The sequence below is a fragment of the Cebus imitator genome, unplaced genomic scaffold, assembly GCF_001604975.1.
Source record: "Cebus imitator isolate Cc_AM_T3 unplaced genomic scaffold, Cebus_imitator-1.0 Scaffold148, whole genome shotgun sequence".
NCBI lineage: Eukaryota > Metazoa > Chordata > Mammalia > Primates > Cebidae > Cebus > Cebus imitator.
Window position 1 is genome coordinate 2,066,396 of NW_016107463.1, and position 72,089 is coordinate 2,138,484.

The 72,089-nt window shown below is 40.8% G+C and overlaps 1 protein-coding gene across 1 annotated transcript; it reads right to left on the reverse strand.

Annotated features, from left to right (window-relative positions):
* Positions 1-8,208: 8,208 nt before the first annotated feature.
* GCLC (glutamate-cysteine ligase catalytic subunit) lies at positions 8,209-55,222 on the reverse strand. Its single transcript, XM_017542893.2, has 16 exons — positions 54,588-55,222; positions 31,973-32,085; positions 30,635-30,817; positions 25,986-26,099; positions 24,455-24,513; positions 24,220-24,353; positions 19,517-19,591; positions 18,929-19,045; positions 17,829-17,967; positions 17,260-17,372; positions 15,844-15,936; positions 15,446-15,550; positions 10,503-10,584; positions 10,318-10,421; positions 10,116-10,236; positions 8,209-9,044 (listed from the first exon to the last, which is right to left on the reverse strand). The coding sequence occupies exons 1-16, from the start codon at positions 54,735-54,737 to the stop codon at positions 8,833-8,835; spliced, it is 1,914 nt and encodes a 637-aa protein (XP_017398382.1). The 5' UTR covers positions 54,738-55,222; the 3' UTR covers positions 8,209-8,832.
* Positions 55,223-72,089: the final 16,867 nt, after the last annotated feature.

The following is a 72,089-nucleotide window of genomic DNA, read 5'->3' on the forward strand; positions in this document are numbered from 1 at the left end:
GACGAATAATCCAATGCTCTGTATATAAAAGCTCCAAAATACCAGTCAAGATTGGCCAAAGCAGGACTAAGATTTTAAAAAAGCAACAAAAAACAAACAAAAAAACGGGCAAGTTGGTTAACCTAATTATGCTTTCATTTCCCTACTGGCAAAATGACAATCATAATATCCTACTGCAGGAGATCCTAGTAAAGATTGAGCTGACACATGGAAAGCATTTAGATTGTGCAATAAATGTCCACTGGTGTGATTATATGACTACAGAGTTCATCTGTTACAATTACACTATCTCCTAAATGTGACCAATGAAACTTTACCATTTCTAAAATTACCGGCTTCCTAATCCTGCCTTCACGATGAACTCTTTCATGGTGGGAACGTTTGTACCTCTTTATATCTTCTTGGGCCTGTATATTTGCCTTTTTAAAATTAAACTTTTAATTTTGAGCTAATTCTAGGTTTATACGGTTATAAGAAATAATACAGAATGACTGGACTCTTCACCCAATTTTTTTCCAAGGGAAACAGTCTGAAGAACTATTGTACAGTATCACAACCAAGATATTGGCATTGGGTGTGATCTCCCCATCTTATTCCATTTCTCCAGCTTTACTTGTATGCATTCGTGTTTGTGTGTGTGTATTTAGTTCTATACAATTTTATCACATTCGTAAGTTCACGTTTCCACTTTACAGTCAAGATACCGAACAGATACATCTTTCATGAGGATCCCTGTCCTGGCCTTTTATAACCACACCAACCTCTCTCCTGTATCCTCCCCGCCCTGTCCTGAACTCTAGCAACCAATTGGTATTGGGCTTTTTTTCTTGATCATAATTCACCGGAGACTCATCTAGCTTGTTGCTGGTATCACTAGTTTATCCCCTTTTGTTGCTGAGTAGTCTTCGATGAGATAGATGTAGCACTGTTTGCTCAGCCCTTCACTCCTTGAAACGACATCTGGGTTGGTTCCTGTGTTTGGCTAGTTGGAATAAAGCTGATGTGAACATTTGTGTACAGGTTTTTGTGTAATAGAAGTTTTCATTTCTCTGGGATAAATGCCCAAGAGTGCAGCTGCTGGGTCAAATTGTAATCACACATTTAGTTTGATAATAAATTGCCTGTCTCCTAGAGTGGCTGGACTACTTTATATCCCCACCAGCAACATACAAGTGTTCAAGTGTCCTGTGTCCTTGCTGGCATTTGGTATTATCACTAACTTTTTTCATTTTAACTTTTTGAATAGGCAAGTAGTAATATTCACTGTGGTTTTAATTTGCGTTTCCCTGGCGGCTAGTGATGTTACGCATCTTTTCATGTGCTTATTTATTTGCTATCTGCCTGGCCTCTTTGGTGAAATCTCTCTTTTGTGACTTTTGCTCATTTTATGATTAGATGGTTTGCTTTTCTCTGGGAGTTTTGAGAGTTCTTTACGTATTTTAGATGTAAAGCCTTGACGTATTTTGCTTTTAAAGTAAAACATCAACACTGAATTTTGAGCAGCGTAACATATGTAACAGTAAAATATATGACAACAGGAGCACAGAGAATGGGAGGTGGTGGATGGATATGTCCTCCTTTATGGTGTTTCATTTTATCTGAGCTGATTTAGCGTTAGTCTATGCTTAATTGTAGGAAGTTAGAGATGCATAATCATTTAAGAATACAGAAAGAGAAACCATTTTTAAATACAAGATGTTATTAAGTCCGTAGAGGAGACAAAATGGAATACCAAAAGATGACAGGAAAGGTGCATTAAAGGAACACAGAACATCAGAAACAAGTAGGAGACTAAGAGATGGTAGATTGAAACTCAGCCGTATCAGTTCTTACAGTAAACGTTAATAAACTAAGCACTTCCATTCAAAAGGATTTAAAAAATAAGACCCAACAAGAAGCTGTTTAAAAGGAAACACTTTAATTCTTAAATCATAGATAGGTTGCAAGTAAAATGATAGAAACTATTTACTATGTAAGCACTAATTGTAAGAGAGTTGATGTGGAATGTTAATATCAGACAAAGTAAAATTCCAAACAAAAGTATTCCCAGAGATTGAAAAAGAGGATACTGCATTATGATAGAAGAGACAATTCATCAGGAAGACAAACGATTCTTGGCTGGGCGCGGTGGCTCGCCCTTGTAATCCCAGCACCTTGGGAGGCTGAGGCGGGAGGATCACCTGAAGTCAGGAGCTCAAGAACAGCCTGGCCAACACGGAGAAACCCTGTCTCTACTGAAAATACAAAAAAACTAGCCAGGCATGTGGCAGATGCCTGTAACCCCAGCTGCTGGGGAGGCTGAGGCAGGAGAATTGCTTGAACCCAGTAGACAGAGTTTGCAGTGAGCTGAGATCTCACCACTGGACTGAGTGACGGAGTGAGACTCTGTCTCAAAAACAAGAAGAAGAAGATATACAATTCCTAAGTGTGACGATACCTAACAGAGCTTCATAGTATACGAGACAAAAACTGACAAAACTAAATAGAGAAACAGACAAATTCATAATCATATTTTGGGTTTTTAACATTCCGCCCTCAGTCGTTCAAAGAAAATTAGACCAAGAGAAGCAGTAAGGATACAGATGATGTGAAGGATGTTATCAAAAATTCAACTATTAAAGAGAACTACACACTATACATGCCAGATACATATTATTCTGAAATGTACTTGAAATATTCATCAAGAAAGACCATACACTGGGCTATGAAAAAGTCAAACATGCAACGCATTAAAATAATACAGAATATTCTACGACCAAAAATGAAACTATATTACACTTCAATAATAAAAAAAGACATCTAGAAAATTTCCAAAAGTTTTGAAATGAAGCCACATTCTACTAAATAACCCATGGCCAAAGAAGAAATCACAAGGGATAGCAGAAAACACATATGAAGAACAACAATGAATGTACAATATAACCAAATGACCAATATGCGCGAAAACAGTAATAAACGTGAAATCCACAGTTTTAACTGCTTGTGTCCGAGCACAAGTATATTTGTATCTTAAAATGAGAACGGAAAGATACATTTCCATGTGGAATTTCATTTTATAGCAACTGTGCTCCGAATGTCTCTGTGAATGGAGGAATATTTGTAAATCAAACTAAATAAAAAGGCACCTACTGAAAAGATCACTAGAGGGCACTATTATCTAACTTCCAGAGGAAAAAGCATGTAGTGTGGATAACTTAAGAAATGTTAGCTCTAAAACAGACTCAAGATGGCATTGAGATTTTATTCCTCTATTTTATAGGTGAGACAATTGAGATCCAAAGGGAAGAAATGGCTTGCTTAATTCATGCAAACACTAGTTGTAGAGTCAGAACTAGAACCCAGTCTCCCCACTCGTTATAGAAACACATCATGATTCCACATAAAATCAGACAGACCCAGACTTTGCTATACACTTATGGCAAATGAGAGGCTCTTTTCCACTGGGGTTGCCCAGCTACTGTAATGTATCCATGGCATTGCTGGGTCTGCTGGATAGGGCTGGGCACTGGGGGAGTGTAGTCTACGGAGAAAGCCTGCCTGAGAGTGAAACTATTGTAGTGGAAGGTGTAAGCCAGGAATGGGGACTAGGACTCAAGAACATTTGAGCCAATAACTTGTGCCTGAAGCTAGTACCACCTCTTGGGTGTTTCCACGGCACAAGCTTGTCGATTTTCTTTTTATCTAAAGCTGGAGGGTATGGGGGTTTTCTGTCACTTGCACGCAAAATTTCTGAATATGCCAAGCATCTCTACTTTGCAGCAGGACCAACAGGATTCAAAACGCATGGTTTTATTTTGGACAAAGCCAAAAAAGGTTCCGGGAAACTCACCAGGACTGGTTGAGTGGTGATAAAGACATATGAAGAGTTTCTCATGTTTTTTTTCCCCTGGAAATTTTAGATCCTAAGTCATCAGTGTGATTGTTTTTCTTTGCTGACCTCACTGCATTCTTAGAAAGGTAAATTATATCAAAGGAGACTGTTAAGAAAACGTGTGTTACGTACTGGTAAGGTTGTGTCATCTTCAGTACAATGGTGTCCTCACACTCTCCAGGGGCAGAATAGGGAGTGAACGTGGCTTGCCTGAGCAGCTTATGTCCTTCGCTTTTATGTATGTCATCTATATTTCAACCACATAGCAAATCGGCAAAGAGTTCTCATGTCTATTTCACAGGTGATACAGAGACAAGGAGGCTGTGCTACTTGTCTAAAGTCACCCAACTAGTATGTATATTAGCATTGGAACTCAGTTCTACACTTTTGCTTTTAGGCTAGAAATACTTGTATCCTGTCCCAACCCAGTGCTGATAAACTTCCCAGGAACTTCAGGACACAACAATTTTGACTGAGACATTGGCTTTTAAACCGCTTTCATTTGCCATGATGAAAGTGTAATGTATTAAAAGGGCATAAATGTGCAGTTTTTCAACACATTCACCACACTAGTTGATATGGCTTGGCTGTGGCCCCACCCAAATCTCATCTTGAATTGTATATCCCATAATTCCCACATATTGTTGGAGGGAACTGGTGGGAGATAATTGAGTCATGGGGGCAGTTTCCCCCGTACTGTTCTCATGGTAGTAATTAAGAGATCTGATGATTTTATAAGGGGCTTCCCCTTTGGCTTGATTCTCATTCTGTTTTTGCCTGCTGCCTTGTAAGATGGGCCTTTTGCCTTCTGCCATGATTATGAGGCCCCCTGGCTGCGTGGAACTGTGAATCCATTAAACACCTTTTTCTCTATAAATTATCCAGTCTCAGGTATGTCTTTATCAGCAGCGTGAAAACAGACTCATACACTAGTTTTTGCTCAGAAAAATTTGTTTTCTTCCTTCCTTTCTGAACCATTTTAACCCACATTTTGCTTCTGTTTGAAGCATAACAAACCCAAAATGTGTGAAGTGCCCTCATCTCAAGTATACAGCCCAGTGATTTTTAAACATCTTGATATCCATGATTCATCACCCAAATTATAAAACATGTCTAGCCACCTAGAAGTTTGTCTATTTGGTACTTGTTCATTCCCATCCAGAGGTAACAACTAGTGGGACTTCAATAATTGTCACTTAACTTTGTTCTTGAGCTTATAAATGAAATTGTACAGTACACATTCTTTCAACATCTGGGAGATTCATACCTTACGTTGTATGTAGCAGTTTTCTATCACTGTTATATAGTCCATTGGTTTTTTTAGTTTTTCTTTTTAGACAGTCTTGTTCTGTCACCCAGGCTGGACAGCTCACTGCAACCTCCATTTCCTGGGCTCAAGTGATCCTCCCACCTCAGTTTTCCGAGTAGCTAGGACCACTGGTGCACGCCACCACATCTAGCTAATTTTTTTTTTTTTTTTTTTTTCGTAAAAATGGGGGTCTATGTTGCCCAGGCTGGTCTTGAATCCCTGGACTAAAGCCATCCCTTTGCCTTGGCATCCCAAAGTGCCGATTATGTGAGCCACTGCGCCCAACTCATTATTCTCTTGTATCTTCCATACTTATATTTGTAATGTTTCATATCATAGACTATTGAAAGTGAAAAGGGATTTTAGGGATTATCTAGCCTATCAGCTTCTGCTTACTGGGAAAACACAACAGTGAGGAATGTATCTTTCCCAGCCAAGGTACAAGATACATTCTCTTCCAACCTTGTGAGGGTAGAGCCCTCATGAATGGATTAGTGCCCTTATATAGGAGAGATATCAGAGAAATGGTCTATCCAACACATGGGGCTACAAGACAACCATCTGCAAACCATAAAGAGAGCACTCACCAGGAACCCGATCTGCCCGTGCCTTGCTCCTGCACGTCCAGCCTCCCTAACAGTAACAAATGTCAGCTGTGTCAGTCAGTCTGCGGTAGTTATAGCAGCCTGAACTGAGACATCTTATACTTCCATAAATATCACTTGGCATATACTTCCAGAAGTGTTTATAGGGAATGTTAAATATTTATACGAAAGCATAATGGAGAGAAGACAGCAGCTGATAGAACTCAGGGAAAGCTGGGGAGGCTTAACCTAAACAAAAAGCTTATTGGCAGGACCTCTGAAAACCACACGAGCAGCCTGTTTACAGTTCTGAGAAGGACCCTCTCATCTAGCCGCGCTCTGAAAGGCCCTGGCACCACAGGCCTCCTTCCCTGCCGGCCTCTTTCCCCCATGTCAAGCACTACAGTGGCTTGAAGGACACTTACTTCCACGTTTTCTCTTCTTAAGACTTCAGGTCCCCGAGAAACCTTCCATCAACTCCTCAGAATATGGCCTAACCCACACCACATTCTGGATGCCCATGTCTTCTGGCTTTTTTTGTTTTGGGTGGTAGTTTAGAAGGAGGCATCCAAGGCAATGGATTTTCCCTCCATTTCTGAACTGGGAGGCTCGCAGACAGCCTCAGAGGTGAGCCCAGCAGCAGAGGCATCCTTGGACCGGGAGGAAACCTTATTCACGCATGGGACTAGGTGGGCAGAAAACTAGTCTTTCTGTTAGCAGCAGGTTAAATAACCATCAGCTGTATCTCAAGTTAGGCCCTGAAGGGCTGGGCTTGGCCACAGGTGTTTCTACCATGGAGAAATCACTTTTTGCTTAAGATTTCTAGTTCTGTTCCTAAAATCCCAAATTCTCACCTGTGTTCAGATGGTAAAGCTCATGAGTTGTGAGGCTTACCTTCTCTGTCCTGGAGAAAGACCGCTATCTGGTTTTTAATCTAGACAGATCACATTAAACTTAAAAGCAAGTGTTGAGACTTCATATTGATTTGTCCATAACTTAGGTAAAGAAAGTGGTCTTAAAAAAAAAAAAAAAAAAAAAAAGTGGTCTAAGTCCTTATTATTCATGGAGCCAGCAAATCCACAGCATCGCCTGGGAGCCTGTTAGAAATGTGGGCCCAACCCCAGACTTACCAAGCCAGAATAACACCCCCAAGAGATCTGTATGTAGACTACAGTTTGATAAACACTGCCCTAGGAGCATTCAGATAAACAAACTAGAGCTCTGAGAAAAGTGTGTTGCTCAGATGAACATTATTTCATGAACTCTGTGTGGGGGTGAATAATGATCCAAAGACAAGAGGCTCAAACAGCTCTCTGCAAGGCTTGCTGACTCAAAAGTATCTCCTGCTTAGACTGCAGTGTGCACACAGCACCCAAGTTACTCAACATTCACTCACCATGTCCCCAAGTTCTTTCTCCCCACAGTGGTTGAGAGCTACTAGGGGAGATAAGGCATCTGTTTTTGTCTTCATCCCTATGCTTCTTTCTAGAAACATCTGAGGTTGCAATGATGAAAAAATAATTTCATGGTATCTGGGTTAATTACAAAAACCAAACTCTCCTACTATTTGTTTAATTGTGGAACTCACACACATACAATAGGTTTCTGAATGAATGCTAATTCCATTCTTTTATTTCCTCATACCACAGACATTTTAATTTATCTGCCTTTTTACAACCTGATTTACAAAAGCAAATTGCAAACGAAAACCAGGCATTCTTTAATCACCCAAAATGCATGTATAAAATATAGAACAAACCCTAGTGTTTAAACATAAACAGGGTTAGCTTAAGCAGCTTTATTGCAATCTCTTAAAGGTAGCATATTACAGTTTAAATATTTATGCTTGTAAAGGTCTGCATAATCTACAATACATAGTTATTTCAGAAGCAGTTAGGACTTTAATTGAAAAAAAAAAAAAAAAAAACAACCAAAAAAAAAAAAACAAAAAAAAAAAAAAAAACCCAAAACCCAACAAAACTTCAACACAAAGCTGTAACAATTATCTAAAACTTATTTACAATTAAACATTTAGGGTTCCGATTCATAAAACTCAGTGCCTTTCATGATTTATGAGTTTTATAGAGAAAGTAAGCAGTATGTAGAATATTCCCCAGGTAAAATCTAGGGTGAATGGTTTTTAAAAGAAAGTCCATCAATATGCTCGCTAAAAACTAAAGAGTAATAAAACTGTATACAGCAGCAATCAGAGTAACAGGCCACAAGAGAAGCATGAATACCATTTTTGACAGAATTCTTTGTATGTATAGGAAGAAAAAACGATTGACCCCCTGCCAACTTTGTTATTTAAAAAAAAATTGTCCCCAATAATCACTAAATTGTGAATTCTGGGTGATAATCTCCCTTCTCCTTAGAGTTGTGTTTAAGCTTAATGCCTAAACCAGCAAATTTAAACAAAAGAAAAGTTCCTTTGATAACAGCCATCAGAGTTCAATGGCTATTTATTCAGAGGGGAAAGCTTGGGGCAAGCTGACCAAGGGGTTAGCTCTTCCAATTACAAAAGAAACATCATAGATAAGGTGCTAGAAACCCAGGATAACCCTGGAAGCACTTCAATGGATTCAAGTGTTTAATGTACACAACAAAGGAACTGACAGGAAATTATGGAAAGTGTTTTTAAAGTAAAGAAAGAAATTACAGCAAATCAGGTCCCAGGTAGTCTTTAAAAGAACTAAAATTTACAGTAAACATTTTAAACTCTGGAATGCAAGTATTGTACAATTACCAGTACATTACATTTACAAAATTGCTTAGACAGTATTTGCTCCAGAGTAGGAATTTAAAAAATGTACAAGCCGGTTCACAATGACTTTAGATATGTTATTAAAATACATTGTTAATCAAAAATACTTTACTATGTACATGTACACTGTATAAACTCTAGATTTACCTACCAAAGAAAACTTTAATCAATTCCTGGCTCACTGGCCCAGAAAACAGTACAGTTCTATCATTTGGTCTTCTTATCATACACAGAGGCTGAGAGGCATGGTGCTGCAGCCAGTTTGTCAATAAAACAGTGATGCATTTTTCTTTCTGTAGAACGTCTAGTTGGATGAGTCAGTTTTACTTCCACTGTATTTTACTTTCCTAAATGCTGATCCAAGTAACTCTGGGCATTCACATAATTCATTTGCAATTTGGTTACACTTCAAAATAAGGCTATAATTCATTCCATCAGTTATGACACTGTCTTGCTTGTAGTCGGGATGGTTTGCGATAAACTCCCTCATCCATCTAGCAACTGTCATTAGTTCTCCTGTGGGAGTGAAAAAAAAAATTAGAACCACATAACAGAAGTTTTTTTTTTTTTTTTTAAATAAGTTGATTTAGTGGTCAGCATAAACACAATTCTGAAGAGAAATCAATATGTCCTTTGGGTGTAGCCACATGGCAGGGGGTGGGAACATCTTTCATAGTGCTTGAAGGACTCCTCCTGGGCAAGAATTTTAGGTTGCAGGCAGGCAATGAGAACACATTCATCCAGTTTCTATGGTACCTGTTAGATGCCACCTATATGCCTCCACTGCCAGCTCTTAAGGGATAGGAGCCAGCACATGTGTACAAGAGCATGTGTCCTCCCATTTGGCCAGAGGGCTAGGACTACAAATGCCAGTGTCATGAGACTGCCTCAGAGGACTGTAGGGTCCCTCGAGCGATCTTTGATCAAAGAGGTGGAGAGAATAAAGAATAGTAAGTAGAGTGAATGAAGAGGGAAATTGGCAGTATACCATTTGACGGGTGAGGTGGGGTTCTACGGCTATCCTTTGTGACTCCAGAAAGTTTACAGAAGCCTCAAGTTAAATACAGATGCCATTACCATTGTTATCGTCACTCTGTTAACTGCTGATGGCTCCCTTGTGCCAAGTACTGTGTTAGGCACTGTCAGTGTGACCTCTTCAAAGCTAACAAAGAAAGGGGATTCTCAGGAGCCTCATGGTATGTACGAAGGCAGGCTGAAGAACTGTTCAGCTTATTTAACTTACAGAGTTCCTTGGCCCTATAAAAGAGCCCATGATGATGTACAATCAATACAGTTGGACGTAAATGATAAGTAGGCAATCCACATGCCATTTCATCATCTAAGATGCCAGTGATTTTAAGATGCACTCCCGATTTTATGAGCTGATAAGAAAAAAAGCACTGCTAATCTAAGTTCTGAGCGTCAAAGATTGTAAGGTGAATACAATTGCAGAGATGTGAAAATGTGAAACAGTGTGCATGAATTGAATACGGCATTCTTTTAAGACTACATTAAGAAACTGAACATTCTAAGATAGTACCGTCCTGTCTACATTATGAGATTAAAAAATATAAAAGACTATCATACCAGATGCTCTCTTCTTAATTAGCTTTAGGTAGTTCAGAATACTACATCTGGTGTCCACATCTACTTCCATGTTTTCAAGGTAGGAGTTCAGAATTGGGATCAGTCCAGGAAATACACCTTCCTACAAGAAGCAGGACAGGTTATGAACTCCCTGCCAGGGGATGTGCACAGTGAGGCGTGCTGTACAGGGCCACCCTCCTACCTTCCCATTGATGATGGTGTCTATGCTCATGAGGGTGTACTCTTCTGCAGCGAGCTCCGTGCTGTTCTGGGCCTTGCCACAACCGTCGACCACTGCGTTGCCACCTGCCGGAGAAGGGGGAAAGGGGAGCTTTGGCAGTTTGCTGCAGCATAAGCTGACCTCAGAAATCTAAGATAATGTAATACCTTTGCAAATGTCTTTCCTGAAATAAAACATTCCCTGCAAGACAGCGTCTCGTTTCTGTGCTACCTTCATGTTCTCATCAACCTAAGGGAGAAAAAGAATCACGATCAAGTCAAACACAGAAGTTGCAATGAGGACTCACTCCCTAAGGGATTCTACTTTCTGCCCAAATGCTTCCCAGTTGGAGGAACAGGCTTTTTATTTACATGTGGCCTGTGTCACTCAATCATGGATTGGCATGTGATTTTTTTAACCCATCAAGGAATTTTAAGAGAAACTTAACAAACCTAAAACTTATATTTATGTGAAATGTCTGCATTTCAAAGCATCTTTGTGACTGAGCCTTGCAATAAATATACAGTACTGGGAGGGCAGGTGGCTGGTTCCGTTTATATAGCAGTGTCTCTCCAGGGGTCCCAGGGTAATGAAGGCAGAAGGCAGGACTAGAACCCAGTTCTTTTTATTTATTTATTTATTTATTTTGGGATGGAGTCTTGCTCTGTCGCCCAGGCTGGAGCGTGCTGCGCAATCTTGGCTCACTGCAACCCCTGCCTCCCAGGTTCAAGTGATTCTTCGTGCATCAGCCTCCCACATAGCTGGGATTACAGGCACACACCACCATGAAGGCTAATTTTTTTGTATTTTTAGTAGAGACGGGGTTTCACCATGTTGGCCAGGCTGGTCTCAAACTCCTGACCTCAAGTGATCCACCTGCCTTGGCCTCCCAAAGTGCTGGGATTACAGGCGTGAGCCATCACACCAGGCCTAGAATCCAGTTCTTCTAAGTTCAGTGCTCTTCCCCTGCTGCCTCATCACTGGGGTTTTGCCTCCCCACTTTAGTGAGGAAAGGCAAAGACCATTCATAGGTTGTCATATCTGGAATAAGGTTACAGCCCACCAGGGGCAGATCACAACTTTTTGCCCACCTGGTGGCTCTGGCCATGTAAACTCATTCACGAGACCGAAAACTGTTTTATTTGTGAATTCTCTGTATCTCCAATGACTTTTTAAGACCCTCAAAGCAGAATTACAACTTTTTAGTAGTAATCTCTTGTTTTCTAGAATGGAATCTTATATGGGACCTCGATATATATAACAATGACCAGTTAGAGGGCCAGGCTGGCATGGGACAGACGGTATACAAGTTCTCTTGATTACCAAGCCTCTTCCCATATTCATTAAGGGGGGAATGCTATCGTTGTGGTTTCATTTTTTAAGAGACACACAGGACCGTTTGAAGAATCTAGATACTCTAGGCACATACTCAAATCAATAGTCTAAAATTCCACCATGGCTGTGAACATCCGCTTTCATTTCTAATACCTGTTTCTTTTTTCCTTAGTCTTGAAAAAAGTTCATAATGACCACTGGTTTTAATGTCTGCTTTTATGACTTTCTTTCAAAGTATATTGTACTTTGTTCTTTAGATTCTCAACTTTTTGTTAAGACATTTAAAGCTGTATTTTTTCCTTAGAAACCGGCTCTGCCAGCATCCCACTGCCTTTCACTTTCCTACACAATCTGTAATTCTAGTTTTGGTTAATCTAAAACCTACTAGGAAAGACATTTTAAATTTCCAATGTTAAATTTCTCCATAACATCTCTTTAGTTCAATGTTAGTGGGAACACATGCTGTATTGTGTCTACTTTTGAGAGGTGAAGATTTTCTTTAATTTTTGTAAATCTTACTGAGGGCATTTTGAAAAAAGATGTGGTATGAGACACGTGATACAGGCTATACAACCAAGCTTGTTAACATTTAATAAGCCATTTAATTCCCCCATGGTCTTTCCCAACCTTTATTATATGGCCTGTCAGTTATTAAGTAACATGCAAGGTACTTGCTAAGTGGTTTACCTGCATTAATCCCACATGGGCTTACAACAGCCTACTCATCCCCCTCTGGGATACAGGTGGGAAACTGAGGCACTGAGAATAAGTAACTTGCCCAAGTTAAAAGCCTAGTAAACAGTGCCAGGGATTTATGCCTTTAGTTAACACATCGAAGCCACGTACTATTATTACCCATCACACTAAATTCTTTTTATGTTACATTTTATGATACAAAAAGGACCACAGCTTTCACCATCTTGGAAGAATATATACATCTGCTTTATGCCATTTATTACTTTCCACCTCACGTTCTGCCTGATCCTGCTTTGCCATTCTGCTATCCTTCCAAAAGGTCAGTAGGCAGCTCCTGTCGGCATCTGTCCTTGTTCTAGGTGTATCTCATCAAACTTACACTGTGTTGTTGCTATTTTATATTATCCGTTTTAGCTGTTCAACAGGATAGGGTTTAGTCTATTCAAATTTTTTTTTATTTTATTTTCACCATTTTATGTTCGATGAGCTATTGTTCCATCATTTCCCTGACCCCACGCCCAATTCTGTGGCACTGAAATGTATTCGCTGTTCATTTTACCACACTTTTAGAAGTGTGGTTTAACTACCAGCAAGTTTAGAAGTAATAAATCCTGCTTCTATACTATTCATAGTTTTCCTTACTTTTAAAGAGGTACTTTTGAAATTATAACTCTGTCAAGCGCTAATGAGTATCTACCATTCATCTCCTTCCTCATCCCCTTACTAGGTACGATGGTCTGAATCTCTGTGTTCCCTCAAATTAATACACTGAAACCTAAAGCCCATTGTAACAGTATTAGAAGGCAGGGCCTTTGGGAGGCGATTAGATCAGGAAGGCTCTATCCTCATAAACGGGATTAGTGCTCTCACAACAGAGACCCCTGAAGAGCCCCTTCCACCACGTACGAACCAGAGAGCAAGCTCTCGCCAGACACTGAAACTGTCGGTGACTTGATCGTGGACTTCCCACCTCCAGAACTGTGAGCAATACATTCCTGTTGTTTCTAAGCCACCCAGTGTATGCTGTTTTTGTTACCGCAGCCCAAACAAACTAAGACACTAGACAAGACTTCTAGCCCTAACTTGATCCATGCAGTTTTGTTAGAACCACTTGAAATTTAAAGAATAATTTGGCTGGGAAGATCATTCTGTGGTTGTTAATTCTGTACCTCTCGAGATCCTGAAAACTTCTTTCCATATAGCATTTAATGTTCCAAATGTGAAGTAATATCAGTTGATTTTTCCCCCTTGGCAGGTCTCTTAATTTTTTCTCCTGTCCAAGCAGTTAATTTTCCCTTTGAGATTCATAAATGCCTACCTTTGAGTTCTTTAAATATTTGTCTCATCCTTAACAGAGACTTACTAAGGAAAAATTCTATTATTTTATATCTTTCTATTATTTTATATCTTTCCTACATAAACTATTCTCCCCTTCTAAATTATTACACAAACATGGAATTTTCCAGAGCTTTCCATGCTTCAGGTTTTCCGTAATTTCCATTTCTTCACCATCCTGCTGGGATTAATTTTAATTTGGTTTTCTAAATCACTGCCTTGGATATTCAATAACATCTGCTCTACTGGTGAATATATTCACCATTAAATAAGCACCACCTACAATGCTTATTTTACAAATGTGACTGAACTTCTATAGAATTTGTCTGAGGCCACTAATTAGAATTCCTTTAAGAATTCTTTCCAAAGCTGAGCATGGTGGTTTGTGTCTGTAATTCCAGCTACCTGGAAGGCTGAGGCAGCAAAAGAAGGATCATTTAAGCCCAGGAGTTCAAGACCAGGCTGAGCAACATAGTGAGACCCTGTTTCTTAAAACAGGTTTAAAAATTTAAGAAATAAAAAAATAAATAAAAATTAAAAAAATTTTTTTAAATAGTAATTATTCCAGTTTCTTTTCTTTTCTTTTTTTCAAGAGATGGGATGTGGCAATGTTGTCGAAGCTGCACTAGAATTCCTGGACTCAAGCAACCCTCCAGCCTCAGCCTCCCAAGTAGCAGAGATTATAGGCGTGCGCTGGACCCAGTTTAATTCCTTGAAGTAACTTAATTTCACTGAACAGAATATACCATTGCAGGACCAGCTGGGCCCTTCTCTTTAAGGTATCAATTATTCTCAATTTTCTGTTGCCTTCCAGGCATCTATTTTTACTTATAAGCAAAGGCTTAAGACTGGTAGCTTACACGGAATCTCTCTTAGATGGATCTGGTCTCCCCGATAGGTAAGCATGAGGAAATGTGGGCCCACAGAATTCCATGGGTGACCTTTGGTCTGGGTGTGAGGAGCAGGCATGGAGCTGACAGCTGAACTTCCTTCGGGGCTGTGGGGATGGGCACAGCCTGGCAAACCCCTCGTGGAGGAGGGAGATACCCCAGGGGCAGATCCTGAGCTAAGCAGTTTCATTCCTGCTTCCATGTTTGCTGTGACAGGGCTGCCCTACTTCTCCCTTCTCTGGCCCTAAAACCCTCCGCCAGGAATCCCTGTGGCAGGGCCCTCTCTGTTTAGCAGTTTTTCCCAGCCACTCTCTGCGAAGAGGACCCCGGCTCAGAAACCAAAGGTGTTCACCTCCTCAGCTACTGTCCCACAGCCCACAGCTCTGCTCCCTCGTCACCTAGAGTTGTTCTGCTGGCAAATGTCTCCAAGAAAGCTCGTTTTGTTATCTTTTTAGGGGCTGATTAACTCCTATTTGCTTTTCTGACAGTCCAATCCCAACCAAATTCTTGAGAAACATCTCAAGTTCAGTTCTACTGAGGAGACTTTTCCCAGCATTCCAGCAGTTACACTTTCCATCCCCATCCTAATTTTAACATTATAATCAACCTGGGATTTTGTGGTGGTTGAAATCAATGTGTGGGACTCCTTCCAGCCACCAATCACCTATAATGGAAAGCATCTAGAAATTAAGCTTAGGTTTAAGAGAAAAGAATAGGGCTGATGGAGAAACATTTTACTGCAAAGAGTAAACAATTCTGAATGAAACCAGACTGGAAATAAATAGCATATATAAATAAATAAATATATCTACAGACAGATCTGTACCCATCATCATGAAGAAACGCATCCTTACCTTTGACAATGGAATGAGAAAATCCAATTTGTAGGAAAGGATCACTCTGGTGAGCAATACCACAAACACAACATAGGCAGAGTTCTCGAAGTCTGTTAATTGCACCTAGACAAGCAGAAGCCCAGAGAAGTAATAAACCAACTACACAAATGTGCTCTTCCTTGACCCAGGCCCCTCCTCAGAACCTGTCATTCCCAAGCCATCTCCTAATTCCCCATCTGGGTCTGGAAGCCTTTTGCCCACATCTATTCTCAGAAATCAACCCTCCTTAACTTGGACTGCACATACTTAATTTTTATTTTATATTTAAGAGCCTTCTGATAGCAGCATCAGATGGGTGATGAACAGCTGGGGAAAGAGTACTTTTGAGTCAGTTCTTGCTGATGCATGTGTCTTACCTCCATGGGTCGAAATTCTACTCTCCATCCAATGTCTGAGTTTGGAGGAGGGGGCTTAAATCTCATTGTCTGCCAATTTGTGGACTGAATATTCTATGATAAAAAAGCAGAGAAGAAAACTTTTCACATATCCAGGAAAATGTTAAGATGATGTGGTATTTAATTAGGAAAGAAGACTGTTCACTGTCCATACCAAATTTCTTCAATTTACAAAGACAAAAAGGTACAATTTAAGATTTTCTTGGAGTGTGCTCATTTAGGAAAACAAAACAGCAAGCGTTTAACAAAAGACAGAGGCCCTAACCCTGCAAGCTTAATCCTACCCAGCTCCTAATCCCTACCTCCTACCTATGGGACAGCATCTGAAGAGCCACGGGGCCCCCACCTTCATCCCTGAGAGTTCTAGGAGCCAGCCTGCTGTTCCAGGTGACACTGGACACTTTCATCTGAGAACCCTGTCACACGACAGTTGTTTCCTTTCTTCCTCCTCCCTTGGGAATGCTGCTGCTTCGATGACCCCAGAGCCTAAGAAGGGTAGCTGTTTCTCAAGACGTTGGGAGAGAATTCTTTCTTGGCCCTGACATCTTGGGACCCAATGGCAATACTGGAAGGATTTATATCTCCTTTTGTGAGTTTGGTGGGGGAAAAAGGGGAATACAGATGGTATTACAAAAGGTATATATGTATGTCAATGTCTACATATAACATGACACAGAAATAAATCTATGAGATGTCTATCTACAAAGAATAAAAAGTTACGTGATATGTCTGAAGCACTGAAATAGCTGATCAGGTTATTTTTGCACAGTGTGTGTTTGAATTTTCACCACTAGGCAAATAAGAAAATACTGAACAAACAAACAAATAAAAAAATAGAATCAGTGAGATAACCAGTAAGAATCATAAGAGTATTTGAAGCCGGGCGCAGTGGCTCAAGCCTGTAATCCCAGCACTTTGGGAGGCCGAGGCGGGTGGATCACGAGGTCAAGAGATCGAGACCATCCTGGTCAACACGGTGAAACCCTGTCTCTACTAAAGCTACAAAAAATTAGCTGGGCATGGTGGCGCGTGCCTGTAATCCCAGCTGCTCCGGAGGCTGAGGCAGGAGAATTGCCTGAACCCAGGAGGCGGAGGTTGCGGTGAGCCGAGATCGCGCCATTGCACTCCAGCCTGGGTAACAAGAGTGAAACTCCGTCTCAAAAAAAAAAAAAAGAGTATTTGAAACCAATTTTTCATTTTCCAAGTCCTTTACTGCACTGGGTAAATGAAAGTCTTAAGAGATTTCTTTTGTATTCTTCGCAGGTACAGAAAACTGCCTCCCCAGCTTGGTTTATGAAGTGAAATGCATTTAAAACAGGATTCCAGTCTCTTGGAAGTCAAAAAAATAAATAAATAAAAATAAAATCGAGGAGATACCTCAAAATGGTCAGACTCATTAGCATCATCCAGGTGTATTTTCTCTTCAAACAGCGTCAGTGGGTCTCTAATAAAGAGATGAGCAACATGCTGGGCCAGGAGATGATCAATGCCTGCAAAGGGAGATCATATGGGAACTCACTGCAAAGCGGGAGATACCACTTCCTCTTAGCCCAGAAAGACGACAGGGTAGCTCAGGAAGTTTGAAGAAAGGGTGCCTAGAAGCTTAGGAAATAGCTGGTTTGATCAGTATCCTCACCTCGCCCAGTATTTTATACTGCAGACACTGGGGGAATGTCAGCATTTTATTCACTACTTACACAATGCCTGCTGGGGCACTGGTGTGGACCTAGCCACAGACCTCCAAAGTAAGCTCCTTTTGCTAAAAGTCAAGAAGATCTCACAAGTATTTGGAACTTGAAACTTTAGGAACAAGCAGCCTCATTAAAAAAGTTAAAGACTTCACACTAACAATGGAAACCAGACGAGGAGTCAGCAGAAAAGTGTAAAAGAGCTTTGAAGAACTAAAGGCGTACAATGAAACCCTGGAAGATGGAGTGGAAACTCACCTTCCTGCAACAGCTGTTCGTAGATCTCTTTATCTATCGTCAAGTCGATGTCATTGTATTTCTCACCACACTTAGATAAATAGCTGTCTATTGAGTCATATCGGGATTTACTGATCCTATAGTTATTGTTCTTCAATGGCTAAAGATTAAAAAATATATAAATGAATATGCCGTATAAAAGGAGTTGAAAATAAACTAATTACATATATTTTAATATATGATAATTACATAAAAACCTCAACATAAGATACAGAAAAAAAAGTTAGTGAGCCCTAAAAAGTATTATTAAGGAAAATTATATTTTTAAAAATCTGAAGGCAATTAAGTACCCTTATTTTCTGGAATGATTTAAATATACTTTTTTCTTTTTAAAGCAGATGATTTTCATTCTTATTAAGCTAGGGGAAACAAATGCTAAGGTTAAAAGTAAATAAATAAATAAAGTAAAATAAATCTATCAAAATAATTTATCCTTTAAAGTTTATTTCTACTTAGAAAGCATGTTCAACAATTTATGAGCAATTACATGAGAGTAGCAGCAGTGTAGCCCTGGTTGAGAATATCAAAATCACTTATGAGGGTTCCTTTAAAAACACATACATTCAGGTCCTATCCTAGAGATTCTTATTTAGAAGATCTAGGATAGGGTCTGGGTGTGTATTTTTAAAGATTTCCATGGGTGGTTCTGCTGCACATCCGTTGGTGGAGAGATGCAAGGGTTACTTTACAGTTCAACATGCAAACAAGAGGTGCCATCTCACCCTTATTAATCAACACCTAAACTTTTACATGGAAAAAGAATCTCTGACAACAAATTATGCTTTCCACAGCAGAAAGCACCATATACAAAACACTCAAGTGGCAGGTAAAAACAGCTATCAGCACTTCCAAAATATAGAAAATGGCACAACTAATTTTAAATGAAGCTAAAACAATTATAGACATGAACATACGATAAAAATTAACTCCCCACCCAGACCAAATCTTTTTTCCCCACTTCAGATAAAAATTTCAGAGAGACATCAACATTGCAAGTAGTTACAATAGCTCCGTTTTACCTGCTTGACTTAAAAGGGCTATTAAGGAAAAATAATTCCTACCTCCAGTCCTCTCTCCTCCCGAGTTCTATCATCTACAGATGCTGAAATCACTCCCCAGCGACAATCAATGTCTGACACATAGCCTCGGTAAAAGGGAGACGCAGCACTCAAAGCCATCTAAAACAAACGAAAGTCAGCTTCTGCAAATTCAAAGTGTCACATGCCAAAAAAAAAAAAAGTTCCATGTAGTTATATTTCTGGTCAAAAAGGATCAGTTTATGCAACCCATACAGAGCTCCACCACATATACCTGTGCCTGTCTTCTAGTGAAATATACCAGGAAGAACCCAAATCCTGGGGTTTGATTCACTGAAACCATCCTGTCTAATGTGAGGACATGAAGTATGGGAGAGGGAAAACAGCCACACTCAAACTTGACACTTAACAAATCAATGTTGTACTAGCAAGAGTAAACTTCTACAGTGTAGATTCTCACTTCATTATACCTAAACCTGCATACCATTTATATTAGTTCATCTCTGACTGAGGTCTTAACTGGACTTAAATAGCACACTGTCAGTAAATACTGCACATGCTATCTTATTTCATACGAAGTAGTATTTAAAATAAGAGGTAATTTCTACTTACAACAATTGGACAGATAGTGGCCAACTGATCATAAAGGTATCTGGCCTCAGATATGCTGCAGGCTTGGAATGTCACCTGTTTAAGAATTACAAAGTTATTAACACCAAGGAAAAATGATTAGCATGCTCCCCAAGCAGTGAAGTCAGAGAAGGAAGGTGGCTGGGGAAAGAAGGGCAACATAACAGCCCTTCATTAATGGCAACATTTAATGCAAGGGTTTGTTTAAAAGTTGTCTTAGGTGAATTAAACTAGAAAATGGTGTTTAATGATGTTCCACTGCCTACTGACAACTAACATAAATAACCAAGGTTCTAAGTGAAATAAGATTAAGTAGTCAAAAAAGAAAAAGAAGACACAGACATACGATGACCTTTAGCAAAGCATTTTCTCTTCTATGGGTTTGTTGCCTTACTTACCTTTTAGTTAGTGAGGGATAGCAAAAGGAATTTGGACAGGTTAACTATAGTTTTCAAACTTCACTGGTGGCAGTATGGTGAAGAGCTTGGAAGCGGGCAAGGCTATAAAGACAGGGAAGCAGTTAAAATACTGTACCTGTCAAGGAAAAGCCTAAGGAAAGATCTGGGGAGAGGGATATGAAAGTCGAAGCAGCAAGCCCTGGTGACCAAGGGAGACTACGAATAGAGGATAGCTGAGATTTTGGCCTGGGTTTTCGAGGTTAGAGAGAAAGAAGTGCCATGATGTGACGGACTTATGAGACCAAGAGAACAGACAGAAAAAGGGGCCCTCTAAGTGGCTAGGTCTCCAGGGGTGGTGCCCAGAATAAAAATCCGAGTTGGAGAAATATCTGGGGGATAGGCTCAGATAATGTCCTGAAGATGGGGAGATCACCCAGGAAGGCTGCATAAGGAGGGCAGGTAGGACACTTCAGAGTTAGGCAGAGAAAAAGACCATATAATTTGGTTAGCATGAATTCTTTGTTACCCAACAGAAACAAACAAACAAACAAAAAGACCTGCTTTTTTCCAAGAGGGTAAAAGGGGCAAGAATATTACAAATATTAGCACATTTGTAATAACTGCAAGTTGGGAATAGTTTTAATCTCCTCTGTTATTGTTATTCAATAATGACAGCTTGAATTTAGTGTTGGTACCTGAAATGAATTAAGTGTTTAAAACTTGAAATAATGGCAGCTGACTGAATATTTTACTGTTAAAATAGCAACTTGTTAGTTCCAGTGGTTTTAGCTGGATCTCAACTTTGCTTTCAACAGCAGACAACATCTTACCGGAGACTCGAGTTTGCCTGCCCAATTATAACTGCATTTCATGTCAATGTGGAGACTAACTATATTAACTAGTCATTACTAGTTCAGTAATTAATTCACCACAGAGGAAAGCTGTGTCACAGGCATGAAAGAATAAGAGTTTCAAAGGTTAAAACAAAGATTGAGAAGGGCTGGCAATTAGGTCACTGATAACCAGACCAAGGGTGGTTTCCGCAAAAGAGGTAGGAACTTGGAAATCTGTTTTGAGTGTGGTATGAATTACATGAGCAGTGAGGAAATGGGAGCTGGTAAGCAAAGTCTTTATGCACTTGTTTGCTAAAGTGGAAGCTCCAGAAGGATGGGGATCTTTCTTCCCATTCTCTATCCCAAGTGTGCAGGACAGTGTCTGACACCTGGTTAAGTGCCTAACAAAAAAAAAAAAAAAAAAAAAAAAGGTGCTACCTGAAAGACAGGGACCCCAAAGGCCAAACTGACAAGGCATTGAGATTTAAAAACAAAAACACTAAATTTTCCCAAGTATTTTGACTAGAGAATTATTTTAAACATGCATCTCGTGATTTTTTTAGGTCTTTTTTGTGTTACTCTTAGGTATTTTAGTGTGCGTGCATTATTTTTGTTTTTAAAACGATACTATGAGAAGCAGGTTTTCTTTCCAGTTCTGCAACTGTCTTCTCTTAGATGGCCTAGTACACAATACATAATTCGTAGGTGAATCCTGGGAAATCCAACCACAGAGAAGTACACAACAGTGAAGTGACTTAGTTATTTTAAATACACTGAGTAATTAGCTTCCTTACTCTAGAGCTGATATGCAATCATCAAATTAAATAGGACATCACTGTGGATAATGGCTTTAACGGAAGGAACAAAAGTTCTTACACCTTAAAAAGCCATGAATACACGAATAGTTTTGGCTTCTAGTGTCCTTTTAAAGCATCATATAAAGAAGACACACAATGTTGCCAGGAAACTGATGGGGACAGGGGAAGGAACTAAGGAAGATATATGTTAGAAACCTAAACATCTAATCTAAAATTAACCTATAACCCAGTTTTGAAGTCACATGACTTTGGGGGGCGGGGCAAGTGGGGCTATCATAGCCTGTCATGTACTTAGTGCTTTTTTTTGAGACAAAGACTTGCTCTGTTGCCCAGTCTGGAGTGCAATGGCATGATCTTGGCTCACTGCAACACCCGCCTCCCAGGCTGAAGCATTTCTCATGCCTCAGCCTCCTGAGTAGCTGGGACTATAGGCACATGTTGCCAAGCCCAGTTAATTTTTTGTAGTTAGTAGAGACAGGGTTTCACTGTGTTGCCCAGGCTGGTCTCGAACTCCTGAGCTCAGGCAATCTGCCCACCTTGGCCTCCCAAAGTGCTAGGATTACAGGCATGAGCCACCGCATCTGGCTTGTATTTCTAGTAGAGATGAGGTTTTGCCATGTTGGCCAAGCTGGTATAAAACTCCTGACCTCAAGTGATCCACCCACCTTAGCCTCCCAAAGTGCTGGGATTACAGGCATTAGCCACCATGCCTGGCTGTGAACTTAGCGTTTTTTAAGTGATTCCTGAGAAGCCCCAAAACAGTCAAGAATTTGAATGTGGTTAAAATGCTTTTTGTTTTATACATAAGCCTTACATTAACCTCAAAAAATTACTTTAAATATATTTTTTCTGCTTTACTGTAATAAGCACTTTTTTTCCCATCTTTCTAATGATACATAATAGATGTACACTGTTTCAGGGCACATGTGATAATTTAATATAGTCATATAATTTGTAAAAATTAAATCAGTGTACTTGGGAAAAAAGTCGTTTCAGCATTCCACTGAAGAGATATAAAGCAGGGATTTCTGTGGTGAATTGCAAAATTTCATTTCATTTGCCACACACTTTATCTGTGCTAATGATTTTTTTTTAAGTGGAGTAGTGAAACTACATGTCATTGGGAAAAAGGAAACTGAATCCCATGACAAAGCTTTCACTGAATGGAAAAATCCTATCTACAAGCAAGAAGAATATTTATCATCTATCATTAGTACACATTTATTGGTATACACACAGTGTTTCAGTGGAAAGAATATCCCTTTGGCACTGTATCAGAGAAACTATGCAGTCCTTGGCAGAACACCCTGGTTTAATATTAAACCAAGAAAAGGCAATCAATACTCTTACAGCACTTATATAATTTTAAAACCATGTACAGTGAGCTCTAGAACTTAATGGTTCTCTTTACAAATACTTGTAATTAAGATAGGAGAACAGATGTGCAGTTAAAAGTCTAAAGGTCTCGTTTTTCATGAAGTGTGATGGTTTATGTTTGTTTGGAAGTCACATATTTTATACTCCGCTTTATATGTCAAGAAAACAGAAATTATTCTTGGCCATGTTATTTAAGCACATTCAGAATGGAAAAATCTGATTTCAGCATTCAATTTGGATTATACGTTTTGAAAATAAACAGACCAGAGATATATGTGCAAGGAGTGCATGTACACGCCGCAGCTGTTTGAGGTGAAGGAAGGCTGGGTTCTGGGCCCGGTCTATTGAGAGCAGTCAGGCTGGGCCCTTACAGGGGACCAGGCTCTGCACGACCCTGTGCCCCTAAGGACACCGTTTTTAATAGCTGAAGTAATTGGAACTGCATAAAATTTCCTTAGACAATAAATACTCTTTAACTTCTGTTAGGTAAGGCAATAAAATAAATATTAGCTTAGAGTCAGACCTAGAAGGGGCCTTAATATCAACCCTTCTTTCAACTGATGAGAAACCTGAGCCAAAAGAAGTAAAAGGAGTTTCCGAAATACCTGAGTAGTGACTGAACCAAAACCCAATGGCAGGCCTGTGTGTGGCCACCTGATGGGTTCTGTGCTTCCACTCTGGTCCAAAGTGAGCTTGGGCACGGTCACTACCAGGGGCACCATAATTTAAACAGATCAAGGAAAATTTTTAAATGGGTAAACACAGACAGGCTCCTGTGTACTTTACTCAGTAGCAAGGCAAATACAAGCTGCTAAACATTTGTTCTTTTTATACCGCTAGACAATTTTGCACAAATCCCTTGGATCACAAAATCACTGGAATACTTCCATCGGAGCTCATTTTCAGTTTTGAACAATATTTAAACCACCTCATTAGCCTGTCACTAGATGGCAGTAAAAACTAGGCATATAAAGAAATGATGACAGAATATATTGCATTTTAAGTTAACTGAAATTATAAAGGTCTATATAGAGTACATACCTTTTTGGTGAACCACAGAGTCTGTAGAACTATTAGCCATACACAGCTTCCAATGAATTTACTAACATAATTTCATTGTTTTTCAGAAAGGCATACCAGCTACAATTTCAACCTGATTAAAATGTGATTTTTTTGGAACAGGAAACATGCACATATAATGAAGTAAAAAAACAGAAACGGATGGAACACTTTGCCTCTCTGTATATTTGAAACAATACCTGAAGACAGCAATTGCCCATTCCAAATCCCATGGCATCCATGTAAATATGTTCTGGCTTAGAAGCCCTTGATGCCTCATCATCCTCAGGAAATGTTTCTATAAATGGAGATGGCGTATTCCTGTCCTTAAATACTGTATTATAAAAATACAAAAACAAAAATGGTTGAGAATCCAGGATTAAACAACAATTGAACATGTCTCTCTCCTACCCCACCACCTCTCAGTAGACTTACTTGGTACATTGATGACAACCTTTTCTCCTCTCCTATGTCGGATATTTCTTGTTAAGGTACTAAAACAGACAACCAAACGTCATAAATTGGTCACCTAAGAGTCATCATGTAAAAGAAGAATGTGATTACATACAATTAAATGGAATGAAATCATACCTCAAATTAGTTCTCTAAGGCAACTCAACAAAAAATGTATCTGTGTCAAGGTACTGTAAGGGAAGTTTCTGATAAAAGGTTTTGCATTAGTATCAATTCTTTGGCTTCTGCTCAAGAATCCCATTCTCTCTCCTGTTCAGCCCCTGCTCCCATGGCTCCCTGTAACTTACCATGGTCTGCTTTCACTGTTTCCAGCATTTCCCAAATTAACTCCAAAGACTTTGGTCAAACTGTAGTACTCACTTTCCCCTGGCATCTCTGGAGCCCCAAGGCCTTGTTCCTCCCTCCCTCAAATCTGCAGGATTAACACTTATCCTCCAGACTTACGCTTGTTTAGTCCAAAAGCTACCAGGCACAGAGTGGCCACTGAGTACTTGAAATATGGCTTGTCCTAATTAAAACACGCATGTTCCGTGAGAATAACATATACTCCAGATTTTGAAGACTTAGTACAAAAAAACATAAAATTACTTGCTAATAAAGTATTGACTACATGTTCAAATGATAACACTTTTGGACATATTGGGTTAAACAAAATATAAAATTATGTTCATCTCATTTTTACTTTAATGTGGGTATGAAACATTTACAATTACATGTTTCTGTGGACAGTGCTGCTATAGGCTCCGCTGCAATGCCACCTCTTCCATGAGGCCTGCTTTGATACCCTCACTCAGAAGCACCTTCCTTTCTCCAAGAATTTCTAGTGCTACCATCTTTTGGCATCTGTCATAATCTATCTCTTCTTGAGCAGCTGAATTGTTTTTATTTTCCTTTAAACACATGACAACATTTGAAGTTAGAAACTATGTCTACAAATGTCTCCCCCAAAAGTCTCTGCACATAGCAAACGTGTGGGCCTGTTAAAGGAATGAATGCTGAGAAGTCTTGAACTACAAACTAACAGAACTAGAAGTTAACAGAAGAAAGAGAGTGCCGATTATATATACCAGGTACTGTACCTATTTCACAAGTTATATAGAGTGAGATGGGCAGATCACAGATACCACAGTTAATTTAGAGAGGGGAAAACAAAGTAGGAATAACTAAGAGAAAAAAATCCCAGTAGGCATTTACAGACCTAGCACTGAAAATAATCACCCCATTAAAAGAGGTCAGTGGCTCAGCGAATAACTTAGCAATGACTTGGAAAATGACTTGGAAAACTCAAGCCTGGTGCAAGTGTCAACAACCAAAGAGCCTGGGGGTACCGAAGACATGAACAGGTGCACGTCTGCTAACTTCTCTGGTTACTTCGGAAGGGAGCCAAAACTCGGTAAATGCTCAGAAAGGATTCCCAGACAGAAACACCATACTCTCAGAAAGCAGAGGTCTAGTGAGGGGCATCTGCATTTCAACACAAAGCCATACTCACCTGAAGCGAGGGTGCTTGTTTATTGCTTCATCTGGAAAGAAGAGGGACTTGGAAGCTCCTCCTTCCACTGGGTTGGGTTTGAACTCAGGCAGTGTGAACCCAGGACAGCCTAATCTACAACAAATTGGAGAACTAAATAGATGGAATTTGTTTTCAGGAATTAATTGTGGGCAATCTTGCCATCACTGCACCTGCTAAAGACACCTCATTTCTAATTCCCTTTTCAGAGGGTTTTGTATCTACAAAACAAATGTTGTGTACTAAATACTGTGCCCTTTCACAACCACTCCCTGCACTTCTTGCTCATGAAGATCTTCTTTTAATTCCAGCCTACTACTAACTTTATCCAACTCTCCACTGACTCACAATCCACACAGCATTTACTCGAGTCCTCTCCATCTCTTCATCTAATAGGAAGGAGGAGCACAGAAACCATTTCTCTTGGTCACACCAGCTGTCATGGGTTACAGATGTCCCCCTACATGGCTTCTTTTTCACCCCTAAATTCTCAGATTATCTTTGGACCCCCTGCATGGCACCACTGCCTCCCACTTCCTGGTAGGCTCTGTTTGAAACTGGAAGGAGCCTGTTTTTTGCCTCTGCAGGTCACCTCATGAGTCCCTCAAGATTAGGAAGTATCTCTGCCAGTGTCCCATCCACTCCTGAGATCACCCTCTGAAGTTTGAAACCCAACCCTATTCTCTTACGTGACTTAAGGCGCTCTAATTTCAACACAGGAAAATGAAGCTCCATATTTATTCCTAAATGTAAAGCTCAAATTCCACATCACTTTCAGTGATGGCCCCAGTTTTTCCAAGTTAGGAATTTGAGGTCAATAATACACATGCTGTAAGGGAGGACAAAGACTAAGTAAAAGCCAGACAGAGGAGGGGTTTTAAATCAGTGGGAAGAAAGAAACTTGTGGTTTGAGGGTCAAGACTAGCTCATATCTTTAAAAAAATATATATATATATATTTTTTTTTTTTCTGAGACAGGGTCTTGCTCTGTCTCCCAGGCTGGAGGGCAGTGGCACAATCATAGCTCAGCACAGCCTTGAACTCCTGGGCTCAAGTCATCCTTCTGCCTCAGCCTCCTGAGTAGCTGGGATTACAGGCCTGAGCCACTGTACCCGGCTAAGTTTTTTTCTTTTTCGTAGGGACAAAGTCTCACTATGTTGCCCAGAGTGGTCTTGAACTCCTAGGCTCAAGTAATCCTTCTCCCTCAGCCTCCCAAAGTACTGGGATTACAGGTGTCAGCCACCACGCATGGCCATCCATGCCTTATTTTCAACCCCTACTTTTTCTTAATATAAAATAAAGTACCTGTTGGCTGCCCATATCCACCTTGAGAACAACTGACGGTAGTGATCTTTACCTAGAAAACAGTTCCCAGCTACAAGGGTGCTTGAGAATTCTTGAAGCTATGTGCATTATTTGCTATGAGCCTACAACCTTAGGATTAGTCCTTTGAGAGAGTAACAAACTTAAATCTCAGGGGACCCCTCGCTCACCAGAATCAGATTAGATGAAGAGAGAATAAGAATGTGTTTGTGTGGAAGGGAGAAGGTAGAATCAGAACTTGCATCTTCAGACACCTACAGCACTGCTTTATTCTAGACCCGTGCTGTCCAACAGAACTTTCTGGAGTGATGGAGATGTTTAATATCCCCACTATCCAAACCAATGTGGTAGTCACTAACCATGTGGCTACTGAGCCCTTGAAATGAGTCTAGTTCCTCAGTCACATCAGAAACTACAACTTTCATTTTACGTAATTTTAATTTTAAATTTAAATAGTCAGATGACTACTGTTTTGGACTACAGCTCCATGCTGCAGAGCTTTACCTCTTTACAAAGGAAGTCACACTGTTTACACTTAAGAACCAGCACACTCCTTTCTCCCTTGATCCCATACTACAACAAAACTTTATCATTTATTGTGGATGTACAGGGAGGCTTCTGACCACTCAATAACTAATAATTATTGTTTCAAGTCCAAAAATACCTTCCTATATGGACAGTGTATAAAAAATTATACATTTAATTTTTTTTAATTATAGGTTTTTAGAATAAAACTTATGCCTTTGTCTCAACTCTCCCTTCATAATGACTTAAGATGCTACATCTTTTTATTTTTATTATTTTTATTTTTATTTTTGAGACAGATTCTTGCTCTGTTGTGCGGGCTGGAGCGCAGTGGTACAATCTCAGCTCACTGCAACCTCTGCCTCTCAGGTTCAAGCGATTCTCCTGCCTCAGCCCCCCTAGTAGCTGGGATTACAAGCGCATGCCACCATACCGGCTAATTTTTGTATTTTCTGTAGAGATGGGGTTTTACACGTTGGCCATGCTGGTCTCAAACTCCTGACCTCAGGTGATCCACCTGCCTCGGCCTCCCAAAGTGCTGGGATTACAGGTGTAAGCCACCATGCCCAGCCGCTAAATCTTTTTAAGAAGGGCAACTATTCTATACAGAACCATTCTCAATTAAGGTAAGGGATACATTAGGTTTTACTTTCAGGCCTAGAAGGAAACACCACAGCCCATCAATCCTACATATTCCTCAGTTTTAATATATAAAACAGTTCTGGTTTGTTACAAATCTCTTCCCACTTCCTTAATTTGCTAAGTGAAATGTACAACCCTCTTAAATGTTAAGGGGAAAAAAGGAAAACATAAGGTATTAAATTTTCCAGTTCACTAGAAGTTGTCTTTTAACATCTGTAACCTACTCCTTGGCCTCTAATGTAAAATTCTAAGGTTTTCAGGACAATGAACTATAGCAACAGCCTTGCTGTCTCTTCTCTCCCCAGCGGTGCACCAACTCTGTTATCTTTGAAACCACCCACGTTTCCTATCGGCAGCACCCACTGGCATCCAGGCAGCCCTTGTCTCCCCCAGGGAGCTCCCTCACTCAGCTCCTAGTAGCCCTGGCACCAGCTCCACAGCTGCTCTCACACTACAGCCCAAGTAAGGGCTGCAAAGCAAAAAGGGGATGCCATCCGTCCAATTCAACCTTCCCGAGGCCTCCGACTGCTTTTAGGAGAATAACCAAAATCTATAGCTAACCTCACCTGGCCTGCAAGTTACCTGCCAGCTTCCCTTTACCCCACACTTGCACTTCCTCCTCAGCCTCCTAGTCACATTGGCCAGCTTGCTTTCTTCTAGTTCCCAGAAAATACCTACTTGTTGGGCTCATCCTAGGACTTCTTCTACACACACTGCTCCCCCTCCCTAGGATTTTCCTTTGCTCCCCATTCCTGTTTCACTCCTCCAAGAATCTCGGACATCCCATCCCTCTCCCCCTCTACCCACCAGAGTCCACTGAATACCCAGGTTGTACTCTTTGCTCCCCATCTGTCTCCTCCTCCTAGCACTGCCCACTTTGACACTCATTGAATCTATGGATATTTGATTGTCCTTCATCCCCCTAGCTCCACAGAGACAGGGCTGTCTGTCTTCACTCAAGAGGGTATGACCATTCTGCCTGCAGCAGGCACTCACGTGTCTGAGTGAATGGCAGGGCCAGTGATTTTTCACCTCCTCTTTCAAACATTAGGACAAAGAAATGTGCCCACTTGAATCAAAGCAAATCTGTCCACCCTCACCCAGTGCTTTTCCTTCTGGTGGAAAGAAGGGAGTGGCCTATACATAAGGAATGAAGGTGTCACAGAAATAGAGATGCTTCTATAAATGTTGGATGACTGGCTTAAATGAATTTCCAACTATTTTGATGTTATAATAGAGATGTAAAAAACAATAAAATTCCCATTTAAATGCCCTTCTGAGGCCAATTATATGACCCTGAATGGCTGGTGCACATTTTTCAGCGAAAAGGTATAAAAATAATACTTCAAAGTGTTCTCCACCATGGATACCAACCCCAGAGCTCCTTTGAACTTTGAGGAGCTAAGCGTACTGTCACAATCCAACAGACATCTAGAATAGATAAATTACATTCATGCTTTGGCAGAAATGTATTCTTACATAGAGGTTCTACGTATCATACACACGATATTCATGTACCTCATTCTAAGCGAAGAACATAAGTTCACTCTTACTTTTACGTACTTTTGCTCATAACTAGATTTGATGACAAACCCTAAATCTTCTTTTCAGCACAATACGCAATGACCTAATGACTCATGTTGCACATAGATTATCGATATCAATAGTGCATTGGGAGCACCGCAGATCCTCCGATCTGCCAGTGATGTCGCCATATGCTAGTAGGTAAATGCTCCTTTCTGAAAGTGCGTGAGGACACAACCATCACAGTCACGAGGCGACAACACTCCAGCAGCTTCAGCTATTGCTTACAAGGTCAGAACTGTGTGGCAGGCATGCTGCTCCCTCCACCCTTGCCTGCGACAGACACAGGCACACTGCTGGTCTGTCATCACAGTACCCCAGTCTTTCCCACTGAGCCCCGCTGAGTGTGCTCACCACGGTGCAGCCACCACAGCTGACTGAAGCTGGCATGCAACTGTGCCTGCAGCTCTACTGTTACAGAGTCTCTCACGTGCCTAAAATATGAACTGTCTGTAGTGTATGAGGATTGTAGGGTGGAATGCCTGGGTCATGACTTGCTCTTTTTATTACCTGTATCTCTGAGAGATCTGCTGGGGCATGTTAATGTAGGAACTAACCTGGGAAATGAAGTTATTGTGCAAACAGCCTGATTTTCTTCTAAGACAGAAGTTGCCTCCTTCCGGCGTTTTCGCATGTTGGCCTCAACTGTGTTGAACTCAGACATCGTTCCTCCATAGGGCTGTCCCGGAGTCCCTTCAATCATGTAACTCCCATACTCTGGTCTCCAAAGGGTGGGATGGCTACGGAGGATAAATAATTTAGTTCCATCTTATTCTTTTGCTACAGTCTGCTCAATTTTTAAGTTTTTAAAGTTGATTAAAAAATTTAGAAACCATTAGGTATAAATGAAGCTAAGAACTCCTTCACAGTTCTCGGTGATTATCACTTTTCCACAGGTCTTCAACTACATAAGGGTCAACAAGTATTGAAGTATTGGGTCCAAAATATTTTCTTCTTTTGAGACAGAGTCTCGGTCTGTCACCCAGGCTGGAGTGCAATGGCATGATCTCGGCTCACTACAACCGTCGCCTCCCAGGTCCAAGTGATGCTTGTGCCTCAGTCTCCTGTGTAGCTAGGATCACAGGCGTGCAATACCACGCCTGGTTAATTTTTGTATTTTTTAGTAGAGACAGGTTTTTGCCTTGTTGGCCAGGCTGGTCTTGAACTCCTGGTCTCAAGTGATCTGCCTGCCTCGGCCTCCCAAAGTGCTAGGATTACAGGCAGGAGCCACCGTGCCCAACCCAAAATCTTTATGAATAACTGAAAATGCACACAGAGTACTCACTGTCCAGGACAAACTCACCCACTCTGCAGTAAAGGACATGAGGCCTTAAGGGCTCTTTCAATTCAATGCTACCCTCCAAACTCAAGTGCACTCCCCCAAAACTAATGAGTGGAAAATGAACAGGGAGTATATATTCCCTTTCCCGCCCCCTCTTTGTCTACTTAAATATAGAAATATTTTTAAAACATCATGCCAGCCAATCAAAACCCATCTGCAAGTTTTGTCTTGCACCATGGTTTGTGATCCCAGTTATATGCTTCCACAATACATTTTCCCCCAAAACGTTTTAAAAATAAACAGGCTTTATATTTAATTTACTGCACAAAGTGCTTCATATACTAATGTATTTAATTCCAACATCTTAGGTAGGTATTGTTATTATCTTTACTTTACAGATGAGAGAACTAAGGCACAGAAAAGTTAAGTAACTTGCCCAAGGTTATTCAGCTACTGAGTAAAGGAACCAGGATTTGAAACTCTGGCCACCTTGGGAACCAGAGCCTGTACTCTTAAGTGTTACGCTATCTTGCCTCCAGTAACTGGGGAAAAACTCTGTATTCCAGTAGTTTTAGCAGTTTCAGAAACACTAAATCAGCACATGAGAGCTTACTTTGGGTTTGTCCTTTCCCCCTTCTCTTGTAGAGTTTCAAGAACTTTCTCCCCAGACAGGACCAACCGGACTTTTTTATTTTCATGATCAAAAGATACCAACATGTATTCCACCTATTGAAAATAAAGGTGAGAAAAATTAACATTCTACGTTCTTCCAGACTTGTTTTCAGTGTGACCTCCTGAAGAAGAAGGCAGGGAAACGTGAAGTCTGGAAAGGATCCACAGTAACCCCAGACAGCCACATCTGCTCACAGTACAGCACACAGTTAAGTGTTCATACGTATAATATGAAAACCTGTAGAAATGATCAGTCAATAGTGCCACTTTCATCCCTCCTTGTCTCTGTTCTACGTAATATCCTATGGAAAGGTCGATACCCATTTTGACAAGTTGTACTTCAAAAAAGATGCGTTTTGAAGCAAAGATTCTGTAAATTGCCATTGTAAAAAAGCAGCTGCATTTTAAAATTTATTTCTTCAGTTAGTTTACTATAAGTTTAAGAAAGTAGTTATCTGGACATTTCAGTCAAGGTAGATTAAACTTACTGGCAGAGTAATAAGTCAGGTAGATTACACTTCCATAATCCCACGAACAGTCCCATTTTTGGAGGGTTAAACCATAATCATAAATATACTGTGTGGAGAAGTTATTTTAGGGGGTTCAACAATTGAATTTTGGTTTATCACAAGTAATTTAAGACAATTTCTCCACTCTGAAACCATATAAAATTTACAATGCAGGGCGCACTAGTGCATTTATTAACAATACCTGGTGGAATTCTAATAAAAATAAAGACTTAAACACCAAAGTCAGACTTCTGGGCAGAGTACAACTAGAACCTACTTTTCTTTTTGCTGAAATTGCATGCTTTAAATCATGAGAGTTGGCATGATTATGAATCACGATGTGTGACTGAAACAAAACATCCATTATCCATACATAAGTGGAAAGATATGGAATTATTCAGGCAAACCCCTGAAAGTACCCTTTGCACATGGCACACAGACAGTTACTACAGAGGTGGGAAGCTGATTCCCTCACAAGACAAACCATATTTAACTACTATTGTAAGCCATAGTGTGTTAATTTGGCTTACAATAGTAGCTAAAAAAAAAAAAAAAAAAAAAAAAAAAAAAAAAAAAAAAAAAAAAAAAAGGCAGGCAACAGTAGATCCACTATCTCTTGGACGTTTCACTTGTAAATCTAGGTTCTCAGTCTTAAAACAACATCCAGAAGGCCAGAAGGAAGCCTGTGACTGTGGCTGGGCTGTTCACTTTTCGGGGGTGCACACTGTCTGCAGTTGTTTATTTCCCTATTTATGTGTATTTCCCTGGTCTTGGAAGGCATTTGAGTCAGTCATCCTCAGCACATAAACATAATGGCTAAGAAACAGGATTATAATCAGGAAAAAAAAGTAACTATAGGAGATAGCCTAGCAAGTTTAAACAACAACAAAATAAACTTTCAATTAACTGTTATTAGCTCGCATCAGAATCTTTTAGGTCAAGAAACAGAAAAGGCTGCTTGATTTGGGTACACGAACCGGAAACATGAGGTCTCCACCTGCACAATCACTCAGTGTCAGCTGACTAAAAACTAAGCTGCAGAATCTGGAACTGTTGCCAACAAGAAGTACAGGTTGCAAGATAGCATCTATAGATCTATGACTCCAGAACAGCTAAAACCTGATGGAACAGGAAACTTGGTTGAGTCTCAGAATGGGTACGTGAAAAGATAACAAGTTAATCTTTAAATAAGCATAATGAGAAAGGATATGCTTTCATATATGAATCCTAATCTTCAAACCCAGCATGCAAAAGTAGGCATGATCACTTGTTTCACAGGCGGGCAAAGGGGCTCAGAGAGGTAAGCTACTCAAGGCCACAAGCGTCAGGCAGGGATTTGAAGCCAGCCCTGTCTAGCCTCAAGGCCCAGCATACCTTGCTGCTAGGACTGTAGAGGATGCCAATCTTGGTAAGTGATGATAATAAGCTTTTAATAAAATTGTTATAACCTATAGGAAGCAGGGAAAAGTAGTAATACTGGATGAAAAGATCTCAAATTGATGATGCTTTCATTTTATGGAAGGGCGCCTAACATTGTATCAAAGAAGCTGAGCTGTAACTAAGTTATAGTCATAGATTTAAACAGATTAATTGGCCTGTCTCTCAGGCCCAGGTCAGAGCCCACTTAGTCTATGTAGCATTCCTAACTCTCCCAGCTAGGAGGAAATCTTCCTTCTTCAGTACTTCCTCCTTCACTCACTCAGACCCCAACTCATCTGCCTAGCAGCTGCTACTGGAATTAAGTTACTTTCTTAAGTAGGTAAGATGCTTCCTAAAGCAAGTCTAAGAGATACTTTCTAGCTTACTGAGCGTGCATCATTTATTTTCTACCAAATGAGCAAAAACTTGTAGCAATTATATAAACTAAGCTGCAATAACTTTTGTTAGTTTCCTAACTTTGAAAAAAATTGAAGTCCTTAGTTTTCAAATTCACTCTTAGCCCACAAGTTTAAAATATGGGTAGGGCAAAAGAACAAAAAGTTCAAGTTCATTTTGAGTTTTAAATGCCAGCCAAATGGATGACATTTAAAATGTTAACAAACCAAACTCTCCTCAATTAAAGTATAATCACTTCATGATCTCATTAAGCAAATGAAACAGAAAAACATCAGAATATTTACCAAATGAGAAAGAAAACCAAATTTACTTTTCAATAGAATGTAATCATTGGAAGCCTCAGGAATTTCCTGAAGGTTTTTCAAACTCAAATTCATTGCCTTCTGATGTGCTCTTTCTCTGCAGTCACCTTGATCTTTCTACACTAGTCCTCAAAGAGATTCTTCAATCTTTTAGCTTTTTGTTAAACACCCTCACCACCTCAACACATTTATGTTTATTTCTGATTAGAGTCTGTCTATATGAGCACTCTGAATCGTAACTGCATCTTTAAAAGCCAAACTAGAGCTAAAATGGGGTTTGATGCAATAACCTAGATGATGGTGATAATGAAAAGTGATACATTAAGACAACGCTTTTCCAACATAAAGCATCTAAAGCCACAATAAATTATTTTAGGATTTCTAGATTTTATCCCCAACCTAAACTCCATTTTTGAATCCAAAGGATAAGATGAATGTAAAAAAGAAAATAATAAAACAGATGCCCTTCTGTACCACAACACTGATTCTAAGGATAAAATTGTGACCAGCTTTCTAACTTTGAATAGCATCTAGGCTATAAACCCAGAATTGCAGCAACAGCTAACATATTTAAGTACATTGCACACATATACAACTCCAAAAGCATATTTACCCAAAGAGCATTATAAATGGGTTGCAGACTGACCAATTCAAACTTGTGTAATTAACGTATGATCTTGGAAGTAGGGGAAAAACTACCCACTGAGCTCTATTCTCTGCAATACACAGGTCACAACACCCTAGAGGTGACTTTGCGATACTGTTTTCTTGATACCCATCAGTTATCCTTTTAAATAGGGGAGCAGAGGCCCAATAAAAATTCCTGACCACTTTGCAAGACACTCATATTTTAAATATACATCATTTTTACAAATGAAAATTAAAGTATCTTAGATTTCTATTGCTAAAAGGCTAAATTTTATCCTACTGGAATAAAAGTCACTAATCTCTCAGCTGTCGAATCCAGGACAAAGACACATATAAAAGACAAAAATAAAGGTCACTAATACACTAATATCTCTGAGCTGTGGAACCAAGGATAAAGACACATACAAAAGACTCCTATGTACTTTGCTTTATGTGTTAAATAGTGTTGCTAGGAATGCTCTGGACATAATAATCCAAGTCATTTAATGCAGTTTTAAACAAAGGTGAGGTGCTTTATGTTCATCTGAAATTAAGCCAATAAAAACAGAATTTTAACTGAGGTGATGTAAGTACTCAATACAATGCCGAGTATACAGCAGATGGTGAAATATCTGTGACAATGAAGCTTAAGAGTAAATACAAACTTAGGATTTAAGTCTTTAAATGGCACTTACCACTAGTGTAAAATAAAAATTTTCTTTTCTTTTTTTAAAAAACATTTTGATACTCTACCTTGAGGGTAAGAGTTTCAGGGAGCTTAGAATTTGTGGAATGGCTGGATATTTTATGAAATACTAATTTCTTAATATCTACTCCTAGAGGTAAAAACAGTGCATAATTAGGAAACAATACAGTTCTATAAGACTCAGAGCAGTTATAGGCAGTTCCCTGTTTAGGGAGGTTATACTTTGAGAAAGTTCCTTTGTCAGTTTCTGTGTAAATTAGAAAGAAGGAATTTCTCCTCTCAAACTATTTAACCCATCTGAAGAGAAGAAACCTACACTAAGTCTTTCAGGGACAATGAGCTGCAAGGTCCTACATTCCTCCCAGAGAGAGCATGAGGACTTTCCCCTCCTTACACCCTGAGAAGAATCTGTATCCGCGTGGTCAGGCCAAGGAGGGCAAGGCAGTGAAGGGCTTCCCAGGACCTAGTCCAGGTAGAGTATGTGTGCAAGACAGGGTCTCCAGTCCCCATATTGACATCTGGGGTTCAGGGTCAGCTCCTCCACTCCACTTTGCTGGCTCCCTTGCACTGGCCCAAGCAATAGTTTTGATTCTTTTGCTAGAACCACCTGCTGCTCCTCAGAGACTTAGTTTTCTCCTTACACTAACTCCTAAACAAGCCTGCAACCATTATAAGGACTAAGGCTCTAGTCAGAATTGATAACTAATCAGTTATCAGCAAGACTAATCAGCAAGACAGCCAAAAAACACTGTCTTGCTGCACATGCTCCCTACCCCCCACCCCCAGCACTAACCCCTTTGTCCTTTCATGCATTCCACAAAGCCCTGTGCTAAGCAGGTGCTGGGAATACTGTGAAGAGCCAGGCAGATGTGGCTCCTGTTCTCATGCTTACGCTGGGCTAGGCTGACTGTTAGTAACACGTTATTACAGAATTATCTGAACAAGTGCTCAAAATGACCAAAGAAGGGCTGTGCATATGTAACAGCAGAGTCTAATCCAGTCTAGAAGATCAGAAGGCTTCCCAAAGGAAGTGCCATTTAATTGTAAGTTGATTCCTGACATGGGGACTGGCTAGGCAAAGGTGAGGGTCTAGGGCTCCTTTAACATAAAATACGACCTCCCATAGGATCCCATCCCTCAGGGAAGCTGCACCACTGACGGCAGCACAACTACCCTCTGGCCTGTCAAAGATGCAGATCACTGCATCCATCCCACAGAGATCATGCCCAGCAGTCAACCTCTAGGTTATAAACTGTTTTAAAGTTAGGGACTATGCCTTCTGCATAGGACTATTTCCTCTCACAGGAAAATGGTAATGACAATTTTTTTTTAAAGCAATCTCAACCATCAAGTTGGATGGCATTCATTTCCCAAACTTGGACCACTCAAAGAGGTGTTGGCCATAATGATGCAACTTAATTTTTAAACACCCACAGTTACACAAGGAACCTGAATGACAAGACTAAAAGAGGAGCTGTGTTTTAAAAAGTAGAAAACTGAATATGAGATTCTCATACAGATGTAATGAAATTCCATATGGCTTGGATTTTTAAAGATGGACTCCTGTGTTAGATATGTCTAATGATGACATCACAAATATGAAAACCACTGTTTCACATGGTAATCTCCAAGCACTTTTAGGGGACAGGTAGAAAGTAGAAACTGTGTGTGCTTTTGTGTACGTGACACTATACATACACATACATCACATAACACACAACCATATTTCAAACTGATGACTGTGGATACTGTAATAGTTAAATTGTTCTATGTTCCAAAAAGAAAATGTGTTGGCAGTTTAATCTAAAGCTGTATTAAATTCTTCTAATATTTCATATATTTTGAGAAAATAGGTTTTGTGTCTATTCATACTACAGAATTTCACATACTATGAACGGTTTAGACTTTCAGAAATTAAAATAAATGTAGCCTCTCCCTAATCTAGTTTTCTGTAGCACAGAGCAGGCTGCTTTTATTTATAACATATTAATCTCAATTTTAATGCTGCATAAAAATCAATTACTTTCCTATAGGATTAGATGGAGTAACTTCCTCAACATTGTCTTGGCTCAAACACAGAAAACATTTTTAACATGCCTAGATTAGTGATATGAGGCCCAAGAGAAAAATTTCAAGACGTTTAAAATAGAGAAAGACGATGAGAGTTGCAGGGTAAACTAGGGTGAATCTCATACCGGGGGAAAATGTCACCTTTCACCAAAGGAACGCAAAAAATTGTGTTGTCCATTATGCTGGTCACAAGGCACATGTGGCTGTGTGGATTTAAAGTTACTTAACATAAAATAAAAAATTCAGTTCCCTACTCCCTAATGGATAGTGCAGAGTAGAACATTTCTCTTACTGCAGAAGTTGTACTAGAAAGCACTCAACCAAACCCAAGAGAAACCACAATCCTGAAATTAATTTTATCTGGACACACTAATTCAGTATTGTTGGCACAAAGGAAATCCTTGAATGTAGATCTGCTCTTTCATACTCCACAGATGCATGAGACATTTTCTAGGCCTCTGAATTTATGCTGGCAGATTTTTTTTTGTTTTAATCATGCTACCACAATTCAGGCATATATTAGTTTTAATTTTCTGACAATTATAAAGACCATTAAGGCACTCCTACCTTATTTCTGAACCAAATCTAGCAAAACCTAAGCAGGCTTCTCACACAAATTAACCTCGGAAAAGATAGCACATCAAGTTACCAATGGGGATGTCTGCATACTGCTACCAGCATAAGCCAGGCACTCTGTAATTTAGAAACCTAAACCAGAACACATTTTCTCTTAAAGAAACAACATTTTAAGTATAAATAGTTCTTATTTACCTCCAAACATCTGTACTTTTGTACCACAGCTTCTGGGTTCCAAGGACAAGTGAATTCCTTGGCCTTTTCCTGAGAACGTATTCCCCTGCTAGAGTCCTAGTCACCACATGGATGACAATAAAGAGTATCCTGGTCCCCAAACAGAAGCTGCTTTGGATCCAACTGCTTTGGATCAACAGTAGCCAGAGCTGGTGCACCACAGTGGGTGAGGATTATGCAGAATTTCTGCAGGAGCTCCCTCCAGGTGCAGGAGAGTTTAGGGCTTTAGCATGGGGGCATGACCGTTGCTAGAGAGAACACGTTCCCCCAGTGGGTGGTGACCAGATCAGGGCCTGATGAACTTCTTGGGCTGAGCAAACAAGAACGCAAACATGATTTCCTTCTAAGGCATGTTATAAGTTACGCCATCCTAAATTCACGGACTGCTTATGAGAAACTCAGGATTTTAGTTCCTGGGAACTGGTGTTAGACTAACCAACCCAACAAAGAGAGAGAGAAAAAAGAGTGTTTTCTAAAGAGACTAAGTGAGAGTCAATGCTAAATAGAGGCATTCTACCTCCAACGTGACTGCTAGTGCTCAGTGGAGGTCACATATGCCTCCAGTGACAGGAAGACAGGGCTTCAAGACCTCCAAGTTGAATGCCATTCCACCATCATTCGAATCTGGGTGCAGACATTCTGTTATAACCACATGTCACAAAGGCAGCCTCAGGTTCCCATTCAGGAATCATACCTGGATGTTACAGTAGATCCTACCCACAGAGTGATTCTTCTAATCCTTGGCTTTGGAAGATTTAGGTTTTTGTGAATATAATCTCCTTCCCTGCCACATTTGAAATTCATGCTAAAGGATGAAAATCTCAGATAAGTTAAAGCTCCTGACTCAGGGTTCTGATTCTGGCCTGCTACCTGCTGCCCTGGGAAGAGGTCAACACAGGCTGCATAACTATCAAATGAGGTCAGCCTGATTTTCATAAAAAGGGCTTGTCCTTCATCTGCCTTTTCACAGGGCTCGTGTGCCAGCAGATTAGCTGGGAAGGCTGCAGTCACATTACTTGTTAGCATTTGTCCTGTTGACCGAGAACTTTACCAAGCATATTTAATGCTGTCATTTTGAAAGAGTGCTGGCATTTCACTAGAAGAGAATTACCGGCTATCAGATACCAAAAAATGCTTAAGCCTACATCTGTGGCTGATGACATATTCCTATTTTCATTTAAAAAAAAAAAAAAGAGCCTACTTCCTGCATTACGACCATCCCTTTCTCTATTCTTTCTTCTTTTCCTTGCCACCCTCAATCTCATCTCTAGTTGGCACCTATTCAAACTGGCACAGAGCTCTTTTCCTCCTGCCTATTTGGGCAGCAATTGGTGGGGAAGCAGCTAAGAGTGCAGGCTTTGGAGTCAATCAGTTTGAATCCTGGTAACTTCATGATGCTTCAGTTTTTGCAGAATGGGGGTAATACTTGCCTCACAGGGCTACTGGGGAGGATTACATAAAACAATGCATGTAAAGTGCCTAAAATGGTATTAAGTACACTGTACCATTCAGGGGTTAGTGGTAACTATTCTCTAGCTTCAGGGCAGTGATACACTGACTGACGCAGAATAACGTCCTATGTTTTTCAAACATTGGTTACAGCTCCTTAGTGGGTCATGGTAAGTTGTAATCAATATCACAAAAAAAAATTGTTTTAATAGAGTAGAATAGAAATATTAGAATATGTCACTCACAGGAAGGGAAGTATTGTTTTGTAAAAATGTTTCACACAGTGCTTGTTTTAGTCAAAGGTGAAAGCTACTAGCATGGAATGCTGTCTCACACTACAGTCAGGCAGACCAGTCCTTTAGTAAGCAGGTCATGTCACTCTCCTCGGAACTTTTTTTTTTGAGACGGAGTCTTGCTCTGTCACCAGGCTAGGGTGCACGATCTCGGCTCATTGCAACCTCTGCCTCCTGGGTTCCAGTGACTCTCCTGCCTCAGTCTCCCAAGTAGCTGGGATTACAAATGTGTGCCACCACACCCAGCTCATTTTTGTATTTTTAGTAGAGACGGGGTTTCACCACGTTGGCCAGGCTGGTATCGATCTCCTGACCTCGTGATCTGCCCACCCCGGCCTCCCAAAGTGCTGGGATTACAGGCGTGCGCCACTGCACCCGGCCTTAAAACTTTCTTTCTTTTGAGACAGAGTTTCATTCTTGTTGCCCAGGCTGGAGTGCAATGACGTCATCTCCGCTCACTGCAACCTCCGCCTCCTAGTTCAGGTGATTCTCTTGCCTCAGCCTCCCAAGTAGCTGGGATTACAGGCATGGGCCGCCACGCCCAGCTAATTTTTGAATTTTCAGTAGAGGCAGGGTTTCACCATGTTGGTCAGGCTGGTCTCAAACTCCAGACCTCAGGTGATCGATCCACTAGCCTCGGCCTCCCAAAGTGCTGGGATTGCGTTAGCCACCACGCCCGGCCTTGAAACTCTTAAATGGCTCACACTCAGCAGAGACTCCAACATCCCTCCCAAAGAGCATTAGAAACAATCTTCTCAGCTTCTTCATTTCAACCCATCCCACACTGTGTTGCAGCTACACTGGCCTTTTCTGTCTCTACAACTACTACTTCAAGGCCTTTGAAACACTTTTGTTTACTCTACCTGGAAGATCTTACCACGGTATTTCAAAAAGCTGGCTCTTGTGTGCTTCAAGTCAAGTGCCACTCCTTCAGAGAGACCTCTGCTGAACCCCCAACACTCAGCCCCTTCCCCTTTCCATCCTCAAGGGGTGCTACCCACCCTGGTGCCTCCTAAAGTTGTGCAAGGTATTTATCCTGCCCAGAGCAGCCCTAATTTTCCCTACTGATAGCTACTCACAATGTGTTGTAGTCTTTGGCTCTTAAACCAATCTGAAAATAAGAGAAAACTCAATGTCCCTTCCAGTTCTGAACTGCTGTTTTTGAAATTAAAGTCTTCCAGAAACTCTTAGTATAAGACTATCCATTTTTCTTTCACTCACCAAATACATAACATTCATTTTATTCAAATGAATTTTCTTACTACCCAAAACTGACCGCTTTAGAGCATGTTTTCTTTAAAAAGTTTCCATATACATGAGTGGAAATCTTTCTAAAACTGACTACATCCCTTTCTGCTATCAATAGGAAGATGCTAAACATACTTTTACTTTTAGGACTTCAGATGTTTTTGGCAATTTCACTTCTTTAGCTACAGCTGTAACAGAGCAATGCCCTTGGGGCACATCAGGAAGGCCACATCTGGACCTGCTTTCGGCAGCTGCTCTCCTGACTGTTCCCTCTCATTTCTGCCTCAACTTCTTGCAGCACATCCTGAGCTGAGAAACTAGATTTGCAAGCTTGCAGGAACTATGTATAAAGTGATCTGAATATAGGCCTCAAATATGCTTCCGAGAATAAAGTACACGAACTTTGTTCTCAGAGGATTTTTGTTTACTTCGCAGTCCTTGCTCTATTTGAGTAGTGGAGCCAACAGATCATAACCCCTAGACACAGCTTAACACACTGGCAGGCCAGAGTACTACCCTGCTTAGCTCAGGCAGGACTGCTGAAAAGTCTGCTAGAAAACAGCAGCTCCTATGACCTTTTCTATCTTGGTGAAGCTCTGGTTCCCGCCAGCAGTTAATTAGAATGGGTCAGACTTACAGCCCAGATTTTTCCTGGTTTCCAGGAAAAGCGTCACGGAGTCACTTGCCTTACAGTCTGAATTCTGCTAGTCACCATCCACTTCAAAAAAGGAATTAACTGAATCCAAACGCCTAAAAACAGAATCCAGGGGGAGAGGGACAAAGTCGACCATGGATCTGTAAGAACAGTTATATAACTGGAAACATCTGTTTTGGGGGCTTTTTTGTAATATTATTGTGGAAATAAGTTCAACTATGAAACTCCAGCCACAAAACAGACACAAAAACCTAATACAGAAAGTTCTTTAGAGATCATCCATCAGAGCAGAACCTTAGTCATGTGAACTCACTCAGGACATACCAATCTAGATAACCAAACTTTCAGGTACCAATAAAAACGTATCAAAAATGAACTCTTTTGGCTAGAAGTCTGAGGCTCACCACATCCTTCTTTGTCTTCTTAAACCATGTCTGAGAAACATAATCATTAAGTGGAAATTTTAAGTCATCACTCATTCAGTTTCACAACACACTAGTGATAACTTAGCAGCCACGGAGATACTACCAAAGTGACACAAATTCATATGATGTCCCAGTGCAAGCCTGTCTCCTAAAAATTATAATAAAGATTTCAAAGATCATATGAAATGTAAAAACAAGCATGGAGGCTTTGTGACATTTATTTTGGTCTGACACCAACTTTTGCTCTTCTCCCAAATCCTTAATATGTTCAGATATGCCATTGCCAAATGCCCCCAGTACCTGCCCAATTGACAAATCTAGAGGCTTCTTATTCTTTCCCACCTCTTGAAAGCCTGCCATCATTCTTCCTACACACAGCAATACTACTAACTCCCACACTAAATTTCTAGGACATTAATATCCGTGGCTTTATAATTAAGATTACTTTTTCAGTTGATGGTAAAGTATGTTATCTCAAAGAAAATGCTAAAACCTGAAAGGTTTCTGGGGAATGAATTCTACCACTTCTGGCAGATTTACCTATTTTCATAAGTTACGGAGTTTAAGGTATTCTGAAACAGTTAAACATTGTTTAAGAATACAACTAAAACAATGTACATATAAACATGCAATTCAAAATACCACATGACAGGGTTTTTTAATTAGTCTTAAAGATGAGGAAATTGTGGTCCAAAGAATTGAAGTTCTGTTTTCTTTGTTTTTTATTTTTAGATGGAGTTTTGCTCTTGTCGCCCAGGCTGGAGTGCAATGGTGCAATCTTGGCTCAGGGCAACCTCTGCCTCCTGGGTTCAAGTGATTTTCCTGCCTCTGCCTCCCAAGTACTTGGGATTACAGGCATGTGCCACTATACCTGGCCCAGCTAATTTTGCATTTTTAGTAGAGACGGGGTTTCACCATCTTGGTCAGGCTGGTCTCGAACTCCTGACCTCAAGAGATCCACCTGCCTCAGCCTCCCAAAGTGCTGGGATTACAGGCGTGGGCCACTGCACCCAGTCTTAAGTTCTGTTTTCTAAGCTCACACAACCTGGGATGACCCCAGGTCTCAGATTCTGATCTGCAGACTAAAGCCCATTCATAAAATGTATGTCAACTTTCAAAATAATTGTGTTTCTACCAAAGATCCAGTCACAGAATGATAACAGAGATATTAAATGATGAAAATTATAGCTTATGAGCAAAGAAAATCCTGACCTTTTAAAAACCTGGCTAAATCTTGGGTGCTGGTAGGTATCTAAACAAACCACAAGGATAGCCAGCTTTGGACAAAGTTTACAGACAAAGGAGAACAAAGCTAAAAGGATAGAAAAAGTGGGAAACACTTCCACATCTAATTAAGATGGATTAACAGGGGCCAAATTTACACTCTCACCTGAAAAGCCAAAAATCAAAAAACAAAAAAAAGAGAGGAAGAGAAAATACACGAAATAGTTTTCAAGACACTGCATATCAGATAGGAAAGGATCCCTGAGACATGGGGGGAAACCAGTGGGCCCTACAATTGCCCCTACTTACTGTCTGGGGAGAGGCTCCACGTCATGGGCAGGAAGGTGAAGTGAGCCCAATGGACTCCCCGAGGTGAAGAGATGGAGCTGCAGGTATGGGGAAACCATTTATAATAGAACTGAAACATATGAAACATTCAGGGATAACGTGACAAAAAAGACATGAAAGACCTATACACGAAAAACTACAAAACGCTGCTGAGAGAAATTAAAGATGTAAGTAGAGTGATGTTCACATCCTCAAAGACTCAATATTGGTAAGATGTCAATTCTCCCCAAATTGATCTATAGATTCAATGCAATTCCAATAAAAAACCCCAGCAAGGGTTATCATCTGTGATATATGATATGATATGATATGATATGATATGATATGTGATGTGATAACATCTCTATTATCATCCTGTGACTGGATATTTGGTGAAAACACAATTACTTTGTGAGACGTATTTTATGAGTGGGCTTTAGTCTGAAGATCAGAGCCTGAGACCTGGTGTCTTACCTGGGGTTGTGTGAGCTTAGAAAACAAACTTAAGACTTGGCACAGTGGCTCACGCCTGTTAACACATGATCTCATGGTTTACTGTAAAGATACAGCAATCAAAAGAGTGTATCATTAGCTGGGTGCAATGGCACATGCCTGTGAGTCCCACCTACTTGTAAGGCTGAGGCAGAGGTTCATTTGAGCCCAAGAGTTCTAGGACAGCCCAGGCAGCATAGCAAAACCTCACCTCTTAAAAATAAAAGAGTGTGCTATTGGCATAAAGACAGAAAACAGATCAGTGTAATGATACAAAAAGTCCAGAAATAAAACCACACATATACAAACAACTGACACTAGACAGAGATGCAAAGGCAGGATACACCTTTGGCAGTGGAGAAATGGGAGTCTTTTCAACAAATGGTGCTGGAGAAATATGAANAAAAAAAAAAAAAAAAAAAAAAAAAAAAAAAAAAAAAAAAAAAAAAAAAAAAACAGAACAAAAAACCTTAGTATATATATGTTTGTATATGATACAATGCATACCTTATATCATATAGAAACATATATATAATTCAAAATTGGTCACAAGCCTAAATGTATAACCTAAAATTATAAAACTACTATAAAAGAAAACACAGGAGAAAATCTTTGTGACCTTGGATCAGACAAAAACTTCTTAGGTATCACATCTAGCATGATCTATAAAAGAACAAGTGGATAGGCCGGGTGCGGTGGCTCATGCTTGTAATTCCAGCACTTTGGGAGGCCAAGGTGGGTGGATCACGAGGTAAGAGTTCAAGACCAGCCTGGCCAAGATGGTGAGACCCTCCCTCAAAAAAAATAAAGAACAAGTAGACAAATGGGACTTCATAAACATTAACTTCTGTTCTTCAAAAGACACTGTAGAGAGAATGAAACAGCTGGTGTGTGGCTCACGCCTGTAATCCTAGCACTTTGGGAGGCCGAGGAGGGCAGATCACCTGAGATCAGGAGTTCGAGACCAGCCTGGCCAACATGGTGAAACCTCACCTCTACTAAAAACACAAAATCAGCCAGGCATGGTGGCGTGTGCCTGTAATCCCAGCTACTCAGGAGGCTGAGGCAAGAGAATCACTTGAACCTGGAAGGCGGAGGTTGCAGTAAGCTGAGATCATCCCACTGCACTATAGCCTGGGCCACAGAGCGAGCTCTGTCTCAAAAAAAAAGAGAGAATGAAAACAGACTGAGAGGAAATATTTACAAAGTTTGTAACGCACCCCTCTGATAAGACTTACATCCAAAATATAGAAAATGCTCAAAACTCAATAGTTTAAAACAGACAAATGATTTTAACACACTTCACAAGAAAAGATATACACATGACAAAAAGATATACACATGACAAACTGGCACATGAAAAGACACTCAACATCACTATCTTGAGGAAAATGCAAATTAAAAATACAATAACCTACCACCACATTCATATTAGAATAGCTAAAATTAAAGAGACTGCCCATACCAGTGTTAACAAGAATGTGGATGAACTGAACTGGCATACTCTGCTAGAGAGAATGCAAAATGATACAACCACCCTGGAAAAGTTTGGTATTATCCTTTCCTTAAAAAGTTAACACACAACACTCCTAGGTAATAAGATGAAGAAAAGCAATAGTCCATACATACAAACTTGTATATTAATGTTCATAGAATTTTTTTATAATAGTGAAAAACTGAATGCAACACAAATGGTGTATAAACAAACTAGTACATCCATGGAATGAAATATTACACAGCAATGAAAAAGAATAAACCATTGATGCATGTAACAACACGGATGGATCTCAAAATATTTATGTAGAATTTAAGAAGCCAGACCAAAAGAGTATATGCCGTATGATTTCCTAGATATCATATGAAACTAGACATCAAATGCAAACTATGATTTCCTAGATATGAAAATCTAGAAAATGCAAACTAACTACAGTAACAGCAAATCAGTTACATGGGAAAGAGACAGAAAGAAATTACCAAAGGGGCATGATGACATTTTTGGAGATAATGAATATTCTTATCAGAGATGATTTTATGATGGATATGTCAAAACTTATCAAATTGTACATTTTAAATATGTGCAGTTAATTTTATGTTAATTATACCTCAATAAAGCTGTTAAAATGTTTTGTTTTGCTTTTTTTTTTTAAAAAAAAACCTGATTATATCATGAATATAGAAACAGTGTACTAATTAGCAAGCTCATTAGGATATGGTCTTCCAATAATACAATGCTCCATATATAGTTTTCTAACTTTAATAATATATTCAGATGACTTGAGAGTATGTAAAAATGTTCAGAAACTGATGTCAGAGGTTCAATTAATATAGTAACATCTTTTCTGAACATAGAGTCTTACTGAATGTTACTCAGATTTATGATTCAAAATGAAACTACACACAGTAACAATCGATGATGTTAGCAGATAACATCCTACTTCTAGACAGTAGAGTCTTAACTTAGAGGAATTCAACAGTGATACAGTAGGGTCATAGTAACTAACAGGTCCTGAAAGATTTTTCTATAGGAGATGGGTATAGAAGACTAATACATTGTTTTTCCATTCTACTTTTCTCATGTTTTAAAAGTGCAACATAACCTCTATCTATCCAGAACTAGACAAAGACCTCTACAAGCTGGCTAAACCTATTTGCTGCATTTTCAATACCAAACTGCACGATAACCTTCACATATTATCCAATGGATATTTCTCACCTGCCCTCCTTTGTTCCACTATGCTTTTGACTACCGTGCCTTCCTTTCTCCCCTTCATCTAATGAATGGCCGCACATTCTTTAAGGCAGTTTCTCAAAGGTGGTGTCTGAAGAAAAACTAGAATCAACTGAAGTGCTCTCCCTCTCTCTCTCTAGCACACACGCATGCACATGTGTGCAAAGGGCACAAAAGAACTTCTTGGAGGTGAGTAGGGGTCAATGGACAATAAATGTTGTTGAATCAATGTCCAGTGACAGCTTAAAAAGATAGAGAGATGTGACAACTTTGCTTTTTGTGCTACAGAACACACTACGAACTATAGAGGAAACCTGAATCTTTGTAATGCCTATTAAGAAATAATTAATTTGTGCTCTATATCTTATTTTCAGAAGCCTGTGCCAATGCATTTTTGAAGCGCAACTTAGAAATTCGATCAAAATTGCTAGAGCCCGGGAGGTTGAGGCTGCAGTACACTGTGATGGCACCACTACACTCCAGCCTGAGTGACAGAGCCAAGACCCTGTCTCGAAAAAATAAATAAACTGAGACATAATATTAACAAAAAACTAGAAATACGATCAAAAATTATTGTTAATGGAATATAATTGTATCTGAATAAGTTTCAGCTAACTGTAAAAAACAAACAAAAAAAAAACCCTACATATGTGGCATGTCCCATTCCCCAATGACCACACCTATTTAAATGAAATACACTGGATATTGTAGATTTTCTACATAAATGGTTTAGGCTATTTATGAGTTTTTACTTAACAGGCTAGGCACTTGCAATCCATTTCACTAATATTACCTCATTTAATCTCAATAACCCTATAGGGAAGGTAGTATTGTTCTCATTTTATAGATGATAAAACTGAAGTTCAGAGTGTAAGCAATTAGCCCAAAGCTATAGAGAACCTTCAATTTGACACAGATAATTGTGCTTTTGTCCATTCTAGATTTATTGCTCAAGACTGTACTTTTAAATAAGATCATAAGCTTATTCATTAATAGGCCAGGCATTTTCTTTCTCTTTCCTTTTTTCTTTACTTTTTTTTTTTTTTTTTTAAAGAGATGGGGTCCCACTCAGTCACCCAGGCTAAAGTGCAGTGGCATGATCCTAGTTCACTGCAGCCACGAACTCCTGGGCTCTAGTGATCCTTCCACCTTAGCCTCCCAAGTAGCTGGGATTACAGGCACAAGCCACCATGCCTGGCAAGCTATGCATTTTCTAAATAGTCACTTGAGCAATCTGAACCTAGCATAGGCAAACTGGAAGTTCAAACTCAATAAATGATATATCAGCCCTTAATAAATCCCATCTCTGTTTTATGCCTGATAAGAATATGCCCATAAAGGTTAAAGATACACTGCATTTTCCTCTCAAAGTTCACATGGACTTTTCTGCGAACTAGAGGGCAATTTATCTTCTTGCCTTCAGGAGCCGCTGCACTAGGTTACAAACTCAGAAAAAGTATAAGTTTAATTTCAAAAGTTGTTTTCTGACCCTCTATAACCTATACAGTTTGAAGTCTGTAAAAGGAAATTCAGTGAAATTCATGCATTGTAAATAACCCCAACCCTGGTGTAATGTAAGGACTGGACCTGGAGTCAGACCGATTTCAATTCTGATGATACGTCTGCCACTAAGTAGCTGAAAAGCCCTGGCGGGCAGCTAACATTGGAGTAATTAGAAAAAAATAAAGAGCCATACTTATTACATTTACATCATAGATTTCCCAGATCTATATTTTAATGTGCATACCTCAAGTTACAAACAAAACCCGTATCTGAAAAGCTGCGCGGGAACTGTGCAGAAGTGCTCACTTGTTTGTATTCTCAGCAGGCAACACAGCACCCAGGAATATCCTCCTCACCTCTCCTCAACACCGCCCTCTCATCATGGGGCAAAATGAGATATCTTCCTGGAACGTAAGAGTTAGAACTTCTCTTTCCTACAGAAGCAGACCCGTAAATGGTGGCTAGAGTTAGGACCTGTCATATTAAAGGTGAAACAGTCATCTGTAGGCTGATCTTGGAGGTTCTCACAGGAAAATATCTGAGTTCTAAAACGTTAACATATACACAATTGTCTCTGTAAGACAATTCATTGCAGCCTTGAATGAGAATACAAATTGAACCCCAAATCCAAGGTTTTTTCTGGTGTGAAGAGATAAATACTATCCTAGTAAGTAAGGCTGAGCATTTCTAAAGTGGCAACCTCTCCTTCCAACCACACCTATGGTGGGTTTTAAGTTCATTTTTGTCTTTTTTATCCAAGTCCCTGGCTCTATAAGTGCAACAGTAAGCTATAAAAAGGAGTATTTTGATATAGTGCCCATATAACCAAACATATCATATCCAAAACACCACTTTCTGTCCCACGGGCCATTCTTCATCTCCACGGAGCACACCACCCACCACACCCACTTTTATCCACCACACACACTTTTATCTGCCCAGCCTGTTTCTCAGTTATTTCTCAAGGTTTCTGCACACAAACAAGCTCTCTTGCATCTGAGCTGCTAGGCTTCTGACCTGTCTTCAGACTTCTATTCAGTGTATGTACTAGTGAGGTCCTACTATGTGCAAAGATTAGCGCTAACCTCCTGTTCTTTTTCACAAGGCTCACCTCATTGAAGAAATAAATCTGAGACTGTAGCCTTCAAACTCTTCAACTGTGAATGACAGTAAGAAATAATTTACATGCAACCCAATGCACAAGCCTATCCTTCTTCACACATCCCCTCAGAAGATAACTCAGAAGTTTTATATAATATTCTTACCATGGTATGATAAATTAATATTCTTCACCCCATTCCATTTAATATTTTTAAAAGTCCTTTTGGCAAAGAGATATTAGCACTCCAATGTTCATCGAAGTTATTCACAATAGCCAGGATGCAGAGACAATCAAATGTTCACTGACAGAAAAGAATGAAGAAAATGTGGTACATACAAGCAATGGAATGGGACAATTTAGATGAATCTTGAGGACATTATGTTAAGTCAAATACATTGGTCACAGAAGGACAAATACTGCTTGATTCTACTTATATCAAGTACTAACAGAGTCAAACTCATAGAATCAGAGAGCAGAATTGGGCCAGGGGCTGGGTGGAGGGGAAAACTGAGGAACTGCTAACGGTAAGCATAGTTTCAATTATGCAAGATAAACTAGTTCTAGAGATATGTACAACATTGTCCCTGTAGCTAACAATACTGTATTTGTGCACTTAAAAATCTGTTAAGGAGGTAGATCTCGTGTTAAGTGTTTTGCCACAAACACACACACACACGAGAAGGTCCTGGTTGGAATCTTCTAAATGCATTTGTCAACCTACTGAGTCATGACCTGCAGTCTGAAAAATAATGCTCTATCATACAATAAGGTGATTATATTACACTGACATGATGCTGATGATGCTAGAGGACTCGTTAGAGGCATCAGCAAATACTCAGGCATGATAAGGCCCTCCCATCCTCACCCGGCAAAAAAAAAGTCACACCTTCTGTCTGCCTATAAGAAATGTAGAGAGATGGCCAGACACAGTGGCTCACACCTGTAATCCTAGCACTTTGGGAGGCTGAGGTGGGCAGATCACCTGAGCTCAGGAGTTCGAGGCCAGCCTGGCCAACATGGTGAAACCCCGACTCTACTAAAAATACAAAAATTAGCTGAGCATGGTGTTGGGCACCTATAATCCTAGGTACTCAGGAAGCTGAGGCAGGAGAATCACTTGAACCCTGGGAGGCAGAGGTTGCAGTAAGCTGAGATCATGCCATGCACTCCAGCCTGGGTGACAAGAGCAAGACTCTGCCTCAAAAAAATGAAAAAAAAAAAAAAAAAAAAAAAAAAAAAAAAAAAAAAAAAAAAAAAAAAAAAAAAAATGTAGAGAGGTACCATAAGGGAGAATTAGTATCTGCATCCCAGATCAAGGGTGGAAGGGAGAACTAGCTGGGGGGAGACCAAGGTTCCACTCAAGTGGCATTGCAGGAGGAAAAAGTAGGGTGGGGCTTCTCCAATCACCTCGGTCTTCACAATCTTAATTCTTCCCTTTCCATCAGGCAACTGTCAACACTCAAGGGCAGGAATGTTATTCTTCTCAAAAATTCTATACTCCACCCAGAGACATAATTGAAGCAAATTTAAAATAATGAAAAATGAGCAGCAGGTTATGTTTTCCAACTAAGATGACTTTTCTATCTCAGTTTCAGTTTCTGTTTACTTTTCACTTAAAAGGACAATAATATGTTAGTTGGAGGCGGGGGAGCAAAGGAACACGTGGAAAAGAAAAAAGCCTAGGGGAATAGAAACAATAGATCATAAAACAGTAAAGTGCTGGTAAAAGCAGCATTTCAAGACAGGTTGGAAAAAATCAATTTATAGATCTGTATTTAATTTATGACACAGTAGTATTTGGAACAAGAAATTTGAAGGTACAGTCTCAACAGTCGCTAAAGAAAGTTTCCAGTGAACATCATTTACACATTTCAAGGTAACAGCAATGTTACCAAATCTCTTTTTTGGGTGGGAGGCTAGGGTCTCACTGTCACCCAGGCTACAGTGCAGTTGAACAATCATGACTCACTGTGGCCTCCACTTCCCAGCCTTAAGCAATCCTTCCAACTCAGCCTCCTGAGTGGTTGGGGCCACAGGCACATGCCACTAATTTTTTAATTTTTTGTAGAGATGGGGTCTTGCTATATTGCCCAGGCTGGCCTTGAACTCCTGGGCTCAAGCAATCCTCCTGCCTGTGCCTTCCAAAGTGTTGGGATTACAGGCCACCATGCCCAGCCATTATGAGTCTTAATGCAACACCAAAGTCTGATTCTCCACAGATCTACCCAGTCTAATTTTTTTTTCAATAAGTGTTATGACCTGGCTGAAATGCTAAGCCCAGTTTTCTCTCCTCTATAGATGCAGAATATAAGTTTGCATTATTGTCACTCTTTTCCAAGCCCCTTGATCTTTTGGAGAGGGGAGGAAGTAAACCTATGGCAAACCTCCCTGTGAAACCCTGTTAAAGCCAGAGACACAGTACTTCATGACTCTACTCTTCAGCTCTTCGCACCTCAACTTACCCAACAACTACAAAAGTTACTTAAAATAGGTAGTTCTAAAAGCTTTTTCTGCCAACAGGAGAGGCCTTTTTTAAAAGGGGAAGACTACACGGATTCCTGAAGGGTCTTTCAGGAATACACCAAGTGGGACAAAGACAAGGGGTGGCAGGGGGGTGGGGCATTGTCTACAGAATGAGTTGATGAGCTCCAACTGTACTGCAAATTTCCTGTTGATGTAGTTCTATCTGGGAAAATAGACTACCAAAGATATGAAATGCCTTTCTCTTTAGAGAGGCCTGGTTAAATGTCAAAAGAAGCACACACAAAAAATTTTTAACTTTGGACTGCTCTGGAATGACTAGTTACCTTAACTGGGAACTTTAAATGGTGGTTCATTCACTCATTCATGCCGCAAGGGCCTGATGCCAACTACACGAGACACAGGGCTGGGTCCTAGGAAAACAGGGATGAACAAGAAGCATAATGTCCCTGCCCTATTTTGTCTTACGTTTTCCTGTAACACACAATACAAAAGTGAATATATAAAATGGCAGATGCTGTAAAGAAACAATGAACATTACAGTAAAACTGAAGAATTATCACCAAACACATGCTGTGCCATTTTTTCTGTTCAAAGAAGTGTGACAACGCAACCCACTTTTTGTAGAAACATGAATTACCAGCCATCATGCTTTCCTAATTTAAAAGAGTAAAATTTCTTCAGCTGTAGGAGGTAGAATTATCTCCCAATCCTAGAAATTTTTTTAAAAACTTTTTGCAATGAGATATTCTGCACTGGTCTAACAGCACTTCCGCACTTAGGCCAAGAGTGATAACAACACTGGCCAAAAGACAAACAATTTACACAGGTGGCAGGCCCTCGAAGGCAAAAGCTAAAAACAAGACAAACAGAAATGGAATTCTCAAGAAGTCAGTTAATGTGTACTCCAAACACATGTAATTTCGTAATTTTCAAAAACAGAAAGGGAAGGCACAAAAAGTTTTGGAAGATGACACTAAACCAACAGTTTTAACATTGCTGCATTCCAGATCATTCCAATAAACAATGGTTCAACACACTGAGAATCTACAGACATTTCATCTCTAGGCAGAACACTGGTTTGTAAAGTTTAGATGCTGGACCTAGGCCATGGAAAGACACTAGCAAATCCTAATGTTGAAGCTCTTAAACGCATTCCCACTTAAAATTAAACAGGATCGGGAAGGTTCCTCCCCCTTATAGGAAAACTGAGCCGTAATTTACTGGGTTCAATTTATAAACTATAAAGTGTGTGTGCTGGAGGGAAAGGGAGATGATAAGTTGGAGAGTTTTAAGAAAAAGACACCTGCATGAGGTAGGGCGAAAGTGGACATCCTGAAGACCTGATTTCTAAAAGCAGCAGGCCTGCTAGGACAACTTAGCCTCTTTCATACCGCAAAAGCAAATTTTAAACCTCTAAGGTGGATGCTGGTAGTTGCCGGTCTGCAGATACACCAGGCTGAAGAGTCGCAGCACCTAATGTCACTTTTTCATGCTCACGCCCTCCCAGAGCCCAATTCGTGTTTATGGAATGAAGGAGAAAACCCTAAAGAATGAATGAACGAGAAAGGAGTCTAGTCAGGAGGATGGCCCTGGACGCCGACTAGGAGGAGGCAGGGACGATGCTCCCGGGGCCGGGAGGCGCTCGAGGACCCCCGGACACAGTGGAGAGCGCAGACCGCGATCGGGTAGGGGCGTAGGGCCAGACAAAGGCAGCGCTGGCGGCCTGACAGGGGTGCCGAGTGGGGACGGAGGCCGCGGGCGCTCACCTCATCTCCCCATTTGAGAACGTCCTTGTGCCGATCCTTGACTGCGTGGTAGATGTGCAGGAACTGGAGGATCCCGTGCCTCCGCACGTGGTCCGCATGGCGCTTGGTTTCCTCCCAGCTCAGCGGCGAGCCCTGGGACAGCAGACCCATGGCCGCCCCCTCCTCCTCCTCCTCGGGGCTGACGGCAGCCGCCCGCTCTGGGCGCGAGCCGGACACTCAGCCGCCACCAGAAGGCGGCTGCCGCTCCACCCCGCGGGGGCGCCCTCGGGCCGCAGTCGGCAGAAGGAGGGTCCCGCCCGCTCCGGCTCCCCGGCGGCGACCCCTGGCGCCCAGGTGACAGACCCTGGGTCCGACGCACCGCGCGGACGCGGAGGCAGTAGACCAAGGGCAGGCGGGACGGCTCTCAGCCCGGGGGCCTTGCCCAGGCCGGCTCCCTCCTGCTCCTACCCCTGCTCCTTATCCGATGCGGCGGCGGCCGACCCTACGGCCGCGCTGCCGCGGCGGCTCCCGCTTCCCTTGGCCGGTGTGGTGCACAGGCTTCTTCCTACTTGTGACCAAAACCTGCGCCGCCGCCGAGCATGCCCAGTTTTCGCGTCCGCCAGCTGGTCGCTCCTGGGCGCGATCCGTCGCTCCGGGTTTTATAGACTACGGGCGAAGGCGGGGTGAGGAGGCGGTGCAGCGGCGGAGGCGTGGCCGGGAGCCGGGTGGGAACCGGCGAGGCTGAGGAGGCGGGCACCGGGGTGGCTGGGGCGGTGTGGAAGGGAGCAGCTGACGGGAGAGGGGCGTGCGGTCGGCTTCGCTTTAAACAAATGCGACTTGCGAAAATGCATTTTTTTTTAAACCAAAAGAGATGAACTTGGGGTCGAGGAAGAAAGTTGATTATTTGAATCAATGACGAACCCACCATGTTATTTTTTAGTTGGACAGGGCCTCACACTTAGAGTGAGGGCGGCAGAATGTGTTGAGAAAAATATTTACATGGGAGTGAGGTGAAACAATTCAACTCTAGGCTCCATCACTTACTGTGAGACTTGGAGAAGTTCTTCCCATATCTGCATAAAATTAGATTCTTTTACAGATGTCGTAATTATGCGCATAGTGTACATGTGTATAGTATTGACGGCCAATAAATTGACCCGATTATAAAGAGGAATCGACTTGTCGACATGTGTAAATCATCATTATTCGCTACTCTCTCGATTAACATATGTTCTCTGGAAAACGCGGACACCATTTGTTGCAAAAAGTCTCCAGATAGACCATGTGAGGAACCATTTCCAAAAGTTTATCCTCCGTGTAAACCTAAGATTCATCCGTTAAGTGATCAAAATGACGTTCATGTGAGCCTACGATGGCGGCTGAAGACACTGGGAACACCTAGCATTGACCTTATCTTGGAAGGAAACGAGTGGAAGGAATTACCTTGCCCCCAAATAATTGTTTAATAAATATGTGTTGACAGAGCAATGACCTGTCAGGGGAAAAGTGAAAGCAACTAGATCATACGTGTACCTACCAGGAAAGTGTGTATTTATCATACCCTCTTCCCTGGCACTACAGAGTTAACATTTAGTAAGCACTTATTAATTGCTTTACGAGTATATGATAGCAGGATTCCCTTCTCCCGCAGCCTTCATATTGGGTGTGCCCCTCACAGGGCTTGGGGACATGAATACCCAAGGTCTGACTGGGATTTCTACAATGGTGTGAGAGTGTGTGTGTGTGTGTGTGTGTGTGTGTGTGTGTATGTGTGTGTGGTGGGGTTGTTTGAAGTTCAGGAGATGTTTCCATCCTCATCACAAAGCTAGGATAGAGACCAAATCACTTTTAATTTTTCCACAGCCTTTTCAACAACTTCCTTTGCCCTCCCACCAACCTCACTAGATCTGTATATGGTCCTGGCACTCTGTTGTTTTCCTGCTTGAAATTCTCCACCTGACACACTCATGTTCATCCTTCGAGTCACTGTTATTCCTCTCTGTATTTTGGTTGCATTCCTATGTTAATGATAGACTCATTTTAAAAATAGCTCCACACTAAATAGTGAATTCCTCTGGGGCAGAGATGACTTATGCCTTTTGTATCTTTAATTCTAGAAAGGGGCTTGGTATAGAGTGTGTACTTAATAAATATTAGCTTCCCCATGAAAAGCAGGTAGGGGGAGGGGGGAGAAACAGTGTTTCACATGCAGGTAAGACTTTCAAAGACTATTAGGTTCTTCTCATATCTCTTCTTACATTTTCATAGACCTTCATTGTTCAACATGAAAGCCATCAGCTACCCTGGCCGATGAGCATTTGAAATGTGGCTAACATGACCGAGAAACCAAATTTTTATTTTAATTTAATCAATACAAATGTAAATTTAAAAACTGGTATTTCATTCAGTTACTGGAAAACTTATAAGTAAATTTTGAACAAGTTGGGAATGAGAATCCACATTTTTGACTGTAAATTTTATGAAATGTAATTACAGGTCAAGTATTTCCAATGAAAATTTAGTGGCCCAGATGTGCTGTGAGTGTAAGTCACACACCAGATTCTAAGACTTAATAGAATAAACGGATGTAAATATGTAAACATCTCATTAAAAGTTTTGTGTTGATTACATAGTAATATAGTATTTCAGAAATTCTGAGTTAAATATGACGTGGTAAGTTACTTAAATTAATTCACCCCCGTCTTTTTTTTTAGTTTTAAAGCAGGCTACTGAAAAATTTAAGATTACGTATTGGCTCTCATTCCACTTTACTGATACAGCACTGACATAGACCTTGATTTACACTTTGCAAAGCACATTTTTCCCATACACCTGCTGCACATCATACACTTTCCCCATACATCTGTTAGGAATCATAGGCCTGGGCGGTTCAGTAACGGACTAAATTCTAGTCTTGCTAAAGCCCTACGCGACACTGAACCTAGAGAGTTTAACACTGAGTAACTGGAGTTACTCTGTCCTAGATCCCCGCTCACACTCACATAAGGGGACCTCTCTCACCCTACCCCCCGAATTCCGAACCGGCTCCCCCAGCGGGGGTACCAGGGCTTTGAACAATCCCAAAATGAGCGCAGGCACTGTTGCTCCACAGGGTAGTTATGCCCAATTTAAACTTGGATCTCTCAGTGCCTTTAGCAGTTTCTGTTAGAAAGAAAAAACAAAAACCCCACCACAGATCAACTTTAGTCATATTTAACAACAGTCATTTCCCATCTGACAGTGCTTTGCCTGCCTAGGTCTACCGCTCGATTTCAGTCCATAGATTGCACCCAGGGCTAGGTTTCAACATCTAGAAGTGAGTTTTGAGCAGATAGTTCCAGCAGGGCTGTAACGACGGCTGAAGGGGAAAGAAGGAGCTCATATCTTGCAGAATCAGGTCTTCCCTAGACTATGACCCAAGGCCGTTTCCCGGTAGTGTCTTTCACGAAAAAAAAGCTAGACCCGCTCGCCCGGAACTCATCCCTGCTCAGCAGCGCCCCGGCACAGCATCCTCGCCTTGCGATCCCGCGGACCAACACAAGCTCCTCCCCCAGAGCCGCCAGGAAAACCTGGACCGTGGAGTTCCGCTTCGGGGGACGCCGTGCGCTCGCGAGGCCAAGCTGAGCATGCTCGGAGAGCCGGCCGGTCGCAGAAGGAAGCGGTGTGGGCCGCGGGTGGTGCACGCCGCGCCGTTGTTGTGATACAGCCCCCGCCACGTGACTTCGCGGGCCCGCCTCCCCAGCGCGCAGCACCGCCTCCCCGTGACTCAGCACTTTGTGCCGCTTGGAGCCTGAGGTCAATCCGGGGAGGCTGCTCGGGGTAAAGTCTCAGTGTATCACTCCTGACCTCCGGGCTGCTGCTCCTGCTGGTATTGCAGCTGCCATTTCAGACACAATGGGTTTCGGGCCTCCAAGGAGCAAAAAATACATCATTTTCCCCATGGTCACGCCATTCCCTGTTTCCCCTGAGTCAGCAGCTTCGCGAGATCAAATAAGGAAAACAGAGAAAGTGCCTAGGGGACTCCGAGGAAGGCACCTCTAGGTCATCTGCCCTTGCCTTTACCGCTCTCTTTAGTTTGAGTGTCCCTTGACTTTGGTGATCTGTCGGGTGGGTCCCAGTGTATTACACTCTATACCAGGCACTTTGAGCTGGTATCGGTTCAACAGTACTAATTTTTGCCACATTTTATAAGTGAGGCTACTGAGATCCCATGATACTAAGTAACAGATGGTGGCTACGCTGGGATTTGAACTCCAGTGATATTTCAAAGCTTTCTATTACACCAGTCAGCCCGGGTGAAGCTAGTGGCTGCCTTCAGTGTGATTCTTCCTGGGACTTGGTGCCAACCTTCATTACCGGCTTTTTTCTCCCTTGACACACCCTTTCCCCAAAACCCGAGCTCTCCTTGTGAAGTCCTTAAGATCTTTGTCTTTTAAATTTCTTATTTTATTTATTTAAGATGGGGTTTCACCATGATGGCCAGGCTGGTCTTGAACTCCTGACCTCAGGTGATCCACCTCGGCCTCCCAAAGTTCTAGGATTACTGGTGTGAGCCACGGCGCCCGGCTAAATTTCTTAATTGGTAGAAACAAATGGTTATTTCTTAACTTCAGTGTACATATTAAAGAACAAACGATACAGAAGAAATTTTCTCCCTACAATTAAACTATAGTTGGAATTTGACTTGATCTTATTCAAGAAAATCCCTGGGGAGCTTTATGATTGGAAGAGCGGTAGCCAAAAGACTGGGGCTTTGGCCCCAGCTCAGGGGGCTACCTGCTGGGTCAATCTAAACAAATTTGTGATAATCATTGGAGAGTCCTTTCCTCTCATCTGTTCAAATGAGAGTCTGGAGGAGATAAAGTTTCCCTTCCAACCTAAACATTCTCTGATGTCATTACTAAAATTAGTTGAAAGGGTTCAAATCTTTTTGTATTGTGTAGTACATGCTGTTGAGGTGTGCCATTGTCAAAAAAGCAAGGAACCTCTTGACCTTTTCCAAGCCGATTTTTAGTTTACATGGAACTTTGAAAAATATAAACCCGCTTATTTTCATGTAGAGTTACAAAAGGTCTGTGAGTTCAGGTGAAGACCTTGTTTAACATGGAGAAGTTTGTGCTAAAGAAGATGGGTAGAAGTCAGAAGGGGGCAAGACTGAAGATGTGGGAACAAGAAAGGATGTTTTCAGAAGCAAGATCTCTCAGGAGACCTCACTTGTTAGGATCCAGAACTCATGGGAAATGGCGAGCTTTTTTTTCTAGAAAAATATCATTGTCTTCTTAGGCTAAGGAAGAAGATAAAGACGCCATGATAATGCGCTGGGATGGGTGAGTGCTATCTGAATCCTGTAGACTCACTTTTCTCACTGGAGAATGGTTAAAGATAACTTTTTATCACGGATGTTTCCAATAAAGCACAAAAGTTGAGAGAACGTAGTGTAATGACTCTTCATATACTTTTTTTTTTTTTGAGACGGAGTCTCACTGCTTCTCAGGCTGGAGTTCAGTGGCTCGATCTTGGTACACTGCAACCTCCGCTCCCCAGTTTCAAGCGACTCTCATGCCTCAGCCCCCTGAATAGTTGATATTACCGGTGCACACCACCATGTCTGGCTAGATTTTGTATTTTTTTTTTTTTTTTGAAACGGAGACTTGCTCTGTCACCCAGGCTGGAGTGTAGTGGCATGATCTCAGCTCACTGCAACCTCCACCTCCCGGGTTCAAGAGAGTCTCCTGACTCAGCCTTCCGAGTAGCTGGGACTACAGGCACCTGCCATCATGCCCAGCTAATTTTTGTGTTTTCGGTGGAGACGGGGTTTCACTATGTTAGCCAGTGTGGTCTCAAACTCCTGACCTCAGGTGATCCATCTGGGTCAGCCTCCCAAAGTGCTAGGATTACAGGTGTGAGCCACTGCACCAGGCCCTAGTTTTTGTATTTTTAGTAAAGATGTGGTTTTGCCATATTGGCCAGGCTGGTCTCAAACTCCTGATCTCAAGCGATCTGCCTGCCTTGGCCTCCCAAAGTGCTGGGATTATAGGTGTGAGCCACCATGCCCAACCTCTTCGTGTACTTATTATTCACCTTTTGTATGCTTCAGTTATTTACCTCCTCTCATTAGTTTAAAGGAAATCAAACTCAAGTCTGATAGCAGTACCTCAGCTCTAAGTGAAGGATGAAGAAAGAAAGAGGAATATAAAAGATGAGATTTGAGCAGCTGATATGGGAGGTAATCTAGGAAGATGAAAAGTAATGAGCAATACCCTAATACCTGTAAACCAAAAATAAAATTCTAAGCCCTCCAGTTAAATGAATGGACCACTCCTCTAGGCCAAAAACATTCTAAGGTAAACCTGAGGCCAGGTGCAGTAGCTCATGCCCGTAATCCCATCACTTTGGGAGGCCAAGGTGGGCAGATCACCTGAGGTCAGGAGTTCAAGACCAGCCTGGCCAACATAGTGAAACCCCATCTCTACTAAAAATAGAAAAATTCGCTGGGTGTGGTGGCACATGCCTGTAATCCCAGCTACTTGGGAGGCTGAGGTGGGAGAATGGCTTGAACCAGGGAGGTGGAAGTTGCAATGAGCCGAAACTGTGCCACTGCACTCCAGCCTAGGTGACAGAGTGTGACTCTGTCTCAAAAAATAAATAAATAAATAAAATACAGTAAACCTGAAATATGAAACACTACTTCAGCCCATGTTGGAATAGGTGATCAGACATGCCTCATTATAACATCCTCCTTTGGATTTCAGGCATAGCTGACCAGCATTCACATTGCAACAGAGACCTGAAGACTGACTAAACAGATTCTTTGGAGCAATAAAATACCAATGTGACAGATAGCAGGCCCTGAAAGAAATAAAGTATTTTACCCCAGAATACAGTTCTTTGACACATTTTGAAATAGTCCTGCAAAGCTGTTTCTTGTGGGGAAAATCTACATTCTGTAGAGAAGCCCCTTCCCTTTCCAGGTCCTTTTTCCTGATCCAGAAGAGAATTAGCTGAGTCTGGCACCTTTTTAAGTCTCCCAACAAACATTTACAATTTATTCTCTCTGAAGTTTGCTACCTAGAGGCTTCATCTGCATAATAACGTTGGTCTCCACAACTTCCTATGTTAACCCAGACATTCCCTTCTACTGAATCTAGGTCCTTAGATAAACGCAATCAATTGCCATTCAGAAAATCTTTGAATCCATCTATTAAAAGATTAGGAGGGACCTGAAACTACTTCCTGATATGGTTTGGCTATGTCCCCACTGAAATCTCAACTTGAATTGTATCTCCCAGAATTCCCACCTGTTTTGGGAGGGACCTGGAGGAGGTAATTGAATCATTGGGGCCAGTCTTTCCTGTGCAATTCTTGTGATAGTGAATAAGTCTCACCAGATCTGATGGATTTATCAGGGGTTTCCCCTTTTGCTTCTTCCTCATTTTCTCTTGCCACCACCATGTAAGAAGTGCCTTTCGTCTCCTGCCATGATTCTGAGGCCTCCCCAGCCATGTGGAACTGTAAGTCCAATTAAACCTCCTTGTATTAGTCCATGTAAAAACAGACTAATACAGTAAATTGGTACCAGTAGAGTACTGGTGTTGCTGGAAAGATACCTGAAAATGTGGAAGCAACATTGGAACTGGGTAACAGGCAGAGGTTGGAACAGTTTGGAGGGCTCAGAAGAAGAGAGGAAAAGGTGGGAAAGTTTGGAGCTTCCTAGAAACTTGTTGAATGGCTTTGCCCAAAATGATGACAGCAATATGGGTAATAAGGTCCAGGCTGAGGTGGTCTCAGATGGAAATGAGGAACTTGTTGGGAACTGGAGTAAAGGTAACTCTTGTTATGTTTTAGCAAAGAGACTGGTGACATTTGCCCCTGCCCTAGAGATTTGTGGAAATTTGAACTTGAGAAAGATGATTTAGGATATCTGGTGGAAGAAATTTCTAAGCAGCAAAGCACTGAAGAGGTGACTTGGGAACTGTTAAAAGCATTCAGTTTTATAAGGGAAGCAGGGCATAAAAGTTTGGAAAATTTGCAACCTATGTGATAGAAAAGAAAAATCCGTCTTCTGGGGAGACATTCAAACCAGTGTCAGAAATCTGCTTAAGTAGCACAGAGCCTAATGTTAATCCCAAAGACCATAGGAAAATGTCTCCAGGCCATGTCAGAGACCTTCATGGCAGCCTCTTCCACCACAGGCCCAGAGGCCCAGGAGGAAAAAGTGATTTAGTGGGCCAGGCCTAGGATCCCCATGCCGTATGCAGCCTAGGGACTGGGTGCCTGTGTCCCAGCCATGCCAGCTATGACTGAAAACGGCCAATATACAGCTTGGGCTATGACTTCAGAGGCTGGAAGCCCCAAGCCTTGGCAGCTTCCACATCATGTTGAGCCTGCGGGTGCACAGAGGTCAAGAATTAAGGTTTTGGAACCTCTGCCTTGATTTCAGAAGATGTATGGAAATGCCTGGATGCTCAGGCAAAAGTTTGCTGCAAGAGAAGGGCCCTCATGGAGAACCTCTGCTAGGGCAGAGCGGACAGGAGATGTGGAGTCAGAGCCTCCACACACAGTCCCTATTGGGGTACCACCTAGTGGAGCTGTGAGAAGAGGGTCACTGTCCTCCAGATCCCAGGATGGTAGATCCACCAACAGCTTGCACTGTGCACCTAGAAAAGCTGCAGACACTCAATGCCGGCCCATGAAAGTAACCAGGAAGGAGGCTGTACCCTGGAAAGCAACCAGAGCAGAGCTTCCCAAGACCATGGGAACCCACCTCTTGCATCAGCATGACCTGGATATGAGACCTGGAGTCAAAGGAGATCATTTTGGAGCTTTAAAATTTGACTGCCTCGCTGGATTTCAGACTTGCATAGGCCTTGTGACCCCTTTGTTTTGGCCAATTTCTCCAATTTGGATGAGCTGTATTTACCCAATACCTGTACCCTCATTGTATTTAGGGAGTAACTAGCTTGCTTTTGGTTTTACAGGCTAATAGGCAGAAGAGACTTACTTGCCTTGTCTCAGATGAAACTTTGGACTGTGGACTTTTGGGTTAATGCTGAAATGCGTTAAGACTTTGGGGGACTGTTGGGAAGGCATGATTAGTTTTGAAATGTGAGGACATAAGATTTGGAGGGGCTGGGGCAGAGTGATATGGTTTGGCTGTGTCCCAACACAAATCTCGACTTGAATTGTATCTCCCGGAATTCCCACCTGTTTTGGGAGGGACTCAGGGGGAAGTAATTGAATCATGGAGGCCAGTCTTTTCCATGCTGTTCTTGTGATGATAAATAAGTCTTGTGAGATCTGACGGGTTTATCGGGGGGTTCTGCTTTTGCTTCTTTCTGATTTTCTCTTGCAGTTGCCATGTAAGAAGTGCCTTTCACTTCCCACCATGATTCTGAGTCCTTCCAGCCATGGGGAACTTTAAGTTCAGTTAAATCTCTTTTTCTTCCAGTCTCAGGTATGTCTTTATCAGCAGCGTGAAAATGGACTAATACACCCCCATCACCCTGAATTGTCGCATGTTTGCCAAACTGCCTCATGTTTTGGGGGCACTTTTCTGGACTGAACCATGTACATCTTTCATGTATCGATGTCTTCCATCCACCTAAAATGTATGAAACCAAGCTTATGTAGCCAGATAACCTTGGGCCCATGTTCTCAGGATCTCCTGGGGCTGTGTCACAGCCCATGGCCACTCATATTTGGCTCAAAATAAATCTCTTCAAATGTTTTATAGCGTTTGACTCTTTTTGTTGATATACCTTACTGGAAATCAATTTCTGTCATTCTAAATTTGGAGATGGTAGATGTTATCCAGTTTTTTTCACTCTAAATTATCCAGCTATTGTTCCAAATTATAGGGCTGTTTATTTAAAAACAATACCCAAAGCCAGAAAAACATGCTTGTCACATGTAGTATAAATGATTTGACCATGGCTGGGCATGGATGATTAATATTGCTAAAATAGGTCAAGTGTCAAAATGTGAGTGAGGCTGTTAAGGCACATATTTACCCTTTTAAACATTTCTCATTTTAGGGCCAGGTGTGGTGGCTCACACCTGCAATCCCAGGACTTTGGAAGGCCAAGACAGGTGGATCACAAGGTCAAGAGATAAAGACCATCCTGGCCAACATGGTGAAACCCCATCTGTACTAAAAAATACAAAAATTAGGCTGGGCATGGTGGCTCACGCCTATAGTCCCAGCACTTTGGGAGGCCGAGGCGGGTAGATCACAAGGTCAAGAGATCGAGACCATTCTGATCAACATGGTGAAACCCCGTCTCTACTAAAAATACAAAAATTAGCTGGGCATGGTGGCGCGTGCCTGTAATCCCAGCTACTCAGGCAGCTGAGGCAGGAGAATTGCAGTAAGCAGAGATCGCATCATTGCACTCCAGCCTGGGTAACAACAGCAAAACTCCATCTGAAACACACACACACACACACACGCACACACAAATACAAAAATTAGCTCGGTGTGGTGGTGTGCACCTATAGTCCCAGCTACTCAGGAAGCTGAGGCAGGAGAATCTTTTTCTTCCATTTCATTCACCTTAGTTCATGTAAATATATATAAAGTTCATTCTACATTAGATAACAACAAATAATTGAACTTTGGCACCCTATAACCACCCATTCATGGATAATGAGATGTGAAAACATGCTAGTTATAATTACATCTATGTAGAAAGACAATTGTACTGAATAACTGAGCAATTTTGCTTAGATAAGACCAGTTCCTAAAAAAAAAAAAAAAAAAAAAAAATCGTACTTCCCGAAAGTATTTTTTCCACATACAATGTCCCCTGCCACTTATTTTAGCACTTAAATGTAGTAGTTACCTTCAGGAAAAATAATTCAACTCACCTAAACACTTATCTTACAATGCACAGGACGGCCCCACAACAAAGAATTATCCTACTCAAAATGTCAGTAGTATCAAGGTTGAGAAACCTTGGTCTATATGTTGTGAAAGGAAAATAAATCTCGGGTCCCCCAAATCACTAAGCCAAAGGAAAAATCAAGCTGGGAACTATGTCAAGCAAACCTGCATCTCATTTTATTCCTAAATATAATAGCTACAAAGATAAAAGCCTACATACCTCCCCTACAATTTGCTCACAAGGAATTTCCTTGTGGGCATAGGACAGACAGAACTCAAAGTCTGAGACTTATCTGAGACAAATACGTATCTGATTGCTTCCTCTGCCCTATCGTTTATATAAAAATGCAGATTACGGAGTCAGACTAAATTATGTATGTGGTAAAAGGCTGATCAAAGACTCAAGAGAATTGCCCTCTGTTCCCCTCCACCCTGTTCAATATGTACATCTTATACATATTGATTGATATCCCCTGTCTCCCTAAAATGAATAAAAGCAAACTGTACCCCAACTACCTTAAGCACATGTCATTAGGACCTCCTGAGGCTGTGTCATGGGCACATCCTTAACCTTGGCAAAATTGACTGTGACCTATCTCAGATATTTGGGGTTCACAATTATGACAAACTGTAAATATTACATGAATGCTTGTGTTTAAATATTTGCAAGGGTTTCCAAGATCATCAAAATGAATAGTTGAGAAGAACTGAACATTTAAAATGGTTAGCATCATTTTATTTGCAATGATCACAGGCACAAATATGTCTATGTAGCCATCTAGTATACTCCTATCTAATGTGCTGATGGAGCCCATGATGGGGGGGTTAGGGCCCTTTCTTACTCCTGTTTCTGTTTTTCTTGTGACCACTTACTTGTGAAAGGAAAACAAATCTTGGGGCCCCAAAATCACTAAGCTAAAGGGAAAAATCAAGCTAGGAACTGTTTAGGGCAAACCTGCCTCCCATTCTATTCAAGGTCACCCCTTGCTTACTAAGATAAATGCGTATCTCATTGCTTCATTTGGAAAGACTAATCAGAAACTCAAGGGAATGCAATCATTTATCTCTTACCTACATATGACCTGGAAGCCCCCTCCCTGCTGAAGTTGTCCCGCCTCTCTGGACTGAACCAATGTACATCTTATATACTGATTGATGCTCATGTCTCCCTAAAATGTATAAAACCAAGCTGTGCCCCGACCACCTTGGGCACATGTCATCAGGGCCACCTGAGGCTGTGTCATGGGTGTGCGTCCTCAACTTTGGCAAAATCTTTGGGGTTCACATACTCATCCAGGCCTGGTCTACCCTCTGAAGTGTGTTATGCCAGTCCATGAGAAACTAGTTATATACTTGTACCAATATTAACATTAAACTATAGAGTACTTAGCACTCCTGTGTACATTTCTTAAGAATTCAGTTTTGACAAGTGAAAACTCAGATTTCTTAGAAGCTTTGTTACTAGTAGACAGGAAATGTGGCATACTGTGTATTAGAACTGAGTAAGAATCCCAACTCTGGCCCCTCCTTCTGTAATCTTAGGCAAACTACTCTGCTTCAGTTTCCTCATCTATATAATTGGGAGTGAGGAAAAGCAGTAAGTTGCTGAGTGGCTGTGAAGATCAAAAGTAACAAATATGGAGCATCTGGCACGTATTAGGAGCTTAATAAATTGGTACTTCTTTTGCATCAATCAAGAAAAGGTAGGCATTTCAGACGACACAACACTGCTAGACTGCAGTAAGTAGCAGTGAGCTTGGAAAACATCTAGGCACAGATGCCTTTGCTGCTACAATTGTAAGAGGTTTCAGACTTTTCCAGAAAGACACTCCCTTGTTACTCAAAAGCCCAACACTTGTAAAAGCAGGGATTAACAACTTTCATCTGGCCACCAAAAGCCATCTCTCTGACACTTTAATTTTTAAAGTTTTGTGACTGCTGCCAGTGTTATTTATGCAAGTATCATTCAGACAAACTTTCGCCGACTGCTCTACCTTCTTCCTCTCCAAGCAGAAACCTGGACTAAATAGAAAAGTTTCCTTGTCAGCAGCATCCTCCATGGCCTTGGGTAGAGGCATTGTGGAGTCATGCTTCAAGGCAGGCAGGCCACGGCTGTCAAGGAAAGGTAGGCCAGTGAGTTCCTCATCAGAGGGTTGCCATGGAGGCTCATTTGGTGTGGGCAGCTCTGCCTTGGCACAGCCAAACTGTCATCCTTCAGAGGAGTGTTCTGCCAGGGGGATGGGCACTGGGTAAGTACGTTGCTCTGTTTGTCTTTGATCTGGAGAAGGAAGGAAAATTAAGAAATTATTCAACATCTGTTACGATCAGAAAGGCTTATATTTATTCATCTCCACAAACTAAGTAAAGAAGAGCTTCTCAAACAGTGTGCCCAGAACATTAATGCTACCAAGTGCCAAAATGCCAATTGCCTTGAGCCCTTGTGAAAGCAAAGCAGGACTTCATTCAGGTGATCAGAGCTCTCTGATCTGGTCACGTCTCAGTATAGGTGGCAACATCCTTTGCAGTAAAAAGATTCTCATTTTCAAAGTGTACAATGTTATGAAAAAGTTTGGGTAAGACTTCTATAAAGTATTACCTTGATTTACAGAGGAGGAAGTTGAAGCTCACTCAAAGATCACGCTTGCAAACAGCGGAATCAGAATTTGATTCCAGATTAGTTTGCCTTGAAAGTCCAAGTTCATTCCACTTTCCTCACATTGCTAAAAACAATATAAAACCATACAAACAATAACACCTGAAACCTGAGTAGACCTTTTCAGCTTAGGAAGTGCTTTAACAGAACAAAGGAAGACATAAGAGGTAATGGAACGAATGCTTTTCATATATCTACAATGTACCTTGTGCTGTAAAGTATTACATACTTTACATTATATTTACTTTACATTAGAGTCTTATCTTTTTAACAGTTTTGATTTATTTTGCATAAACTTATAGTAGATAAACATATACATTTATGGTACATTTTTTACAAATTTAATTTGCTCTTTCGTAATTTTCTCTCCATGCCCCACTACTTTTTTTTTTCTATTTATTTATGTTTGTACATTTAGGGAGTACAAGTGCCACTTTTTTATATGCATATGCTGCACTATGGGCTTCTAGCATACCCATCACCTGAATAATGAACACTGTATTCCATGGGTAACTTTTCAACCTTCACCACCTCCCCACTCTTCCACCTTTATAGTCCCCGGTGTTTATTATTCCACTCTTGTGCCCCATTACTTCTAATAGCGGATTCATTTCTTAGAGAAACATTTAATGATAGAAACTGCCCTTAATCCCATTTCTTTTGACTGCAAATTCTGGACCCTCCCTGCCTCAAGAGCAATGGTATAATTCATTCAAAAGAGATTATCAAAATCTTTACTGGGCCAAGACTGTACAAAATAAACTCTTCAATTTGATGCTATTTTTAGCTTGTTTTTTAAAAAATACATTTCTATTTCTCTCTGTATACACTTTGATTTCCTTGTTCACAATCTCTGGGTTTCGGAATAATATCTATGTCATGTGCTGATGGAGGAAGATACAGGGTAAGACCAAAAGGTAGATTGGTTAGGAGTTGAATCACCAGTCACTTGAAGTACAGGCCTGAGAGATTAAAGTAACTTGAAAGTCAGCATAGTTAGAAGACTCTCAAGTGATCATTTATTTTTAAAGAAAATTGTCTCTAAATACAATCCTTAAAATAAATCTAAGGAAATAAAACAGTATCATTTCATAATATAATTCACCAAAATTGATGGTAACAAAAATGAAAGTTCTCTGTCCAGAGATGTCTCTCAAGCACACAACAAAGCTATTTTTTCCAGACCAGGAAAATCCAGTGCAACTTTTGTGAGAGATCATGAACCATTTCCAAGATCAGGGAACTAATCACTGCTTAGGCTGTGTTCAGTTAAGGTCAGGGGCACAATCTTGTAGTTGTAGGCATTTGTAATGGGAAATCTGGTTGTTTTTCTGAGTCATAATCCGATTGCAATGGTGATGGCAATAGCTGAAACCTTGAATGTGAGAATTTGTCCTTGAAGATAAATTATTATTCAGGTTACATCTGGCACTGTTTTCTTTTTTCATTATACAAAACAAATAACTAAGAACATGGTGAAACCCTGTCTCTACTAAAAATACAAAAAAAATTGGTCGGGCGTGGTGGTGCAGGCTTGTAATTCCAGCTTCTCAGGAAGCTGAGGTAGAAGAAATGCTTGAATCCAGGAGACAGAGGTTGCAGTGAACCAAGATTGTGCCATACTCCAGCTTGGGTGACAGAGTGAGACTCCATCTCAAAAAAAAAATCTTTTACAGTTGTCTTTTAATATTTAATAACGGGTTATATATGTTCATAAACCTGCTATAAAGTTAGTACCAATGTTGATCCGGGTTGCAAGGAACTTAGTTTGAAAGTTTGGATAATATGTAAAGTACCACAGTTTTATAACTAAGGCAATTATCTGCCAGTTAGATTACATGTTTATTTGACAAAAACTAGGCACCCACTCTGTTTGGGTCCTGTTTTTGGTGCTGGGGATATTGGGTGACTGAGAAAGGCAACATTTCTGCTGTCATGAAGCTTTGCTTCTGGAAAGAGAAGACAGAAAATAAACATAATAAATTTGATCATTGTAGGTGCTATTTTGAAATAATAGAGAGCACCTATTGTTATGAAAGTGTCAGACTGTCTTCTGGTTAGTTTTGCTAATAATTTACCTACAGGTGCTGTGACTCTGCTGGTCAAAAGAGCTGCCAGCTCTTGGAGAATTTTCCTCTGCTCCAGCTGAAGATAAAATTGGACAGTTATAGTAGAAAATTATTTTTCCCCATTTCCCTTGGAGTACAGCATACAGCTTCCTTCTTAAATATGGAATGGGCTAATCAGCATGAAGTGTAATTGAAAGACAGATGCTTTAGTTCCCTTCGAGAGTCCATAGTTTTTGTTATGAATCTATAGATCCTTAGAAACATAATATTTAACCAATGCCTAAAGCCTGAATAAATCTCATAAAGAGATTTATGAGATTTATTCAGTACACCAAAATAGTGTCATAATGTTAAAGAAATTTGATAGTTTAAATTGACTTACCATGTTGTTATGTGGTTACGGTTTTTATTTTTTTCAGAATTTACTTGGGATGAAAACAATAATGAGCGGTATGCCTTTGATAATATTACACTATAATATTCTTCAGGAAGACCATGCTGATATAAGGTTCCAAGCATAGGATGGTAGAAAACATATGGAATGTAAAACAAGAGGGAAAAAGTACAAGTAGTCATGTTTTTCAGAAATCTGGTACATTTGATGATGTCAAATATGTAAGAAATAAATAATTCCTATTAGTATATTACATTCAAAGCTGCTTATAAATCCTGGGTTTTTTTCTCCCCCTCCTAAGAAAATAACATAAATTCTGCTTAAAGACAGACTCCTCAATAAGGGTTTCTTCTCTTTTATCCATTCTTGAATTTTCTAGATGTAGAAAGGAGGTGCAGGGTCATTCCATTTTAACTACAGTAATATGTTTTGAGGTTTCCAAGCTTTAGTTTTCAAGTTATGGCTGGTTTATACAGCTTCAGGGCTATTCTATATTCATATGATTATAAAGTAATTTTACCTCAGAGGCCAATGTAAGTCTGCAAATATTTACTTCAACTTTTAAAGTCTGTTAACAGCTCAATTCAGGTAACATGTTGTTGCATGATTAAAGAAAGCTGAGTTTCCTTTAACTGTGCTTAGAAAGAATACTGTTGCAATAATAAACAACAATGGCTATTATGCTTTTTTTTTTTTTTTTNAGGGTCTCACTTTGCCATCCAGGCTTGAGTGCAGTGGTGGGATCATGGCTCACTGAAGCCTCAACCTCCTGGGTTCAATCAATCTGCCCACTTCAGCCTCTTTAGTAGCTGGGACTACAAGCATTCACCACCATGCCTGGCTAATTTTTTTAAATGTATTTTTTTGTAGAGACAGGGGTCTCGCTATTTGCCCAGACTGGTCTTGAACTCCTGGGCTCAAGTAGTCTGCCCACCTCAGCCTCCCAAAGTGCTGGGATCACAGGCCTGAGCCACTAAGCCCAATCATCAAGTCTATTTTGAAGGAAATCCAACTTCTTATCCTGGTTCACAGAGCCATACACGACCTATGCTTGCCCTCTGGCTGACCTCACCTTCTTCAGTTCTCTCATTAGCCACATTAGAGAACTTTTAAAAATTCCTCCAATAATGGTTTTCAAACTTTTCTATTCACAAGTCACAGTCAGAAATGCATGTTATATCACAATCCAAAACATACATTCATGTTATATTTAGAGATATAGTTATATCAATATATATTATGCTATATATATATATATCTGCATGCATATATAGATGTCTCCTAAATGCTCCTGAAACATCTATCTTTACAATGCACTCTGATAATTTTCTTTTCTACTTCTTTTTTATTTTTTGAGACAGAGTCTTGCTGTTGCCCAGGCTGGAGGGCAGTGGCGTGATCTTGTCTCACTGCAACCTCTGCCTCCGGGGTTCAAGTGATTCTCCTGCCTCAGCCTCCCAAGTATCTGGGACTGCAGGCAGGCACCACCACGCCCAGCTAATTTTTGTATTTTTAGTAGAGATGG

Bases quoted from the DNA above. Each gene is read 5' to 3' on its own strand.
- GCLC (XM_017542893.2), bottom strand. From the start codon at position 54,737: ATGGGTCTGCTGTCCCAGGGCTCGCCGCTGAGCTGGGAGGAAACCAAG. The intron at 19,592-24,219 runs GTATTGTTTCAA...ATTCTTAAACAG, and splicing joins TGGGCAATTGCTGTCTTCAG to GTGACATTCCAAGCCTGCAG. The intron at 15,937-17,259 runs GTATCTCCTCGA...TTTTTATCATAG, and splicing joins ATGAGTCTGACCATTTTGAG to AATATTCAGTCCACAAATTG.